The sequence below is a fragment of the Labeo rohita genome, chromosome 13 (genome assembly GCF_022985175.1).
Source record: "Labeo rohita strain BAU-BD-2019 chromosome 13, IGBB_LRoh.1.0, whole genome shotgun sequence".
Taxonomy (NCBI): domain Eukaryota; kingdom Metazoa; phylum Chordata; class Actinopteri; order Cypriniformes; family Cyprinidae; genus Labeo; species Labeo rohita.
This window is the reverse complement of record NC_066881.1, coordinates 13,115,662-13,171,304: the sequence shown is the minus strand read 5'-3', so window position 1 is coordinate 13,171,304 and position 55,643 is coordinate 13,115,662. Positions and strand designations below refer to the sequence as shown.

Genomic DNA, 55,643 nt, shown 5'->3' with positions numbered 1-55,643 from the left:
ACTGCTCACTGCAGAGCCGAATGGCCTCCAGCTCCCCCTCTCTGGATGTCCAGCTCCACCTCTGTGTGAACTAATGGGTGGGGTTATGTTTAGGATAGGGTAAGGGGTAGGGTTAGGGTGTGGTTAGGTGTCTATCTCCACCCATTACCTCCAGCAAGGGGGAGCTAGAGCTCCAGCTCCTCCCATTTGGCTCTGCAGCGAGCACCCCTGCGGGGCTGTGGTTGTGTTTGTAGGTGTGCAGGGGGGGCCGTGTAGAGTCGCAAACGACTGGTGTGGTGTAGTGCGTTGTGTGTGGTGGTGGGGGGTGTAACACGATGATTAACAACAGGAGGGCAGGGTGGTTATTCTCTCTAATCAAACTAATTTTAATGGTTTATAGCAACCCCACCCGACCCCGCCCTTCATTAGTAATGGTTGTTAATCACGGTTAACACCTGCTATAAACCATATTCATGAGTAGATAGAAAGCAAATACATATTCAAAGTAATGAGGAAAATAAATTGCCAAAGAGTTCAGAATACATGAAATGATATTCAATGAAATGCAATAAACATAAGAGCTGAAACTTAAAGATTCTTGTGTTGTCTTGATTTAAATACTTCAAACTCATGATTCAACTCCAGCAAGATGTGATGCAGCATCCAAACATTTCAATGCATGTTACATAAACTTCAAAATACAGTAGACAGAATACAAAAGCAAATCCATGGACTGGACCGCTTTTTTTAAACAGGTGTGCTGACACAGAAAACAGCTGAATCAGACTACCTCTGTGTTTCCCTATTGATTTCAGTTCCTACAGCATCACAAATACCACTTTCATAAATTGCATCACCACATGCATTATTTTTACCTACTGCTAGATCACTTCTGAACATCTACAAACTTCCTGATTATCCTGGTGTCCTTCTGCCCTTCTGCATACATTTGTTTTTTTCCTTATGTTATAAATTTTTAACTGTTATATGACTCTCATCAGGAGATCAGCGTGTAGAGAAAAACAAAACTGAAGTATCCTGGTATATAATGAGTGGGTGTTTGGTGAAGTAAACATTCCTATAAATTGGAAAAAAAAATGCATGAGTGAATTTCGGCACATGTATTTGTTCATACTGTACAGTGTGTATCCAAATGATGTATGTAATGACAATATTAAATAATATAAATGTAAATGTAATTTATCCTAACATTTTCTACCCAATATTAGAATTTAAGAGAAACAGTTTAGTTCATTTTAAATTTATTTGTAAACTTCATCATAATACATATAATTTAAAAAGTTTTACAGTAAAAAAATGCCATATACAGCTAGTGAAATGTGACGGTGAAAAAAAGCAATCTAGAAAGATACGAAACGAAAACTAGAGATGAATATTTAAATAAATACTTTTTCACAAAAGTATGTGCAGTTTTGTTTTTTTTAGTTCTTTGTTAAAACACATTTTGCATTCCAGACCTTGTTCTAACTCAGTGGAAAGGAATGGATGTTTTAAATTCACACATTTTCCTCCCCTAATGAAACCACCTGTAGAAAAGATGCACGAAAGCACACATCAATTATCTTCGCTTTCATTCCCTATGGTTAGAGACTGTGCGAACATGATACGGTCTCACTCAAAAGGTGCTTCAGCATTGACATTTGGATGACAAAGCTGCTCAGAGACTCAGTGCTAGGCTGCCACTGCCACTGAGGAATTCCTCCTCACACAGCGCCGTATTGTTGCCTGCTCACATCAGACACTAACACTCATATCAGAACATCTAAGAAAAATCTCATTAAACAATATTATAAAAATCATGTTCTCCAGGACCATATGATTGTGTTATGTTTTTCCCAACAGCATATACAGTACAAGTCTAATATACAACAGTAGAAAAACCAACAGTGTCTGTCTCAAGTTTTTGGTATCTGGCACTGAAAACAATTGTTCCTTGTTTCTCTTCGTTTTCAGACGCTTCTTTCTTTCTAGCCCAGATTGATATCTCCAGCAAACAGGGTAATAAACAAAATTACAGTGAATCCGGTAAGCAGCCCAGCATTCTGGATAAGGAAGAATATAACCTTTCCTCGATAACCTTTGGCATGTGTTACCATGATACTGTTCATCTCTGGGAACTGGAAAAACATCAAACATTGTAATTAGAAATGCAAAGAAAGCTTTTACACAACTCTCTGGAATACCTGATTGGTCAATCGTAGGATTTTTTAAAGACTTCTTCCTGTTGTTTTCCTGTTGTTACTTTAGACTTTTTATTGTATCACAGCACTTGCTCACTCTTGTTTCTTACAAACACAACTGGTGGCGTCTTGCATCTCTTATTATAATATTACCGAATCTTAAAGGAGAAGTCCACTTCCAGAACAACAATTTACAAATAATTTACTCATCCCCTTGTCATGCACAATGTTCATGTCTTTCTTTCTTCAGTCATAAAGAAATGATGTTTTTTGAGGAAAACATTTCAGCATTTTTCTCCATATAATGGACTGATATGGTGCCCCGAGTTTGAACTTCCAAAATGCAGTTTAAATGCAGCTTCAAACGATCCCAAATGCAGTTGTAAATGATCCCAGCCGAGGAAGAAGGGTCTTATCTAGCATAACAATCGGTTCTTTTAATAAAAATAATACAATTTATATACTTTTTAATGCCAAATGCTCGTTTTGTCTTACTCTGCCTGAACTGTTTTTGTTCCGGTTCGTGACAGTTAGGGTATGTCGAAAAACTCCAATCCCATGTTCTCCCTCAACTTCAAAATTGTCCTATATCGCTGTTTTACCTTTTTTGTTAAGGGTGTTTGATCTTCTTTGCATGTTCACTTTGCAAAGACTGGGTCGGTATTTCTGCAGCGATGTAGGATGATTTTGAAATGATTTTTGAGGATTTCAGGATTTTCTGCATATAGTGGACTGCTATGGTGCCCCGATTTTAAACTTCCAAAATGCAGTTTAAATGCGGCTTCAAAGATCCCAAATGCATATGCAAACGATCCCAGCTGAGGAAGAAGGGTCTTATCTAGTGAAACAATCGGTTATTTTCATTTTAAAAAAATACAGTTGAAATACTTTTTAATGTCAAACGCTCTCTTCCTGAACTCTGTGTATTCTGGCTCAAGAGAGTTAGGGTATGTTGAAAAACTCCAATCGTATTTTTCTCCCTCATTTCAAAAATCATTTCAAAATCATCCTACATTGCTGCAGAAGTACCGACCCAGTCTTTGCAAAGTGAACATGCAAAGAAGATCAAACACCCTTAACAAAAAAGGTAAAACAGCGATATAGGACAATTTTGAAGTTGAGGGAGAACATGGGATTGGAGTTTTTTGACATACCCTGTCACGAACCGGAACAAAAACAGTTCAGGCAGAGTAAGACAAAACGAGCATTTGGCATTAAAAAGTATATACATTGTATTATTTTTATTAAAATAACCGATTGTTTCGCTAGATAAGACCCTTCTTCCTCAGCTGGGATCGTTTGCAACTGCATTTGGGATCTTTGAAGCCGCATTTAAACTGCATTTTGGAAGTTTAAAATCGGGGCACCATAGCAGTCCACTATATGCAGAAAATCCTGAAATGTTTAACTCAAAACACATAATTCCTTCAAGGCTGAAGAAAAAAAGACATGAACATCTTGGATGACAAGGGGGTAAATTTTTGTCCTGGAAGTGGACTGCTGCCATTTTGTTTTTGCAAGTGACCAATTGTTTTGTAATTCATGTGTTTTGAACATAAACTTGAAGAGATGACATGAAAGCGTTTAGTACTTTAGTACGCACATGCCGTGTGACAACCACTTTCTGTGCGCATGCTTTGGATGTGTGTGCTCAGAAAACCCTATATCAGAAGTTTAAACTAATATGGCTTTAAAACACATGATTTCAGCATGCTAGATGTAATAATCAAAACCAAACATGGTTTTGGTAGAATATCTGAGGTATGAGCTGTAAAGGCACAGCTCTATTCTGGAAAAGGGGCTCATTCGCATTTAAAGAGACGAAAACAGCGTGTTTCTGCTCTCACTTCATTTTAACATTAACCATAGTAACAAGATGTCTTACCATGTCTGCAAGGGAGATGTAGAGGAACATTCCACCAGCAATGGCAAAGATAGCATTTGGCGCAAAACTGCTACCCAGCAGGATCCCCAACGCAAGACCGAGATAACAGCACATCGCCGACAGCATATTAAAACACGCAGCCTGACCAACATTCATGCCCGAGTTCAGGAGAATCACAAAATCACCTACAGAGAGACAAAAAGAAAATCTGACTTAGAAAAAATGACATTATCTTTTGATGATAGAGTAGGTCTCAGTGTCTTGGTTTTACCCAGCTCATGAGGGAACTCTTCACAGAAGATGGCAATAGAGGTGCTGAAGCCGGTGAGTAGAGACAGTGTGAAGGACGCTCCGATGGCCAGACCGTCAATGAAGTTATGCACGGCATCACTGACAGTGATCATCCACGCCATAGTCTTTATATTTGACATTCCATTCCCTTTCAGCCAGTGACAAGTCAACATGCATGCATTCTGCACAAATTTAACAGAGAACAGACATTGTTAGAGGCAGTTCACACAAAACATGTTCTCAAAATATGTTCACAAGCTTTCAAAAAACACACGTTGGCTTTTCTTGTATTTTTGGAACAGTGTCATTCGGAAGATGCCACAATAAGACACAAGAGGTAAACACTGTTTTTTTCTTTTTAAACACATGCTAGACGGTCTAGAGTTCTGTATGAAGTTTTATAAAAAAGCATATCTAGATGCTTTTTTTAAACTCCACTGCCCATGATTTTAAACACAAAAACACATTCTTTGTGTTTGGCTGCTTCTACTGAGGAACGTTTAAAATAAGGCACTCATTTAAATGATGCTAAAAAGGGGAGAAGCAGTGCAATAGTCAAAGATGCTGGTCTAGAATGGAAACATGTTTTTACTTAAAGGGATAGTTCACCCAAAAAGGAAAATGACCCCTTGCTCACCTTCAAGCCATCCTAGGTATATATGCCTTTCTTTTTTCAGAAGAATACAATTAGAGTTATATTAAAAAAATGTCTTGGCTCTTCCAAGCTTTATAATGGCAGTGAATGTGTGTTGAGATTTTGAAGACCAAAAAAGTGCATCCATCAATCATAAAAAGTACTCCACACAGCTCCGGATAAAAAAAGGCCTTCTGATGTGAAACGACGCATTTGCAGTTTTTGCAGTTTTTTTGCAAGAAAATATCCATATTTAAAACTTTATAAACTGCAATCTCTAGCTTCCGCTTACTGTTGTACTCACTGAAATTGATATTTCTACATCATATGAAAGCTGAATAAATAAGCTTCCCATTAATGTATGGTTTGTGAGGATAGGACAGTATTTGGCCAGGATACAATCTTTTTGAAAATCTGGAATCTGAGGGTGCTAAAATCAAAATATTGTAAAAATCACCTTTAAAGTTGTCCAAATAAAGTTCTTAGCAATGCATATTACTAATCAAAAATTAAGTTTTGATATATTTTTTGACCCATACAATGTATTTTTGACTACAAATATACCCATGCTACTATTTTGTGCTCCAGGGTCACATATAAAGTCACAATTACAAGAAATATAGTCACAATTGTGGTATTTAAAGTTATATTTTGACATATAGGCCTGAAGTTGCTATTATGAGAAGTAAACTCAGGCTGTGTAGTCTAGTAGTTGTTTACAAAAAACTGCATAAAAAATACTTTAACTCTGTTCCTTCTAGTTTAAATATCATTAGATGGTGAATGAACATTTCTAAGAGAACTGAAGAAGACAAAGTAAACAAACAGCAGTTCAGCACATATCCACGTGCAAGATCAATACCGTGCTTCTGTAAATCATTCACCTTTAATCTAACATTTTTTGTGCTTTCACTACATCAGGAAATCATGCACATTTTCTGGACGATCTGGTAAACATTTCTGGGTAGTAACAAGGAAATAGCATTGTAGCATTACAGGAGAAATCCACTTCCCGAACAAAAAATGACAGATAATGTACTTGCCCCTTTAATCCAATTTACAATTTTAATCCCTTTAATCTTTTTTTCTTCAGTCGTAAAGAAATTATGTTTTTTGAGGAAAACATTTCAGGACTTTTGTCCATATAATAGACTGCTACGGTGCCCCAATTTTGAACTTCCAAAATGCAATTTAAATGTGGCTTCAAACAATCCCAAATGTGGTTGTAAACAATCCCAGCCGAGGAAGAAGGGTCTTATCTAGTGAAACAGTTGGTTATTTAGGTTATTATACAATTTATATACTTTTTAATGTCAAACACTCGCCTTGTCTCGCTCTCCCTGAACTGTTTTGTTCCGGTTCATGACAGTTAGGGTCAGTTGTCGAAAAACTCCCATCTCATGTTCTCCCTCAACTTCAAAATCATCCTATATCACTGTTTTACCTTTTTGCATTGCTCTTTGCATGTTCACTTTGCATAGACTGGGTCGGTACTTCTGCAGCAATGTTGGATGATTTTGAAATAATTTTTGACATTGAGGGAGAAAATACGATTGGAGTTTTTCGACATACCCTAACTGTCTTGAGCTATAATATAGTAGTCATCATTTGAAGTGAATCAAAAAGGTTAATCAAAGTTGTCCTAAGACAAAAACAGGTGTTGTTTTAATTTTAGAACAACTTTGATAAAAAGTTCTGATCCACTTAAAATGTTGACTACTGTACACAGAGTTCAGGGAGACCAAGACAAGACGAGCCTTTGAGATTTAAAAGTATTTAAACTGTATTTTTTAAAATGAAAATAACCGATCGTTTCGCTAGATAAGACCCTTCTTGCTCGGTTGGGATTGTTTGAAGTCGAATTTAAACTGCATTTTGGAAGTTCAAAATCGGGGCACCATATCAGTCTATTATATGGAGAAAAATCCTGAAATGATTTCCTCAAAAAACAATTTCTTTACGGCTGAAGAAAGAAAGACATGAACATCTTGGATGACAATGGGGTGAGTACATTATTTGTAATTTTTTTGTTCTGGAAGTGGACTTCTCCTTTAATGATCAAAATCCTAGATGTTTATTTGATCATGTATATAAATGCATTATGAATTCTGTGTTTTACCTTTTCAACAGTTGGACTCTCAATTGGGTTGCTGGGCTTTTCACTGATAGAGTTTATATCATGATTAGTGTTGTTTGTGATGATGTCACCGCAGATGTTGTTTATGACAACGTCATTGCTGAAGGTGTTGATGTTGACATCAGCTGACTGCAAGGGAGGAAAATGACTGTGTCCCATCTGCAGTGGAGGTGAACCATTGCGTTAGGCATGAAAACAGCTCAATCTGTTCTAGTGAATAATATCCACATGTACAAGCTCTTACCTCTGCATCTGCTTTCAGCACTATCTGTAAAACCCGTTCAGTGAAGAACAAAATGTAAAATCCACCAAAAATCCCAACTACGTTTAGCACATAGTCATCATCTTTGGGATCTAAGCCAAGGGCCTGTTCAGTTGGCAAAAAAACATAAAAATTAGGAGATTTTGGCCAATCTGATAACGATAGTGTTTTTCTATCTAAACCTTTGTAAGCTATTTTATCTCCCAAATATCATCTCTTAATCTCATTGTAACTCCTTCTTACCTCGGGGATAAGTTGCAGTACAGCATTTGAAAACAGCGTCCCAATAGCCAGTCCAATGAAGTACGTCAAGACTTTTGGAAAATATGTTTTTTTAGTCAAAGGCACTAGAAATAACCCCACCAGAGCGGCCAAGTTTATCACGGTCACGGCCAGGAAACCATAACCCCAAACTACAGGAAGGAAGAAACAGATTTACACATATATTGAGGCATATTAAATTGATTTCCATCAACTCAATTCAAGAAGTGAGAAAAAAAAACAGTTGTTTTAGTTTATCACAACTTACTGTAGTTCTACTTTGCATCCCAATACAGAAACCTAATGCAGGAAGTGTATTAGATTTCAGTACTGGGATGCGGTGAAGTAAACTATTATCTCTTGTATAGTCTGTTAGTGAGGACATCATTACCATACGAAATAGGATCAGACAAAGGTTGTTTTTTCTGAATGAGAAATGAGAAACTGATGTCGCACAGTACGAATCCTTAAACAAAATGACTGAGTCAACAATATGATGATGGATCATGGAAAATCCACTTATCAGTTCAAGTATTTGCTCTCTAAAAAAATCTTTGTGTAATGTGTGGTGTGATAAAAATATTAAATTTTAACCATCATGATTCATAAGCAAAAAAAAAAAACACATGATTACACAAAAGTGTGCAATTCTTAGTTGAGTTCTATAGATAGACAAGAAAATGTATTATGAATACACAGTACACCCAAAATAATCAATCTGTAACTCCCTCATGTAATGATAAAATATGTTGACATGATCTTCAGAGGTTTTATTGTAATCTCTGCCTATTTCCTCATTACTCAAAATGTATTTTCCCGACTCCATACAGCACATTTGATTTTAGCTTCCGTCAAGATGAAGGCATTTGCGGTAATCAGACTCACCTTTGTAATCAGGTAACACTGAGGTTTCATTAACGTTTGAGGGGGTGTGAGGGCAGGAAGGAAGCACGACCTGATGGAGAATAGCTGGACACATCATCTCCAGATCACTGAGACTGACTGCAGAAGCATTGCCCAATCCAAAGGCAGACAACAGCTCTGACAATGAAGGACACTATTAAATAAAAAAGAAAAAAATTAAACATCTGTGTCAAGTATTGTCATGTGGCACTGATTCTTGAGACAAATTTTAAATATCTCCTATTACTAGTTAACAACACCAAATAAACTGAAAATAATGTTTGATATGCAAAATTTGGTTTGGTGACAATTCCATACTTGAAACTATCACCAACTATCAGTTTATGTTAATTTATTCAGAGGTGTTCAAACTTCATTGAAAAACCAACAATACACACCGAAAGAACCACAAAAAAAAAATGTACACAAAAAAATAAGTAAAACAAAAATACATCACTATGCAACTATGCTGATAGCTGATAGTTAAAATAAACATTTTATATTATTGTAAAGAATCTATTTCAATTGATTCAAGTATTGCATAATGGACTATGCACTTAAAATTTTATATATATAAATAAACACTACCAGTCAAAAGTTTTTGAACAGTAAGACTGATGTTTTTTTAAAAAAGTCTCTTCTGCTCACCAAGCCTGCATTGAGTTGATCCAAAGTACAATGAAAACAGTACAATTTTGAAATATTTTAAATAACTATTTCCTATTTGAATAGATTTTAAAATGTTTTTGTGATTTTAAAGCTGAATTTTTAGCTTCATTACTCCAGTCACGACATTTAAAACATTTATCATTTTTATTATTATGTTACAAACAAACGAGTAGAATTTTTCTCAGGTTTCTTTGAATTAAAAAAAGTTCAGAAGAACAGCATTTATTGGAAATAGAAATCTTTTGTAACATTATAAACGTCTTTATCAGCACTTTTGATCAATTTAAAGCATCCTTGCTAAATAAAAGAATTAATTTCTGACTTCAAGCTTTTAAATGGTATAGTGTATAATGTTACAAAAGCTTTTCATTTCAGTTAGATGCTGATATTTGGATCTTTCTATTGTCAAAGAATCCTGAAAAAAATGTACTGTTTTAAATATGGATAATAATAATTATAATGATTTCTGAAGGATCATTTGACACTGAAAACTGGAGTAACGATGCTGAAAATTTAGCTTTGGTCACAAGAATAAATTACATTTTAAAATGTATGCAAATAGAAAAAAGTTATTTCACAATATTACTGATTTTGCTGTATTTTGGATCAAATATGCAGGCTTGGTGAGCAGAAGAGACTTCTTTAAAATCTTACTGTTCAAAAACTTTTGACTGGTAGACCAACATTTAGATAATCATTTGACAGGTTGTTATTTCTGCTACCTACATTGAGTATGTAAAAAAACAGCTTGTGGGACAGTGGAAGCAGGAGATGCACTTAAACAGAAAAAACGCTCAACACGTTGAACATTAATTTATGAATATTCTCTTTAGTTTTCACTTGTGTTGCTTGTTTGTTGTAGTAGAAAACTAGAAAACAAACAGATGTAAACGTTCCACTTGCACTGTTATGTAACAATGGGAAAAATCCTAACAGAAACAATTAAACGTAATGTGTCTCAGATGGGACACATCCTTATTACCTCTCTGTCCCGCAGCGGACTGGCGTCATCATCGACAGATGCGGCGCGGCGGCTGGTAATGAGGCGCAGAAAGTTTTCCAGGTTTCCTGTGGACAGCGAGTCGCTTTCACCGTAGAAGCGCAAAATATTTTGAAGAAAACTTTCCTCCATATTTCTATCCTTTCGATATGAATAACTTTACCGAAGAACTATCCAAAAACAAGTAGGCTATAAAGCAGTCGACGGTCAGGACGGATGGAAACCACATGCACTCATTGGAACTAATGACAGAAGCCGCAGGTTTATAAAGGAGAATCTCCGATATTTCATTTCCTTTTCAGAAATGATTTGAAATCTCCCGGACGTGGGAGGAACAACTTTTTTTGACAGCTTTACTAATCAGTCGCAATCAGTGATAGTGGACGCGCCCTCTTCATCCCTCAGCAGAGATCACGGGAGGAACTCCTGCTGCACGGCCGGGCAAAGAACGGCACCGTGCTGCCGCCCAACCACCGCTACCACCAGCCGGATAACTGCCATCACTCCCTGTGTCAATGACGCCTTTGTTTGCTCTTTTCCAGACATTCTTGCAACGTGTTCAGGTCTGACTTGAGTAACTTTCATGATCTCATAGTAAAAGGACATTACAGCCATTGAAAAGAATAGAACCTCAATATTTACACATTTCACAACAAAGCCAATTTTTATCAACATTACTGAGCAACCATGACTTGGTGTTTTTCGAAAACGGTCACATTATTAAGTAAAAAATAAAAATATATAAGTATTAAATATTTAATATTATTATAAAGAATTTATTTCAGTTGATTTAGATATTCGATAACAATGGACTTTGCACTTAAAATATAATATATATATATATATATATACTACCGTTCAAAAGTTTGGGGTCAGTACATTTTTATTGTTTTTTTTTTTTTTTTTTTAGAAATTAATACTTTTACTCACCAAGGATGTATTAAGTTAATAATTAAAAGTTTATTAAAAGTTAATAATAAATAATTTACATTGTTATAAAATATTTATATTTTGAATAAATACTGTACTTTTTAAACTTGTTATTCATGAAAGAATCCTGAAAAAAAAATTACAGGTTCCAAAAAATATTTGGCAGCACAACTGTTGATATTATCCAACATTGATCATTCTAATAATAAATCCGCATATTAGAATGATTTCTGAAGGATCATGTGACACTTAAGACTGGAGTAACAGCTGATAAAAATTCAGCTTTTCATCACAGGAATAAATTCTATTTTAAAGTATGTTAAAATAAAAAACATTATTTTATATTGTAAAAACATTTTGCAATATTACTGTTTTTTTTTTCTATATTTTTAATCAAATAAATGCAGCCTTGATGAGCATAAGAGACTACTTTAAAGACTATTACAAGCCTTACTGACCCCAAACTTTTGAACGGTAGTGTACACTCATGTGAAAAAGTTTGGACACCCTATTGAATTCCATGGTTTTGTGTATCAGGACGTCATTAAAAAAAAACTGGTCCTTGGCTGGTCTTAAAATTTTGAAAATAAAACCTCAGATGAACAACACCACATGACAAATTGCACTGTGTCATTATTTACTGAACAAAAATAAAGCCAAAATGTAAAAGCCATGTGTGACAAAGTTAGGACACCCTTACTGTTAACATTGGAATTAAGAAGGTAAATAACAGTCAAGCACTGCTAATCAAATACCTTTGATTAACTGATCATCAGCAAGTCTGAGCGCTTCTATAAACGCAAAAGCTTTGGCAGTTTGCTGGTCTGGAGTCTTCAGGTGTGTGTTAACACAATGCCAAGGAGGTAAGACATCAGCAATCATCTTAGAGAAGCAATTGCTGCTGCCATCAATCTGAGAAGAGTAATACGGCCATTTCCAAACAATCTGAAGTTTATTCACAAGCGGAAGACATTTAAAACAGACACCTCTCCTTCCAGGAGTGGGCGTCCCAGAAAATTCACCACAAGATCAGACCGTGTAAAGCTCAGAGAAATGGCAGACAACCCAAGAACTACACCTCAGACTCTACAGGCCTCAGTTAACATGTTAAATGATAAAGTTCATGACAATACCATTAGAAAAATATGGGACAAAAATGGCATGTTTGGAAAGCCTAGCAGAAAAAAAGCCTCTTCTATCTAAAAAAACATTGCAGCACGGTTTAGGTCTGCAAAGTTGCATCTGAACAAAACACAAGTCTTCTAGAATAATGTCCTTTGAACAGACGAGACCGAAGTGGAGATGTTTGGCCATAATGCACAGCGCCAAGTTTGGTGAAAACCTAAAGAGCACATCAGCACAAACATCTCATACCAAAAGACAAGCATGCTGGAGGAGGGCTGATCATTTTGGGCTTGTTTTGTAGCCACAGGACCTGGGCACCTCACTGTCATTGAGTTGGCCATGAACTCCTCTGTATATCAAAGTATTCTAGAGTCAAATGCGAGGGCATCTGTCTAAAGTTGGGCCAAATTTGGGTCATGCAACAGGACAATGATCCCAAGCACACCAGCAAATCTACAACAGAATGACTGAAAAGAAAAGAATCAAGGTGTTGCCATAGCCCAGTCAAAGTCCAGAGCTCATCCTGGCTCAAATGCTGTAGTGAGAGCTGTGCATAAGCAAATGCCCACAAACCTCAATAAACTGGAGCAATGTTGAAAAGAAGAGTGGTCCAAATTCCTCTAGAATAATGTGAGAGACTGATAAAGTCACACAGAAAATGAATGCTTCAAGTTATTGCTGCTAAAAGTGGATCTACAGGCAGTTGACTCATAGGGTGTCCTAACTTTGTCACACATGGTTTTTCCATCTTGGCTTTATTTTTCTTAAATAAATAATGACACTGTGTAATATGTCATCTGATGATGTTTATCTGAGGATTTATTTTCCAAATTTTAAGACCTGCCAAGGACCAGATAATTTTTTATTATGTCCTGATACAGAAAACCCTAGAATTTAATAGGGTGTCCTAACTTTTTCACATGACTGTATATATACACACTGCCGAACCTGATTCCTGATTTTACGAAGTATGACATGTTCCTGGATCAACATCTTTGTTGACCCTGGAACAACACTGTGATTAACCAATCAGATTTAAAAAAACAGTTTATAGTTTTTGTGAAGTTCAGGCTTACAATCAGTGTTTGGTGGTTGTACATCAGTGTTATTCATCTATCATTTCCTCTGATTTTAGGGATTACTCATGGCTAAGTTTAGGTTTAGGTGTAGGGATGTGGTCAAGATTAAAATTTTGGATTAAAATGTTGTTCCAGGGTCAACAAAATATGTCAGGAACACATCTAACTCAGCAAAATTAGGACGTGCTTTTTACTATTTAAAATAACTTTTTTCTATTAGAATTTTAAAACCTAATTTATTCCTGTGATCAAAGCTAAACTTTCAGCATCATTACTCCAGTCTTCAGTGTCACACGATCCTTCAGAAATCATTCTAATATGCTGATTTGCTGTTTAAGAAACATTTTTTTATTATGATGATCAATATTTAAAACAGCCGAGTACCTTTTTTCCAGAATTCTTTGATGAATAGAAAGATCCAAAGATCAGCATTTGTCTGAAATAAAAAGCTTCTTTGACATTATACACTATAGCACATAAAGGTATATTTAGGAAAGAAATTATAGAACTACAGAACTACTTTAGAACTATATAAACTAGAAACTATAGAACTACTTTTATATAGCAAGGGTGATCTAAATACATCAAAAGTGATGATAGACATTCATTACGTTACAAAAGATTTCTATTTCAGATAAATGCTGTTCTTCTGAACTTTCTATTTATCAAAGAAACCCAAAAAAATTATACTCAGCTGTTTTCAACACAATAATAATAAATGTTTTTGAGCAGCAAATCAGAATATTACAATGGTTTCTGAAGGATCACGTGGAGTAATGATGCTAAAAATTCTGCTTTGAAATCACAGGAATAAATTGCATTTTTAAATATATTTAAATAGAAAACAGTTATTTTAAATAGTAAAAATATTGTAGAACTTTGTTGTTTTTGCTTTAATTTGGATCAAATAAATACAGGCTTGGTGAGCAGAAGACTTCTTTAAAAAACATTGAAAAACTTTGTTTAAAAATCTTTTATTAATTTAATCTGTGTAGTTGATTTTAAAGAAGCTGTCAAGCTGGCAGACAACTTGACAAGAATATTTTAAAATCAGTAGACATCCCTGAGAGATGTGATATGAAGATTTGCAGTGATTTCTTCAGCAGTGGTGTTTCTCCATGCTCCAAAAATAACTGTGGCTTTCTTAGACAGCATCAGGAAGCCATTGACATCAAAGTGACCGGGAATATCGTCAACATCCAGCCAAACATATACAGCAGGAAAGGAGCAGTGCAGAGTCACAAAAAAGTTCAGTACAACTTCTGTGTCCTTTACAGTAAACTGCAGTACACAAATAAAATAAACCTGTCAGTCAGCTGAGGGATTAGATCTCTTAAGAACAAGCATCTGCATTCAGTAACATCTCTGTTTGTGAGGAAACACATTTTAGGAATGTGGTAAATGAGGTAATTAGTTAAGGTGGATGTGTTTGTGAATGGTTCTTACCGTGATGTTGGGTTTCTGCAAACCCTCTGCATGCCGTGGAGAGCTGAGGAAGATGTGATTGTGAGGGCTGATCATTTGATTATCTGGACTACTGAGATGAAAAACAGGTATGCATGAGCGCCGGGTGCAGTTCCCACACTGTGTCAGGAGAGCAGATATAGGATGCTGAAACACAAGGGTGCTTCCTCCTGCTTTTATTGTAGTCACATTGGACTCTAAAGAACACACAGCGTTAAAGCTGCTCCAGCTGTGTAGTTTCACCTGTGAACATGAGTATAACATGACAAATACTGGTCAAAATTCATAAACGGATGGAAGTAAACACAAAAAGATAAAACATGGTTATGCTATAGCACTTTAAAGTCTTGAGGTACAAAACGAGGTCTGTCCAAAACAAAGAATTCGGATGCTATTTCTAATTTAGAGATATAGTATGAATGTTTTTGTTAAATGAATTTCTTGCCCATAGTTTGCTGAAAATATACTCACTCTCAGTCCATCACAGATAAGTTTGTTTATTCATCAGAGCAGATTTGGAGAAATTTAGCATTATATCACTTGCTCACCAGTGGATCCTCTGCAGTGAATGGGTGCCATCAGAAAGAGAGTCCAAACAGCTGATAATAACAATCGACAAGTAATTCACAAAAATTTAGTCTATCGAATATCTTGTGAAGTGAAAATCTGTGTTTGTAATAAACATATCCATCTGCTTCTGGCCAAAATACAAGTCCATAATCCATAATAACACTTCCTCCAGAGGAAAAGTCCATCAACTGTTGTCCTCTCAAATCAGAGTTTTTGACTGTGAACAGTGCTTAATTTGTGCTTAATTCTCTCTTGATTCACTGGAGAAAGAATATAATGGATAGAGGAGCTGGAAGCAACGATTTGAAGTTAAAGGAGAAGTTTACTTCCAGAACAAAAATTTCCAGATAATGTACTCAACCCCCTTGTCATCCAAGATGTTTGTGTCTTTCTTTCTTTAGTCAATAAGAAATTATGTTTCTTGAGGAAAACATTTCAGGAATTATCTCCATATAGTGGAGTTCAATGGTGTCCCCAAGTTTGAACTTCCAAAATGCAGCTTCAAATGGCTCTAAACGATCCCAGCGGAAGAAGAAGGGTCTTATCTAGCAAAACGATCGTCCATTTTCTAAACAAATTGACAGTTTATGTACTGTTTAAACCTCAGACACTCTAGGTATGCGTGAACTCAGTTTTTTTCCCGGGTCATATGGTCAATACAGTTAGGGTATGTCATCATACGTCGCTGCAGAAGTACAGACACAAAGAACATCAAATGCCCTTTACAAAAAAAAAAAGAAAAAAGGGTAAAACATGTAGGATAATTTTGACGTTGAAGAAAACAAGATGGGAGTTTTTCGACATACCCTAACTGTACTGACCCAGATTACACAAACTACACATACACATCACATCGTAGAGACGAGACAAGACGAGCATTTGAGTTTAAGAGGTATATAATTGTCAATTTGTTTCGGGAAATGACCAATTGTTTCGCTAGATAAAACCCTTCTTCCTCAGCTGGGATCGTTTAGTTTAAGCTGCATTTAAACTGCATTTTGGTTCAAACTAGCAGGCACCGTTGAAGTCCACTATATGGAGAACATTCCTGAAATGTTTTCCTCAAGAAACAGAATTTCTTATCGACTGAAGAAAGAAAGACATGAACATCTTTGATGACAAGGGAGTGAGTAAATTATCTGTAATTTTTTGTTCTGGATGTGAACTTCTCCTTTAAAAACAGCTTAATGATGGACTTATTACTAACAAACAGCTTTTCACTGTTTGTTAATTGATGGACTGGAATCGTGTGGATTTTTGTGATTTTTTTAACAGCTGTTTGGACTCTCATTCTGACGGCACCCATTCACTGCAGATGATCCACTGGTGAGCAAGTGACGTAATGCTAAATTTCTCCAAATCTGTTCCGATAAAGAAGAAACAAACTCATCTACATTTTGGATGACCTGAAGGCGAGTATACTTTCAGCAATTTTCCATTTTTAGGTAAACTATAAAATGTCATACAATTTTAATCTAACATTCTTTGCCATAGATGATCATTATATACTGTAATAACAAAAAAACAACAGTTAAATGTGTTACGAAGCACTACCATCTTACCTTAGCTTTGACATTGTGCTGCTCAGAGTGATTGTCAGAGACGGCATAGATGAGCAGGTCTCCCTTATCCTCAACCCCCACTGAGAGTATAGGAGCATAAAAATCTGCAGCCCAGTGGTGTAGCATTTTCCATTTACCACCAAACTCTAAATGTACAAGAGATTTCCCAGTCAAGAAGCATACTTTGACACTGCATGCACACGTCCACATATAAATGACAAATTACTTTTAGTAAGCAAGAGTGCTTTCTTCTATATAGAGATGAAGAGTGGTGGTCATGTACATGATTCATTTACCTACAGAGGACCAGGAGGGTCCCTGCCAAATATCATTGAGCTGCCAGTAAAGGGTGCCCATCGTATGACCTTTGCCCTCAACGATGTCACTGCGGCTGCGGCGGTAGAATTCTGTTTGGCTCTTCACACACTGTGCCTGCATTACCTGTTCAAACCAAAGTGTGTCATATCGGGCATGTAAATTAAGTCCTGGAAAAAATTTGAGATATACACTACTGTTCAAAAGTTTGGGGATGGTAAGATTTTCATTTCTTACGCTCACCAAGGATGCATTTATTTGATCAAAAATATAATAAAAACACTAATATTGTGAAATAGTATTACTATTTAAAATAACCGTTTTCTATTTTAGTACATCTTAAAGGGATAGTTAACCCAAAAATGAAAAATCTGTCATTAATTACTCACCCCCATGTCGTTCCAAACCTGTAAGACCTTCATTTAACTTTGAAACACAAAGTAAGATTTTTTTCTTTTTTTTTAATGAAATCCAAGAGCTTTTTGACCCTGTACAGACAGCAATGCAACTGAAACGTTCAAGGCCCAGAAAGGTAGTAAGGACATTGTTAAAAAAGTCAGTGTGACATCAGTGGTTCAACCGTAATTTTATGACGCTACGAGAATAAAGTCATTATTAGTTTTTTTTTTGCGCACAAAAATATTCTCATAGTTTCATAAAATTACAGTTGAACCACTGATGTCACATGGACTATTTTAACGACGTCCTTACTATTTTTCTAGGGGGTTTAAAATTTCAGTTGCATTGCTGTCTATGCAGGGTCAGAAAGTTTTTGGATTTCATCAAAATATCTTACTTTGTGTTCTGAAGATGAACAAAGGTCTTATGGGTTTGGAACGACATGAGGGTGAGGGTGAGGGTGACATGAGTAATTATTGACAGAATTTTCATTTTTGGGTGAACTATCCCTTTAAAGTGTAGCTGCTTCCTGTGATGTTACAGCTTAAAGGAACACTCCACTTTTTTTTTTTGAAAATAGGCTCATTGTCCAACTCCCCTAGAATTAAACAGTTGAGTTTCACAGTTTTCGAATCCATTCAGCTGATCTCTGGGTGTGGCGGCAGCACTTTTAGCATAGTTTAGCATAGATCATTGAATCAGATTACAATCACTCCTGGACCTCTGAATCAGATACTCTCATTCTGCCGTAAAAATCAAGTAACTTGCTGCGTAATATCATTGCGCCTGCATTTTTGAGCGAGATGCTATCGGTCTTATCTGATTCAATGATCTATGCTAAGCTATGCTAAAAGTGCTACCGCCAGACCCGGAGATCAGCTGAATGGATTCGAAAACGGTTAAACTCAACTGTTTAACTCTAGGGGAGTTGGAAAATGAGCCTATTTTAAGAAAAAGTGGAGTGTTCCTTTAAAGGTGATATGTGTGTGCTCACCTGAGTGATATAAATAGTGTCTCTGTATCTCTGCACTGGGTCTGTGCTGTTAGGGAGAATGTAATGTAGCTCTGCTTGCTTAAGCATCTGTTGATTTCCATCTGCATGATGCTGCCGATGAGCTGAGAAATTGCTGCTGAAATCCCAGTCTGAAGACTCTGAAATCTGATTAGAGGGGAGAAGTTGAAAAACATAAGGGTTTAATGATGTTACATTCAACTTTGAAAAAGACACATGCTTAATTGTACCTAATGTGCACTTGTAGTGTACTTCAAATCTATATCATATTTATATAAAAAGTGACACTGGACCACAAAACCAGTCAAAAGAGTCTTTTTTTTAAAACTGAGATTTACACATCATCTGAAAGCTGAATAAATAAGCTTTCCATTGATGTATTCCACTGATTGTTTGTTAGGATAGGACAATGTTTGGCCGCGATACAGTACAACTATTTGAAAATCTGGAATCTGAGGGTGCAAATAAAAAATATATATATATATACTGAGAAAATTGCCTTTGAAGTTGAAGTCCTTAGCAATGCATATCACTAATCAAAAATTAAGTTTTGATATATTTACAGTGGGAAATTTACAAAATATCTTCATGGAACATGATCTTTACTTACTAGCCTAATGATTTTTGGCATAAAAGAAAAATCAATCATTTTAACCCATACAATGTATTTTTGGCTATTGCTACAAATATACCCGTGGTACTTGAGACTGGTTTTGAGGTCTAGGTTGTGACCCTGGACCACACTTTCATTACACTTTCATTACACTAACTCACAACATAGGTGTTTCATACTGCGACTGTTACCTTACTAAGTGTGGAAAATGAAGGCCAGGACTGGAAGCCATATTCGGAGGCAAAGCGTGTGCGAGGGAAAACAGTCCAGTCCCAGCAATCGTTGTAATAACTGTAGTAGTGTGTGTCTCCATAGTGGGGGTCATAGGGGTCCTTAGCCACCCAGCCTTCCTTCTCAGACTCAACCCCATTGGTTGGGCTGGACACTAGAAAAGGACGGGTGCTGTCCTCCTGAATTAAAGCAAAGCATCCTTTGATAAAGGCTTAAGATGGCACTTTAATCTTAGTTTGTGTGTGTATGTCAGTCTCACCTGCAGCACAATGTCTCTGATGTTCTCAACATACAGATTGACATAGTCTTTCACGTACAGTGGTCGCTCAGCAACAGGTATGTTGAACCAGTCAGTTGCTATGGCAGCTTCATTCTCATTGTTTCCACTCCAAATGACCACAGAGGGGTGAGATTTCAACCGTCGGACCTGAAAAAATATTATTATAATTGTGAACAATAACCAGTCAATGATGCTCACTTTCTTTCATTTGAATCTAAAATTTATTTTAAAAAATGCAATTCACACACACATTAAATACACATTTTCTATGATGAGAATGCTTTTCATTTTTGAAATATTTTTCATTTTGTAATATTTTGGGGGCTTATAGTCAAACATGTGTCAAACAGGCCTGGCTTTTATAATTAAGAAATGTTTTGTATTATTTTTTAGGAAAAAAGCATTCTATTAAAACTGCTTCTCTTAATATTTGAGAAATATCTGACCCTTGCAGCAGTGTTATTAGTATTATGTATCATAATTATCATAGTACTTGGTACTATTTTACTTATTCATATTTTTGATTAGCTTTTATTTTTATATTTTTAGTTTTCATTTTAGTTTAAATTTCAGGAATTCTGTTTTGGAGTTTTTATTAGGTTTTGTTTTTTTTTTCTAGATTTATATTTAGCTTTTATTTATTTTATTTCAGTTTTAGTAATTTTAGTACTTAAAAAATAAGTTTTGGTTTCATTTTTTAATCTAATATTTATATTTTATTTATAATATAATATTTTATATATGTTTTCATTTTATTTCAATTATCAACCATTTTACTTCATATTTTTGATTAGCTTTTATTTTTATATTTTCAGTTTTATTTTTAATTTTAGTTTAATTTCAAGAATTTTGCTCTGGAGTTTTTAAAAGGTTTTGTTTTTTTAGATTCATATGTAGCTTAAATTTATTTTATTTCCGTTTTAGTAATTTTAGTACTCAAAAAATGTTTGAGTTAACTTTTTTCATCCAATATTTAATATTTTATATGTAATATAACATTTCATATATGTTTCTGTTTTATTTCAATCAACAACCATTTTACTTATTCTTTGATTTGGTTTGATTAGCTTTTATTTCTAAACTTTCAGTTGTAAATTTAATTTTAGTTAAATTTTTAGGATTTTTTCATTGGGTTTTGTTTTTTTACATTTATATTTAGCTTTAATTTATTTTTATTTCAATTATAGTAATGTTAGTACTTACTAAAAAAATAAGCTTTAGTTTAGATCTATTTTCATGTAATATTTATATTTTATATATGTTTCAGTTTCATTTCAGTTCATTTGTTTCTATATTTTCATTAGAAATAGAGAAATGGAGATTAATTTTCAGGAATTTTGTTCCGGAGTTTTTAATTAGATTTGGCTTTTAGCTGTAATTTAGATGTAGCTGTAATTTATTTTATATTTATATTTCATTTATTTTATTTCAGTTCTAGCAATTTTACTTACTAAAAAATTTATAAAAAACTATAAACTAAACTACAAAAATATAACTTATAAGTTATAGTTTAATTGTTTTCATTTAATATTTATATTTTATATATAATATAATATTTTGTACACTCACTGTATTCAAGACACAGGGAAAAAAAATTAATATATTTATTCACCACATTAAAGTTTAAGATCTTTCCATTTAAACTTTTCTTGAAAATGTTTTTTTTTTCCCTAAACATTCTCATATGTCATTAACCTTTTTATTTGTCATTTATTTGAGGTGTACATCATATATAAGAGTGCTTTGTATGCAGACCTGCTGAGTGACCTCCTCCCTCACTGTCTCAATAAAATCCTTTTCTGTAGGGTACAATGCACAGGCAAACATGAAGTCCTGCCAAATCTGACATAAGAGCAAACAAATAATCAAACCAGTTATCATTTAAAGCATATCACAGGTGGAGGATGTCATATAATAATCTTACCATGATTCCATACATATCACACAGGCTGTAGAAGATGTCTTGCTCATACACTCCACCACCCCACACTCTTAAAGCATTCATATTCGCCTTCTGTGCAGACCGGAGCAGAATTGTGATCCTGCAATGCCAATACAGAAACATAACAAGATGACTAAAGTTTCAAAGGGATTTCACAATAAACAGAATTCAGTCTGGCCACTGAACTAGGTTGTTTTAAGCTGTAAATCTACTCACATATCAGTGGTAACCTCGTCCTGAAAGGCATGAACAGGAATCCAGTTTGACCCCTTCAGGAAAATTGGTTTCCCATTGATCCTGAAGTAAAAGCTGAGGCCAGGGGATGAGGGTACAGGCTCCTGGACCAACTCCACCGTGCGGAAAGCAACCTGAAACAGAAAACCACAACACAAGAGTTAAATGATGCAGATTGAGAAAAATATATATATAAATGTATAAACAGAGAGAGACATTACCAATCGGTCTGCATTAAATGTCTCTCCACCCTCCAATTTGACATCTATCGTCAGGAAATATAAAGCCTGATCTCCATGTCCAAATGGCCACCACAGACTGACACTCTTAAAGTGAACACATCAGTTATGATCATATATATCAAGGTTATTATTGTTAACTAAAACTAAAACCATAAAGCATATTTTAAAAATAAAATAAACATTAACTAAAAAAACTATTTCAACCATTTACCAAGGCAATATTTCATTTTGTTTAACTTGATTAAAACAACTACAACTGAAATAAAAAAAATAATAAAAACTCTGTAAGACATATTTAAAACAAAAAAATAAAAAACAATGGCAGAAACACTAAACATAAAAACACTAAAACTAAAAAAAAAAAAGGAAACTTACAACTCTTTTTTTTCTTAGAACTGCATGATATGAACTTGCAATTTATATAATTTCTTTATGCTATTTCTCAGATTTAATTTTATTTGTCAGATTTTCAGAAAAAAAAGTTAAAATTGGGATTTTATATCTTAAAAAATTCTGAATTTATAACTCGCAATGTTTATTTGAGTTTTATTCAGAGTTTACTTTGTGCAATTCTGAGAAAAAAAGTCGAAATTGTGAGTTTATATCATGCAACTTAGAGAAAAAAAAAGTCAAAATTGGGGAGTTATATCTCGCAATTCTGATTGTATAACTCGCAATTGCGAATTTCACACAATTCTGAGAAAAAAAGTCAGATTTGTGAGTTTATATCTTGATATTATGACTTCATAACTTGCAGCTGAGTTTATTTCACACAATTCTGAGTAAAAAGTCAAACTTGCCAGTTTATATCCCTAAATTCTGACTTTATATCTCGCAAATCTGATTTTTTAAACTCACAATTGCTAGTTTATATCTCATAATTCTGAAAAAAGTCAGAATTGCAAGTTTGTGTCATGCAATTCTGAGAAAAAAACAGAATTGCGAGATGTAAACTTCTAATGGCGAGAAAAAACCCTCAGAACTGTGAGATAAAAAGTCGCAAACACATTTTTTTTTAGTTGTGGAAACAGGCTTCCATTTAAAAAAAAAAAAATACACAAATAAGAAAACACACAAATAAAAATTCATTTAAAAATACTAATGAAATACTATAATGGTATCCCTAACTATAATAATATCTCAATGATACTAAAATAACAATGATAAATTTGATATTTCCTTTGGAATCTATGTTTAAATACAATACGGATTTGTCATAAGCAAACTAGAACTGATCTCACCTGATTGATCTGTAAGATAAAGGAATTTTTACTCTGCCCAGGTGTGAGAGAGAGTTGAAATTCTGCCTCTGACTGCAATAATGGCATGGACACATAGACAAGTCCCTTAGATGCAACAAAAACATCAAAGAACAATTCCACTTCAACATTCCAGCTTGAATGTTTAGAATCTGGATATAGAGAAAGACAGAAATGTAGAGAAACAGGGCAAGAATAAAGAAGAATGAGGGATTTGCATATTATGTTGACTTGTTTTGCTATTATATTAATGTGTAAAATCCATTCTCCTTCATATGCAAATATGCGTTTACCATATTTTGGACTTGTAGTATAACTTAGAACCCTTAAAGTGTCAAAGACTTCCAAACGAACTTCCTTCCAGATGCCCAGAGTGGGGAAAGAAGGACCCCAGTCCCAGCTAAATGAGCTTTGAGCCTGAAAATTGGATATATGTTTAACCTCAGCACTTCAACAACAACAAAAAAAGAGGTTGGGTTTATGAGTGTGACATTGTTTGTACCTTTCTGATAAAGTTTACATGACACTCTCCTTTCTGTACAGGAGGAGGACAATCAGGTGGTACCCTGTAGTCAGTGTGGGCACGATTCCTCTGAGATGCATATGTCACAGCTGACATAATCCACACCTGGAGAATATTCTCTTTATCCTTCAGCAATCCAGTGACTTCAAAATCCTGAAGAAAATAATATTATGATTTCAACATTATAAAAAAAAAAGGATAATCTTTGTTATTATTACTATTATTATGATAGAGTCTATAAACACACATATGTGACCCTGGACCACAAAACCAGTCTTAAGTCGCTGGGGTTTATTTGTAGCAATAGCCAAAAATACATTGTATGGGTCAAAATTACTGATTTTTCTTTTATGGCAAAAATCATTAGGAAATTAAGTAAAGATCATGTTCCATGAAGATATTTTGTACAATTCCTACTATTAATGTATGAAAACTTACTTTTTGATTAGTAATATGCATTGCTAAGAACATTATTTGAACTTTAAAGGTGATTTTCTCAATATTTAGATTTTTTTGCACCCTCAGATTCCAGATTTTTAAATAGTTGTATCTCGGCCAAATATTGTCCTAACAAACTATACATCAATGAAAAGCTTATTTATTCAGCTTTCAGATGATGCATAAATCTCAATTTTGACCCTTACGACTGGTTTTGTGATCCAGGGTCACATATAAAGAACAATTTATAAACACTTATTCATTTACATATCTGCGGAACATGTTGTCTGTCTTTCCAATGGTGACTCCATTCAGAGAAATGGTAGAAACTGTGTCGACTCCTTCAAACACTAGGACGGCTTTCCCTTTTCCTCTGCAAAAAGTACTTTATATTTATTCTGTGGTACTGTCTAAATATAACACTCTACACTGTGTGCATAATTATTAGGCATGTTGATAATATGGTCATTTTTTTTTTCCAAGCACATTTTACCAATTCCAAACCACAACAATCTTAATAACTACTATTAATTTTGTATTTAATCATTTGTAAGTGATATAACTGTCCATGAAGGCTGGAAGTGAAAAACTCCTTATATTCAGGTGTGCATAATTATTAGGCATGTTTTCTTTTACAGATAAAATGAGCCAAAAAAGAGATTTAACCCAGACTGAAAAGTCCAAATTATTAAATGCCCATGAGAAGAATGCAATACTAATGCATTACAAGAATTTGCAAAGTTAAGGCTTGACCATTGGACAGTGAAATGCTTGTTGAGTCTGCATGGTCAGAAAAAACAGGCGGAGAAGAAAAGATGCATGTTAACTGCAAAAGAATTAGGAATTAAGGTGAAGAATTAGGTGTGACACCATCAGGGACCGTTTAGTCTCCAGCGCCACCATTTTCCAGAACTGCAACCTACCTGGAGTCTTCAGAAGTACAATGTGTCAGGTTCTCAGAGACTTTGCTTGGTAAAAAATCCTAAAAAATGCCCCTGACTTAATAAGAATAACAAGCTGACGTGTTGTGAAATACATGAAGACAGTTTGGTTTTTTTTATAGGCTTTATAGACAGATAAGTTGAGAGTGACTCTTGAAGGACAAGCATCACATTCTCTTGTACCTCTGATTCAAGAATTTATCTTCCAAAATCTGGCAGTAAGTTTTGGGAGTTCATGTTTAGTCTCCTATCCTGAAAAGTCTGACTTGCAGAGATGGACTAAAATGAACTCCCAAAACTTACTGCCAGATTTTGGAAGATAAATTCTTGAATCAGAGGTACAAGAGAATGTGATGCTTGTCCTTCAAGAGTCACTCTCAACTTATCTGTCTATAAAGCCTATAAAAAAAACCAAACTGTCTTCATGTATTTCACAACACGTCAGCTTGTTATTCTTATTAAGTCAGGGGCATTTTTTTTTAGGATTTTTTACCAAGCAAAGTCTTTGAGAACCTGACACATTGCACTTCTGAAGACTCCAGGTAGGTTGCAGTTCTGGAAAATGGTGGCGCTGGAGACTAAACGGTTCCTGATGGTGTCACACCTAATTCTTCACCTTAATTCCTAATTCTTTTGCAGTTAACATGCATCTTTTCTTCTCCACCTGTTTTTTCTGACCATGCAGACTCAACAAGCATTTCACTGTCCAATGGTCAAGCCTTAACTTTGCAAATTCTTGTAATGCATTAGTATTGCATTCTTCTCATGGGCATTTAATAATTTGGACTTTTCAGTCTGGGTTAAATCTCTTTTTTGGCTCATTTTACCTGTAAAAGAAAACATGCCTAATAATTATGCACACCTGAATATAAGGAGTTTTTCACTTCCAGCCATCACGGACAATTGTATATCGCATATAAATGATAAAATACAAAATTAACAGTAGTTATTAAGACTGATGTGGTTTGGAATTGGTAAAATGTGTTTGGAAAAAAAATATGACCAGAATATCAACATGCCTAATAATTCTGCACACAGTGTAGATGTATGAGACAAATCAGAGGGCAGGTTTAGTTGGACTTGGAGGGTTGTTGACTCACCTAACATGAGTAGGTACTGTGAATGATGTAGTGTAAGTCCAGTTGTCAAGTGAAATCCATCTGTAGGCCAGGTCATTAAACCTATAATATGGATCCTGTTGACACAGAATGTTTTTAGGAATATTAATTTCACACAGTTTGGACTGTTAAGAATGACTTGCTTGTTTGTGTATACCGAAATGAACCCCTGACGCTGCAGAGCAGTATGAACACAGCCAGGCACCTCCGCACCGAGAGAAACAGACGAGTTTGAGTTCAGCAGCTGCCATTTCCCGTTCAGAGAGATAATATCAACTCCCAACTCTTTAGACGCAACTGCAGTGTCCAGAAAATGGACTTCTAGAAAGTAAAAGCACGCAAAATACCATACTACATGATTCATGTTTATTGATCATGGCAGACTTGACACTACCAAAGTCATTTCTATATATATTATATTGTTGAATCACGAGACGTAAAGCCATAAACACATCGCCCTAATGTTTCCTGAGGCACTTCCCGGTTGAAATCAAAACGCAAGAGCGATCAGCTGCTCTCTCACGTGGACGCATAAACATCCGGTGGCGTTTAAGTTAAGAGTATGTGGATGTAAAATATTCTAAAAAACGAATTAAAATGTATTAATTGTATTTAAATATAATGATAGAATGTAAACAATTTCTGAAAATAAATTGAATGTAATTAAATGTAGTAGCGAAAATAACTAGCTAGGGCTTTTATTATGCCTGCACTGCTACCTATTTCAATTCACCGATTGTTCAGTTATTTTTATATAAATGGCGTTTTATGTACACTACCAGTCAAAAGTTTTTGATCAGTAAGATTTTTAATTATTTAAAAAAAAAGTCTTCTACTCACCAAGCCTGCATTTATTTGATCCCAAATACAGCAAAAGCAGTAATATTGTGAAATATTTTTTTTCTATTTAAAATATATTTTAAAATGTAATTTATTCCTGTGATCAAAGCTGAATTTTCAGCATCATTACTCCAGTGTTCAGTGTCACATGGTCCTTCAGAATTCATTCTAATTTGCTGATTTGCTGTTTAAAAAACATTTATTATTATTATTATCAAAATATTAAACCGTTGAGTACATTTTTTCAGGATTCTTTGATGAATAGAAAGATCCAAAGATCAGAATTTTTCTAAAACAAAAAGCTTTTGTAACATTATACACTGTACCATTCAAATGCTTGAGATCAGTATCATTTTTTAATTATTTTTTTATTTTTTTGGAAAAGCAATTATAGAAATTAATTATTTTATTTAGCAAGGATGCATTAAATTGATCAAAAGTGATAAAGACATTTACAATGTTACAAAAGATTTCTATTTCAGTTAAATGTTGTTCCTCTGAACTTTCTTTTCATCAAAGAAACCTGAAAAAAAAAAATCTATTCAGCTGTTTTCAACATCATAAATGCTGTTTGAGCAGCAAATCAGAATATTATAATGATTTCTGAAGAATCATGTGACTGGAGTAATGATGCAAATTCAACTTTGAAATCACAGGAATACATTTTAAATTGTAATATTATAATTCATAATTATAATTAATTTGAAAATATATTCAAATAGAAAATAGTTATTTTAAATAGTAAAAATATTTCAAAATGTCACTGCTTTTCCTGTACTTTGAATCAAATAAATGCAGACTTGTGAGCAGAAAAGACTTTTTAAAACTTTTTTAAAACATTAAAAATCTTACTGTTCAAAAACTTTTGACTGGTAGAGTATTTGAACACAGGAAAGCATTCATGCCCTTTAAAACAAGAAATATGAGTCTGTCAGCGGAAGTGAACAAAAATGACAAAAATAACTTGCTGAGATGTTGTCTTACGATATAAAATTCTCTAAGAGAAATATAAATTTGTCCTTATCCAACCTTACTGAGTACACTAATAATCATCTGATTAATTCTAAATGATTTGTGACCTTAAATGGTAATTTCAAGTGATTTCAACCACTTTCCATATGTCATATATGTGAAAAAACAGTCTAATCAATGTTCATCTGAATACAGACAAACAGAAAAACACAATCACACAGCATGAGTTATACATCTTTATTGAAAGGAAAAAAGTAGCGGGATTTTAAATAGATATTTAAGCCAATCAAGTGAGTTGTATCTCAGTGTCACGGCTGTGAAAAGTTGGGCCAAGAGCTGATCAGCATGTTGTAAATCTTTACAATCAAACAGAACATAGGAATCAGTCTCAATCTCCCACTGATGTACAACATCAGACCTTTTCTCCTGTGTTTGCATGCACTCCAGGAGTAAGGCCCCAAAAAAGCAGAACAACCTAAAGACATTCTCTCTCCGAGCGGCTCAGAGAGAACACACTCTGGTCATACAAGGCATGACGTGTTGTGGAGTGAGAGGAGTTGATTGGTAAAGATCAAAGATAGGCAGAGCTGAGAGTGGAGGGATGTCCGTCAGACTGGCGAGGTCCATTTCAAGATTTTGTAGTGTGGAAAGGCCACGAGCAGGCCTGCATTCCGGTTTGAGCAGAAAACTGGGGTTGTGCCTCCATAAGAGACAGATGGAGAAATATGGTCTTGCAACAGTGTCCAAAACATGAGAGAACAAACAGTGTATAAATGTGTCCATCCAACATCACATGGCATATTTCTGAGTCCATTCCCGCGCTATTCTGTTGTATCTGCAAAAAAGACAATAAAAAACATTAGACATTTGAAATTGTGACCCTTCATGCAGCCAAAATGCAGTTTAGTTTCTAACCTTTCTGATCACTCCAGTTACTATGTAATTTCTTGTCTATGTTAATGGTACTTCAGTTTATCACCTTCTAAAATATTTTTACTTAAAGATTTAAGGCAAGACACCCAAGATGAATAGAGGAAAAATTAGTGTTTTCATGACGCGTCATCAATCGGCCATATTGGCAGCACTGAATGTAAACAATGCCACTGAAAAGAATAAAACTCGCATATTTTACTGATTATTGCACCTTAAAAAGGTCAATCATTGTCATGTTTTGGGCTGTACTAATCGGTCGGACCAGGAAAAACATTTGGTGTACTATACAGACTGACAAATGTTATAACAAATCAAAGAGAAGAGTGCAAAAAACTGTCTGAGGAACAAAAGGTGTTTGTGGTTGGCCAAACTGCACCAGGATTTCCAGGGCAAGAATCTTGACAACATTCGTGTTTGTTCTATTAGGCTAATATCTTAATTATACTGCTTGTACGACCCTTTACCACCTACTAACTTTAGTTTGTCAATATACTGCATCCTTTCCTGCTTACTAAGTCCTTCTCTATATGATTTAGCAGCTTCCACACATTTTTTTCATGGTTTAGACAGCATTAATTAGTAGACAACATATTCAGTGGTACATTAACCATGCAATCAATGCTGTTGTTTACATCCGAGTATCTCCAATATGGCCGTGCATCAGGGTAACTGACCAAATTGTGATGTAAGTGCAAACCCTCTGTAAGCATAACCATAGTTGATTGATTACATTAAAAATTGCAAAAAAAAAGAAAAAAAAAAAAAAATTGCAAAAAAAAGGGGGGGGTATTACATGTTTTTTGAAATTTTATATTTAATTATTCAAATTATCCAACCAAATATGCACTTATTTCTCATATACATACATTTCCTGAAATTGAACAATCGATAAATGCTGTTAGCAGCCAAAAAATGAAAATAAATTAAATAAATTAAAAAAAAAATGTTTTGGAATAACTACTTGTACAAAATCAGGTGAATAATATGTGACCAAACCTAGGTCTGGGCAATATGGCCAATTTTTTTTTTTTTTTTTTTTTTTTTATTCATATCAGTCCATATCAATAATTATCATGATAAACTACAATTTTTTCTTTCTTTCAAGTTTAAAGGCAGATTTTTGCTACAATGTGAAAGTTGTAAAAACCAAATGGTTAAATGTGGCTTTATGATCAGAACATGACAAACACTTCATGTTGTTTTAAATCCTTCGCACTTTTTAAGTCATTTTTCCTTAACAAAATAAATATCTTAATAGAAAAAACAATTTCTTAGTTCTGTATGTTTTAATGAGTAAATGAGTAATGAGGTTTGTGCACACATGCAGATGTAGATTTATGTTCATTATCAAAATCAGTAATATCTGTAAAAATTGTAGCAACTTCATTTTTATATGGTGAAATTTAATTATTCTGACTGTTTGAGTTGTTTTGTTTAATTAACCATTGCTCTTCGATAGTATCATCCATAGATCATCATAATAAGTTAAAACAACAAAAATAGCACCTCAATACCATGGTAAAAATGTAATATGGTTCCTAGGTATTTGTATGAAAAACAGTAGTCTAAATACATTTAGTATGCATAAACACTATAATTTAATCACAAAAAAATACTATAATTATATTCCATTACTCTACATTAATAAAATAATCAAATTCGACACAAATACACCTACATTTCTGACACCATACCACTGTACAGTTAGTGCTACTACAGTAAATCTATGGTAAATGATGGCATTTTGTAGATTAAAAAAACCTTCTGACTGTATTGTTGTTTCAGTAACAGTGTTTCTCCTGTTTGTTTCATCTGGCTATAAACCGTCATTTGTTTCACTGAATTCAAGTGCTTCACACTGGCACTGTTTAGTGACAGCATCTCCTCTAGTCAGGGTTGCCAGGTTTTTACAACAAAACACACCCAATTGCTATACAAAACTAGCCCAAAAGTAACCCAATTGGGGTCTCCCATTAAAAATCGCATTCCAGGGGATAAAACACACGTTTTTGTGTCAGGGTTCCCCTGGTAAATTCACATTTCAAAGGCTAAATGACGTTACTGGGGTCGCTTCAACCAGCGGTCATCAAAAACTACCCGCGGCAACAGCGTAAAAGTAGCCCAATAACTTAGCAACAGTGGCTCTAGTAGTTCACGCCATGCTGCCATTTGAACTTTGATCAGAGCGGATAAACGGTCCGAGTGGCACGCTTTGACTAACATTGTATCGCACATTAATTCTTGTTATTGTTTATCGTTAAATTCATATTGCGTGATGATTATCGTTATTGATTTATCACGCAGCCCTAACCAAACCCTTCTGTAAAACCCTGAATGGGGGAAAAACAGTGTTAAGTTCGATGTATGTAAGTGTTGCTTGGTTTAGAAGGAAATTATGCTCTCAATAATGGTGGAGGACTGTCTTGCGAGAGAAGAAATGGTTAAAGTCATTATTTTTGTTTTATTTGCACACAAAAATTATTCACTTAGCTTTATAAAATTAAGGTTGAACCACTGATGTCACATGGACTATTTTATCTATGTCTATCTTTCTGGGCTTTGAACGTGGTAGTTGCGTTGCTGTCTGTGTAGGGTCAGAAAGCTCTCTGATTTCATCAAAAATATATTAATTTGTGTTCAAAGATGAACAAAGGTCTTACGGGTTTGGAACGACATGAGGGTGAATAATTAATGACAGAATAGTTATTTTTGGGTGAACTATTTCTTTAAAGATATATATAAAATAAACACTTAAGTTTTTTTTTAGTCTGAACACATTATGAAAAGCCAAATAACCCCAAATCTCAAATGAAACAATGTTTTGCCTGTAGTATCTTGCCTTAATGTGTAATATTAATTTCTACTAGCATCCTGATGCTTTTCATGCAGTGCTAGAACTAGCTCACACAAACCAAAAATGCTCAGCCATTACAATTTACAGCTCTAACATTTTTCACCTACTTAAAAAAAAGTCATGCTGCTGTAAGACTTTATGGCTGATTGAAAGCCATGCTTACTGCAAGGTTTAATGCAGGACTGTATAAACCCTAACAAACCACAAGACACTGCATTTGAGAAAGATAAAGCATATCTGACTTTTCACTTGAAAGCATTCTGTGCTTTTCTCAGTCATTTCAGAAGAGACATGATAGCATGTATTAGTGATGCACACCTGCTGTGGCCACACGCTCATGCTGCACCACACCGGAAGCAACAGTTTGCAGTGCTTCACTCTCTCTACAGTACCTCTAATGTTCACAATGCAGAGTTGGCTTTCACCTACAGCATGGCATATTTCTCTGTCCATTCCTTTGCCATTCTATTATACCTGATAGAGCACGGTGTGTTAGAAAAAAAAAGGTCTGTTCACTGCTATTATAATTGCATGCCTTTTGTCGATCTGTAAATCACTGTAGTCCTTGCTGTTCTGACAGAGCTTTTTTGTGTCTTAAAATGATGCTCACAACAAAGTCACTTCAGAAAAAAAGGACATAAGTTGCCCTTATTAACTAATTAAATTCAATTTTTTTTTACAACAGTCAAATGTTGTTAAATGAAGGTTTGGTGTTAATATAATCGGTGATAAACTGCTGTAATATGTCTAAAAAAACATTTACAATACCAGGCAAAAGAACAGTACGATTTTTTTTTCTCTGCTCACCAAGCCTGCATTTATTTAATCCAAAGTACAGTAAAAGCAGTACAATTTCGATTTTTTTTTACCATTTAAAATAATTGCTTTCTATTTGAATAAACTTTAAAATGTAATTTATTCCTGTGATCATAAAGATGAATTACTCACATCATCCTTTAGAAATCAGTCTGATTTGCTGCTCAAAAAACATTTATTACTATTATGTCGTTGTTGAAAACAGCCAAGTAGAATTTTTTTCAAGTCTTTTTTGATGAACACAAAGTCTGAAGAACAGCACTTCTCTGAAACAGAAATCTTCTGTAACATAACAAATGTCTTTAACATCACTTTTGATCCATTTAAAGCATTCTTGCTAAATAAAACTATTCATTTCTATAATTTCTTTCAATTATACTGACTCCAGGCTTTTGAATGGTATAGTCTATAATGTTACAAATGTTTTTTGTTTTTTTTTATTTCAGATAAATGCTGATCTTTGGATCTTTCTATTCATTAAAGAATCCCGAACAAAATGTACTGTTTTAAATATCTCAACTGTTAAATATTGATAATAATAATAATAATAATAATAATAAATGTTTCATGAACAGCAAATCAGAATATTAGAATAATTTCTGAAGGATCATGTGACACTAAAGACTGGAGTAATGATGCTGAAAATTTAGCTTTGATCACAATCACATTATAAAATTCAAATAGAAAGCAGTTATTTTAGTAAAAATATTTCACAATGTCACAGCTTTTGCTATATTTTAAATCAAATAAATGCAGGATCGGTAAGCAGAAAAGACTTCTTTAAAAACATGAAAAATGACTGGTAGTAGTGTGATTTTTCTGGTCTTGCAAAAATTGTATGAGACACACTAGATTAAAAAAATTAGTTGTAAGGTAGAAGATATTTACAAAGTAAAAATGTAAAAATATTTCAAAAAAAATGTTAAAATGAATACTAATTAACAAATAAAAATTTGTATTTATACCAGATGTGAACATGTATGTAAGAGAAAGTATAATATTTGCGTGCATCAGTTTGTACTTACTTCTCTGTGTCTGTTTTATAGATTCGGGCAATCTCTGGCACAAGAGGGTCGTCTGGATTGGGGTCACATAAGAGTGAGCAGATGGACAGGAGAACTAAAGAAAAAAGCACAATATGTACAAACACCACGTCATTGACATATAACATGGGATTTAATTACACAAATTATCAGGTTGCTTGTCCAATCAAATTAGCCAACCGGAGCTACCTTATGTATCTGTTATAGGCCTAATGTGTTTCAAGTATTAGGATTAATTGTTCCTAACCATTTTCTAATAAAGAAACACCTATTATTGTGTGCATGTACCTTTAGAAATAGTAAGTGCAGGAGACCACTGGGACCTGAGGATATCCAGACAAATGCTGCCATTACTGTTTATGTTGGGATGGTAGATTCTTGTAGTAAATGCAACCTAACACAGAAAACAAATGTTACACACATCTACAGGCAAACATGCAAAAAAAAAAAGGTTTTGAAAATTTTCCTACCTTTGGTGGTTTAAAGGGGTAATCTGTTGGGAAGTGTATGGTTAGGAAAAAAACGCCACCCTGATATGGACTTTCATTCTGTTTTTAAATAAAAAAGGGAGAAAAATTACCTTTAGTACATTTGCACTTCTGTTTGGGGTCAGTAGGATTTTCATTTTAATTTCAAGGTTTTTATTTAATATAAATGAACACTTTAATTTAGCAAGGACGCATTACAATGATTAAAAAAGACTCTAAAGACATTTATAATATTACAAAAAAAAAGTCAATTTAAAAAAATTAGAGATGCACAGATTGATCGGCCAGGGATCGGAATTAGCCGGTTTTCCACATGATCGGGCAGGACCGATGACCGGCTGGTCAGTCTGCTGATTCTGAGCCGATCCGTTTTGATGTCACACTTATGGCAATTGATAATGTATTTATTAGAGGTCAACCGATGTATCGGTTTTGCCGATGAATCGGCACCGATAGTTGATTGGCGGAACTATCGGTTATCGGCAAAAATCCATGCCGACAGTTTTTTCCGGGTTGGGTCCATTGCTGGAGTGGCTAAGAAGGTCATTATTATACAGCAAAGTCCCTATAGTCTTTGTTATACAGCAGGAGAGCGGCCTCTAGTGGCAATGAACTAACTGTAATGATCAATATATAATTAATATTAATATTTTTATTCATTTACAAAGTGTGGTTCAGTAGGCTACTTTTTTTTAAATAGTAGAGCACTATTTATTTTCTGTTCAGTATCCATTTTAACAACTATCCGTAGATTAATTGGTTTCAGGCAATGTGGTCCAACCTAGTTATCGGTATCGGTAAAATCCAATATCGGTCGACCTCTAATATTTATGTCACGACAGATGAAGCTTGCAGCTTAAAATGAATATGTGAGAGAGACTCGTGCAGAAATCAAAACAAATGAGCACAACATCACTCAAAGAAAGTTATAGATGCATACTGCGGTAGAAAAAAAAAATTATACTATGATTTAGGTACACAACATTGCATGACCAACATGATTCCCTAAATATTAACACGACTGCAATGTGACACTGATTTTATACAATAGCAATTCAATAAACAAGAAGTTTAAATTAAGCAGCTTACATTTTATACACAATATTGAATGTTTTTGCTTAATTTCGTTACAGAAAATAGTTCCAATCAAAGCCACAGCAAAACTGCTGCATGACTCTGAGCAGCACAGCAGTGTTTCATTAATGAATCCACATTTTTTAATGATTCAGAAACATATGCATAAAGACTAAATGCATTTTTCACAACATTTTTTTTTTTTTTATTTAAAAAAATATATTTAAAACATTCATTTATAAAATTATTTATGCATATGGAATTTTGCAGTGCAAATGCAATTATAGAGAATATCTGTATTTTATTACAGTTTGTTGAGGGGGAGATTGTAATTGTAATAATTTTTTATTATGTACATTTTCTGGCATTGGAAAAAAAGTATATATTTTTGTTTGTATATGCTGTATATTACACTTCTTAGAAAGAACAATGAACAAAAAAAAAATCGGTATCAACAGGTCACACTTACAAAAAAAAAAAAAAAAAATCAGAATCGGCCAAGAAAATTGCAATCAGTGCATCTCTAAAAAAATGCTGTTTATTTATCAGAGAATCCTTAAAAAATGGTTTCCACAAAAATATTAAACAGCATAACTGTTCTCAACATTAATAATAATTGCCATATTAGAATGACTTCTGAAGGATCATGTGCCACTGATGACTGGAGTAGTGGCTGTTGAAAATTCAGCTTTGCCAACACAGGAATAAATTATATTTAAAACATATTATAATACAAAACAGTTGTTTTAAATTGTAATAATATTTCAAAATATAGCTGTTTTTACTGTGTTTTTGATCAAATAAATGCAGCCTTTGTCAGTATAAAAGACAATGTAAACAAATGTTTGAACTGTAATGTACATTATGCTATTTAGTAACACGCTTCTACAGCAATGTTTTTATTGCACTCACCGGCCCCATGATTGTTGCCTGCCAGTGGAACACTGCAGGAGAGATTGCATGTACAGCATCAGTTTACAGCAAATACACACGGCCGTAAACACCACACAACATATGTAAAGTCTGCGATCTCACCATCATCCCCCACCGGACCTGCTGAACACTGTGCAGGAGGATCACGTGCCAAATCATTCAATTCCTACAGAGAAGAGTCGGAAGGAGATTTCATGAAACACAAGCATGCACAACCACCGAAAAGACACCGATTTCTCCGTAACGAAGGGTCAATAATGGTGCTTTGCTCTTTTATCACTATGGTGACAGCAAGATGAAACCAGCAGATTGAATGTTTAGCAGCACAGTGTATTTATAGTTCCAGAGAGGTCATGAGGGAGAAGAGCTGGAACACAACCTGAACGAGCCCACAGGCATGTCCGTCTGCGCTCCCTACTTTAAGAGCACTACGTTTATTTTTATTTCAACACGTCTGTTCAGTGGGAAGACACCTGAGGGTATTTCATAACCGGGGGGGTAGAAAACCGTCATCGTTCGGGAGCTTTTCTATTGCACAACTACACACAGATACTTCAAAACTTCACAACACACTGAAACAGGAGGGGAGACTGTTTGAGAAGTTTACTTCATAGTATGGTTACAAAACTATTTAGGATCTCAAACTGAACCTTAAAGGTCAGCTTAAAGATGAGACATCAACACGTTTATGAATGATCATATTAACACAGACTTTAAATATAATAAAGATTTTCAGACATTTTTAGTTTTTGTTTCGTTTCATAAGACCATGGTAAAAAAAAAGCACTGTCAAAATGCCAATACTGAAGTAATCATTTTATTATTAGTTAAATATTAACGGAAGATTTATCATTTGTAATTTACACATTTTATAATACCACCTATGACATCGAGACTGTCTTACGTAAATAATTATCAGCTGTCAAGACCTTTAGTCACACTCGTTGACAATGGTACGTTAAAATTGTATACACATACTTATATAAAAGTATTATAAAAACGACAGGTTTGATGTCGATAATTAATAAAAATACAAAAAACCTTCGTCTCTTGTATTAGAAACACACAGACATTGAACAATACGCCGACACGCTGTTAGATCACGAACATATTTAATGTTACACCGGCTTATAATATGTCTGGCTGATATATTCATACTCAGTATAATTTCCCACTTACCTTATGGATTCGTTTAAGCGCCATCTTCCCACTGGGTGCAGTAGTGGCTCCTGAATAACTAGCGCCCTATATCTCGCTCTCTTTCTCAATATGTGAGCTAACCTGAGAGCTAGCCAGCTGCCTAGATAAAAAGTAACATTAAAAACGTCAGGATGTCAAAAATATATCTTACATTCAACGTCTACAAAAATGATATGGCAATCGAACGCGTGAATACAGACAGGCCCTGATCCCTGTCGGTGACTGTAATGCTGATGTGTGTACACTTCTCTTTCAGTTTGTCTGAGCTGACAAGATGTCCGTGAGCTTGTTGTTAGCCACTTCTTCTTCGCGGTGCGGATAAAACGGTGAGTTATAGCGCGGTAATGAGCTGTGCGCCACCGCGAGCGCTGGATGACAACCCTGGCCGCGCTAATAAATAAAACTTAAAAAATATGGATGTTTTTACAAATCAAAACTTAAAAATGGCCAGTAAGGAGAACTGTAAAGGGGTTATCCAGAAGCATGTTACGTACTTCCCTGGAAACTGAAGGTTTCTCTTGAACTACAGGTAAATGAGATGAAATGCAAAGATAGTGGTCATGGTACAGTGAAACCCAGACAATAGCAGACTTTGAAAAAGCAACAGGGAAATTTGTGGAAAGTAAGTGACTACACTAGAAGGCCTTGAATTGAAAAAGAGTTCAATTACAATTCTGCCTAAATCTACAATTCTATGGTACAAAGATGGCATCAAATGATAATTCCACTGTACATTTAATGTGTATCATGGCAGGTCTAAGGTCATAGGGTTTGACTAAGGTCTTATATGGTAGTGGTTCTCAACCTTTTCCAGTTGTTGTTGAATAACTGGATAAGGAATATGGATGATGATTAATGCATGCATATATATATATATATATATATATGACGAGTTCAAATGCAAAACCAGCTAAAAGCCATCTTCGTCGTCAAAAATGAGATAATGATACTGAGTGAATGCTCCTGACACATAGTACACGTCCATCAAATAATTTTACTTCAAACTTGCTAAATTCCAGCCTCAGCCCATTCAGAAATGCCAGTACTTACATACAAACCTATACAAAGTAGCCAGAAAGAAATTTTAAAGAAATACGTCAGATGGATTTAGCTGGTTTTGCATCTATCTATCTATCTATCTATCTATCTATATATATATATATATATATATATACACATATATATACATACATATATATACTGTATATGTACACTGCCCTCCAAAAGTCAGACATGCCCCTTTGCCAGGTGTGATGCCTGGTTACTGTGTTTCTATGTATAAACTGTTTATGTAATAAAATATGTTTTCGTAGTTTCGTAGCTGTCCCTTATACGTGCAAAATTATCACAAATTAAAAAGGATTCATGCCAATATTGTCCAAAACCCCACTTTTCCAGGGTGTTTTGGAGGGCAGTGTATATATATATATATATATATATATATATAGATATATAGATATAGATATATAGATATAGATATATAAGATCATATATATATATATATTTATATATATATATGTGACCCTGGACCACATAACCAGTCATAAGTGTCAGTTTTTCAAAATTGAGCTTTATACATCATCTGAAAGCTGAATAAATAAGCTTTCCATCGATGTATGGTTTGTTAGGATAAGACAATATCTGGTCGAGATGCAGCTATTTCAGTATCTGGAATCTGAGGGTGCAAAAAAATCAAAATATTGAGAAAATCGGCTTTAAAGTTGTCCAAATTAAGTTCTTTGCAAAGCATATTACTAATCAAAAATTAAGTTTTGATATATTTACAGTAGGAAAATTACAAAATATCTTCATGGAACATGATCTTTACTTAATTTCCTAACGATTTTTGGCACAAAAGAAAAATCTATAATTTTGACCCCTACAATGTATTTTTGGCTATTGCTACAAATATACCCCAGTGACTTAAGACTGGTTTTGTGGTCCAGGGTCACATATATATAACAAATTCATCTTAATAATGTCAGGTAACTTTGATAGAAAGGTATGTAATGAATTGCAATCAACCAAAACTTCAGACAGCTGTTAGTATGAGAATACTATTTATATTTAATATATATTTTTTTAATATTAAAAAAAAAAAAAAATATATATATATATATATATATATATAGTAAAATAGTATTTCAGTGTAAAATAACTGTTTTCTATTTGAATATATTTTAAACATAATAGAACAAACATTTAGAACAGCATTCATTTAAAATAGAAATCTTTTGTAACAATAAAAACTACCATTTTAAAAGTTTGTGGTTAGTAAATTTTTATTCTTTTTTTGAAAGAAATGAATAATTTTATTTAGCAAGACTTATATTGTTGAAAATGTTTGTATTTTGAATAAATGCTGTTCTTTTAAACTTTTTATTCATCAGAGAATCCTGAAAAAAATCACGTTCCCAAAAAAAAAAAAAAAAAAAAAATTAAGCAGCACAACTGTTTCCAACATTGATAATAAAAGTAATAAATCAGCATATTAGAACGATTTCATCATGAAGTATCATGTGACACTGAAGACTGGAGTAATGGAGTAAACCATTATTTTAAACTTCAATAATATTTCACAATATTACATTTTTTTCTGTATTTTGACGAAGTAAATGCTTTTTCATTTAGGATTGGAGGGAGTATATTAAAATAAGAAATATCTTGACTTTTACTTCTTTTGGCTTTTTAATTCTTGTTTTGTCTTATATTAAATCATCTTAATTCATAATTTTAAATAATTGTGAGGCCTCCTGGTTGAAAACCACTAATCTATATATATTTTTTTTGTGATAAACTTGTATTAAATGATCATCATATTCATTGTATTTAAATGCTATTTCAAGGTACAAAGAACAAAAATAACATTACCAGATTTTAATCACCAGCATACTGCTAACTGCTGTATATTGGACATTTATAAGTTCACTTAAGTAAGTAACGCAGTAACAAAACTTAAATGGCTTATATCAAAGCACCTGTGCATTAAATAAATACACAAATAATAAATATCAGCCAGCAATAATGTAGGTTGTTTTAATTACCATACAACATTAAGGCGATAGAACAAACAGTGAACTCGACACAGAACTTTCTCCAAATCACACAGATAAAAATGAAACTGGGCATAAGTAAAACAACTTTTCAATCAGTGTGACTGTATAAGCTTTTAATCGTTATTCTCTGCTCTGTTAAACATAGCCTCAACTGGAATCTCCCCAATAACAATGATTTGATCTTTGCTTTATGCACAGCTCGCAACTTCATTGATCGTCTTATCCATTCATTCTGGCAGAACTCATCCACAAACAACGTAATTGAGAGAATAATCACTGCGACTCCTTCATTACAACTACATAATGTCAGTTCAAATAAAAGCGCACAATGGAGCAATACAGAAAAGTCAGAGGCACAGATATCAACAGATCTGCATTATGAATAAATGAATGAATGAATGAATGAAACTCACACACATACCATAACCTGCATCTGAAATAACTCAACAGAAAAGTCCCAAATGACAAACGAGAAACAAAACTACGGAATTAGCTCAATGTCAATGTGAATTTGTTTGTAATACATCTATCCTTTCATGCCTTCCTTAGAACTGGACAATCACACTGAATCATCCAACATTATATCTTAACAAATGTCAAGAAGAGATTCTTCAAAATGAATATCATTTGGTAGCTATAATCTAACGCTGCAGAGGTGCTTTGGTTGGCTCAGTCCTAGTACATCAGCAGAACGTTTTCTGAGTAAATGATGTACCTGCAGTCTTTTGCTGCATTTCTGTCTGTTATTTGTAACCCTCTATTGTTAAGGCGTCCCACTTTCTCTGAGCTTTGCTCTGCTTTCTGCCACTGTCAGTCTGTCTTGTTGCCATGGCAGTTTCTCTGTTTCTTGCTTCTCTGGCTGAGCTTACATTTCAGTCCGCTTCCATAAGCTCCTGAGAAGCCACTTGAGCATTCCCATCTGATGAGCAGCTGGGTACAGGATCTGCCACACCCTGGGAATCACCATTTGCACCATAGTGCAAGTGTTGGAGACCCTCCTTGCTACAATTCCTGTCGGAGTTTGAGTACGTCCTGTCAGACTCGTCACAGTTTGTCTCTGCAGAGCGAACATTGTCTCCTTGTGATCCCTGCTGTTCCTCCTGATGGGTCTCAGGAGAAGGTTGCTGCTCTGATGGAGGTGGGTTTTGGGGGGGTGGTGGAGTTTCACCTGCTGCAGCGTTCGGATTAGCCGGGGAGGGTTTGATGGAGGCGTGGCACATGGGACACGTCTCTTGCACATAAAGCCATTTTCTCAAACAGCTGCCATGGAAGAAATGACCACAGTATGTGATCACCGCTGATGTCATATCCTGCAGGTTAGAAAAAAAATGGATGCAATACTTCATTAAAATACTCAGAAGATCTTGCTTACAATATATACATTGCCACTCAAAGTTTGGGATCAGTAAGATGTTTTGTTTTTTGTAAAAAGATTCTTATGCTCATCAAGGCTGCATTTATTTGATTAAAAATACAGAAAAACTACTGTAATATTGTGAAATTTTATTACAATGTAAAATAATGTTTTTCTACTTTAATATACATTAAAATCTGTTTTTTTTCCTGTGATCAAAGCTAAATTTTCAATGTGATTATTCCAGTCTTCAGTGTCAATGACACTGCAATTGTAATAACATTTCGCAATATTACTGTTTTTTTCTGTATTTTTGATCAAATACATGGAGCCTTTATGAGCATAAGAAACTTCCTTAAAAAACAAGTCTTAATGATCCCAAACTTTTGAACAGTAGTGTACAATCCTATACTACTATCATTTATACTTGTCAGATGTTTAAAATAATTCAGAAGTCTTTTGCTGTATTTACTTGATCTTGATCAAACATAGTTTAAAACTTTAGTATTATGAAACTGTTTTCTACCTCAATCTATTTTAAAGGGGTCATATGATGTGATTTCATGTTTTCTTTTGTCTTTGGAGTGTTACAAGCTGTTTGTGCATATATAAGATCTTTATTAAGTTGCAAAGATTGAAGAAAACTTTATAAAAGTTAAGACTCAGCCACGCTTTCCTAATATGGCTCATTCAAACACACCTCCACAAATTTATGTTACTGTGTGGGAAGATTTGCATAACACGCCCAAATGTATACACAAAGAAAGAAGGCAACTTTTATTCTCGTTGTAGTATTATTGCAGTAGCCATGTTGTGGAGCCACCATGCTGTGTATTTCGTTGCAAAAGCGAAAGTACTTTGTTTGGCCTTCAAATGAGGACACAACTAGAAATCAATGTAAAGTGGGGCAATTCCAACTTTGCAAGGACATTCTGACGCTTCTGACTCACAGCCTGTAAGTACGTTTTCATATTTTAAAGAATTTGCTACTGACTATTCAAATGCGAGTTTTGAGGAGTGTAGGGTAGTGCTTGTTGTTTGTGTTTCAATGATCACATGATGTTTTGTGATCAAGTAAAAAGACAGTATGAGTCATTATAATCAGTAATTATGTCCTCACTGGATGCAACAAATGCTTCATTTATAATGGGTTTTATTGTTTTTGTCTCGTGGCGCCGGGACAAGGCATCACAACATGGTAAGGGGCGTAACATCTCCATCACATGCTTGAGGTATTCGGCCAATCACAATGCACTGGACAGCTGGCTAATCAGAGCACACCATGCTTTTTTTAAAATGATGAGCTTTGTAAAAAAATAGACATGTTTCAGAAAGGCAGGGCAGAGAGGAGCAACAATAATGTGGAAAATAATATCTTTTTTGATCCTCAAACCGGGTAAACACATTGCATTACATCAAATACACAAAACATCATATGACCCCTTTAAAATGTAATTTATTCCTGTGTTGGCAAAAGCTGAATTTTATGCATCATTACTCCAGTATTCAGTGTCACATGATCTTTCAAAAATCTTGTTCTGACCTGGAAACAGATAGCACAGACATCATTGTGGTCCTCCAGCTGCTCTGCGCTGGCCCGTGGAAGTACGTTGATTTTGCGAGCGGCTTCTTGTCTTAGCAAGAAGCTTTTCCAGCCAGCCTGGGCACGTAGCCACACATTGCAGTAGGAGTGGATGATGATGACCGACGCTCCCATCCAGCTCCACTCTCCCCACAGTGACTCCCACGCACCGTACGCCACCACACACACAGCCACAGCAAACTCCAGCACCCGACACACTCCATTTACGTAATAAACAATCTCATCCAATCCGGGCAGGGCAGCACCGCGCCAGACCTCCACCATGAACAGGCTGTAGATCAGCAGAGTGCCCATCACCTATAAAAGGGAGCACAGCATGCTGTGATCTCACAGAAAATAAAATGAAACAACTGAGTTGATAAAACAAAGCATACTTGCAGTGATGTGAGCATACAGCTAGAGACCAAGATCAGCAGCCAGAAATCCATGTTGAAAAACTGAGAGATCTTATAGGCCATGAATCCCGGAAACAGCAGCAAAAAGCCACACATAGATAAACCACGCAAGTGCTTCCACACACTCCTGTGGAGAGAGAAAGAAAAATTGTATTTGATTAAGCATAAAAAACCCCTGAAATCACAAAAAACACAATGCTAAACTCTCAGATTAAAAATTTAAACACACACACAAAAAAAAAACCCTCTGGTAAACCCATAAAAGGTGTATGTAAACTTTTGACTTCAACTGTATATATACTGTCACACCTCCAATCATTAATACTGTCATTTGTTTAGGTTGTAAATGGAATCACATACCTGTTTCTACTAGCTCCGAGCCCCAACACTACAGGCTCTGTGATCTCACTCATGCTTTGTAGAGTAGATGTGAGAACAATGAAGAGGATGATAAAGAGCAGAAAGCAGCGCTGTAGAGCTGCCATGTCCAACAACCCAGTCTGCAGGGCCAGCAGCAGCAGAGTCACTCCTTCTGTAACACCCCTACAATATATATAAAACATCAATGTTTAAACTGAACAAACACATGCAAATTGTAAACATACACCATCTGCTCTTACCTGTGCATGACATTATGGTTCTGGAGAGCGTTGAATCCTCCAAGGTAGAACTTACAGAGACTCAAAAGTCCCAGAGCCATATAAGACACCACAAACGTTAAGCCAAGCAGGGAATATGGACTAGCACAGCATTCGGACACACTGAAAAACACATGCACATTTAATACAGTTCACACTGGTACAGCCATTCAATGAAATTTGAAAACCCTGTCATTTACCTGGTGAGGAGGTAGAGCAGCGGACCCTGTTGGACGGCAGTGAGAGTGCCATAATTGCTCACAAGCTGCACTCCGAACAACACAAACCAGAAAACACTAAACAACACAGGCACTGCAAAGCCATGCCAGAGAGACACTCCGACTGCCATCAGTCTGTACAACTCAGTCACCTACAGAAACAACAGATTGAGATTAAGAACAGGGGCTATGTGTGTGAGAGATACAAGTGTGTCAGTATAAATTTGTGTTTTACCTCTATCGCCATTATCTCTCTGTAAGCAGCTCTGGCCAGTCTGTAGGGCACAAAGAGGTTGGCAAGGAGGAAGATGGCAACCTCGGCCCCTGTGATCATCATGGACGCGGAGGAGAGCGTGAGGAGCCAGTCCAGAGGGATACACACCACACGTGCCAGAAGAGGGAGCAAGTGCGCTGAGAACAGCCACACGCGTTGAGTCCGCATGAGAAATGCACAGAGTGTACTGACTATTATCTGACCTGCAAGTGATCACACACACACACATACACTGTAAAAGAGAGTCATAATCAGAACAGATATGCACAAATAAGTCAAAGGTAATTGTGACATTGCACAAATCAACCAAAAAATTGCATGCTTTTACTTGCATCCTCTCTAAAGCAGAAGGTAGCACTCATTCCAATTTATACATAATATTTTATGATTAATTAAGTCCTTTATGTGGGAAACTAATTACAAAAGTACAGGAAAAACATGAAAATGCTGAAATATTTTTGCTGTTTAAAATAACTGTTCTATTTGGATATTTTTTAAAATGTAATATTTATTTCCTGTGATTTCAAAGCTGAATTTTTAGCATCATTACTCCAGTCACATGATCCTTCAGAAATCATTCTAATATTCTGATTTGCTGCTCAAAAAACATTTATTATTATTATTATTATTATTATGTTGACAGCTGACATTTTTTTAGGTTTCTTTGATAGTTCAGAAAAGCAGCATTTATCTTAAATAAAAATATTTTGTAACATTAATGCCTTTATCATCACATTTGATATTAAAGCATCCTTGCTAAATAAAAGTATTAATTTCTATAACTCCACAATATAATTCCCAATTCCACAAGCTTTTGAATGGTATAGTGTATAATGTTACAAAGGTTTTTTATTTCATATAAATGCTGATCTTTGGATCTTTTTATTCATCAAAGAATCCTGAAAAAAATTAATTAACCATTTTAAATATTGATAATGTTCATAATAATAATAATAATAAAAATTATTCTTGAGCAGCAAATCAGAATATTAGAATGATTTCTGAGAATCATGTGACTGGAGTAATGATGCTAAAAATTCAGCTTTGAAATAAATAAATTACATTTTAAAATATATTCAAATAGAAAGCAGTTATTTTAAATAAATAATTTAAAAAAAAACTCAGTAGTACTGCTTTTTCTGTATTCCCAAAAAGAATTTGGGCACATACACATTAAAAACTTTAAAATGTTAGAAGAGACTTATATTTTATATGTATTTTTTTTTTACTTGTTATTATTCATTTCTTTCTATCTGAGTTAGTAGGAAGGGTGGGATCATGGACGTTATTAATAATAAACAATATCTGTTTACCTTGTTGTCATTATACCAATCTGTATTGTTACACAAAATACCAATAAAGAGATTTGAAGTAAAAATGTAGAAATATTAAAATGTAGAAATCAGGGGCATTTATTACATATTATATACAGCACAAAAACACTTTCACAAAATAAAACATTTCACAAAATAAAGTCTGTTAGGTTTCAAGGTTTCATATGGAACAACAGAGATTCTGTTCAAAATTAAAATAAACAAACCAAAAACAAAACTGTTGAATAAAGTCATTAGTCATGAGGGTGAGTAATTAATGAATTTTAATTTTTCGGTGAACTATTCCTTTAAAAGTCTTTAAATGGTATGTAAATGGTATGTAAGGATTGTGATACTTACTGGTAAGGGCAGTCACGAAACGGTTCAATGCCGGAGAATCCAGAAAGAGTGCACCATCATACCCGTACTTAGCTTCATCTCTTACATAATCTCTGTCAACACAACAAAACCCTTTGAAAAACTTATCAACGAACTGATAACTTTATTCACATATGTGACCCTGGACCACAAAACCAGTCTTAAGTCGCTGGGGTATATTTGTAGCAATAGCCAAAATTACATTGTATGGGTCAAAATGATAGATTTTTCTTTTATTCCAAAAATCATTAGGAAATTAAGTAAAGATCATGTTCCATGAAGACATTTTGTAAATTTGCTACTGTAAATATATCAAAACTTAATTTTTGATTAGTAATATGCATTGCAAAGAATTTAACTTGGAAAACTTTAAAGGCGATTTTCTCAATATTTAGATTTTTTTGCACACTCAGATTCCATATACTGAAATAGCTGTATCTCTGCCAAATATTGTTCAATCCTAACAAACCATACATCGATGGAAAAATGGACACTTGTGACTGGTTTTGTGGTCCAGGGGCACATATTTCCAAAAATTTGCAATGACCCAAACAACATCATTATTTTCACCTGACAATCTGATGACCCATGTAAAGTAGCAAAGCGCAGAGAACATGCAGGTAGAGCTGGATAATATGCCCAAGTGGCAACAGCAGCACCACGGCGCTCACTACGTGACCTGCAGGACAAACCAACAACGTTACATACTGCATGTTTAGCTAAAACTACAATACTCGTGATGATCATAATATTTACCCAAGTAATATATATTCCAGATGACATATTTGTACTTGAAGAGCATGTCTTCTGTCCTCGCTTTGAGATGATCCGTAAAGCTGTCTATGTCACATTTATACAGCATGTCCAGCACCAAGATACTGGGCACCCTGAGGACAACATTAGCTACCTCCTCTAGTCGTGGCATCTTAACACAAACAAAATAACCACCTGCACCATGTAGAAAGGCTGTCACATCATGACATGATGCTCCCGTATTCAGCTCCTGTTTGGCGGTCCTCTTAAAAACCTAAACGACATTGCTCGGTGTAGCTAATCGGTAGATCCAAAGTGAAAACTGTGGGAGGAGAAACAATGACAGATGTTTGTTTTTCAACACATTAAGATGCATTTCTGATCGCTCGCAAGACACACCAGCCCTTCCGGTTTGCTTTCTGACATTTATCTAAAAGACCTAACACTTAATTCTGCAACTAACATATTTGAAACTAGTTTTAGATGATCTCCGGGCCTGCTCGGACTGGTTTAAAACGTTTTGGGAACTACTTTTCTGTTAAAAACAGGCTGGGAAACCGTCTAGACCAGCGTAGCAGGATAAAAGACCACCATAAACCAGCTAATGGTTTTAATATATAGTGTCATTTGATCATACTGAAGGTATTTGATGGGATGATAACATGAACTGTCGCTATTTTTCATCTCAGTGTATTTTTAAAGACGGTTGCAGCCCACCTCTAGTGTGTGTTTGTAGCATCATGGCAGGTCGAGGGTCTCAAAACAAAAGCGCCTCCGCACAAATCATCCTTGAAAAATATAGTTTCCACACCTGTCACAACCGCACACTGTTTGGAAACTACCGTCAACTGCAAACACACTTCCCGTCCTCCCCGTCTTCTTCTTTTTTTTTTTTTAGTTTTTTGAATGGCGGATCGCAAACTGCAATAGCGCCTCCTACTGTTTGCAGTACCGTCGCCTACCAGAGACTGTCCCGTAGATCTGGACCTCTCCGGTCTTTCCCCAGCACTCACTTTATGTCCAGAGCGGTGGAAAACTATATTATGATTACAGTACATAAAATCTGCATATATTCTCCATATATGTCATATTCTCACGTTTATTAGATCTGTCCAATTCAAACTGTTAACTTTAAGAACCGTAGCCTATTGTTGTGGTGTTTCTTTCTGTTTTTTTATTATTAAATTCTATTGTTTTTAAAGACTGTTTAATGTTAATTGTTTCTGTGTTTAGAAATGTCAAATAAATAAATAAAGCTTAAAAGTCATTTCAAAGCCTCCTCATTACTCCTCAACACACTCACAACTGGTTTCAGATTTCGTAATCATGTTTTTTTCTCTTTTCGGTTTTTCGAAAGAACACATAAGTGTGACCTGCTCGGGTGAGAGTGCTCCTTTCCTCTTCTCCACTAAGTAAATATGTGATAGAGATGTTGAAATTATGATCTATATTGCTATAATTTTATGCATAAGCATGCCCAAAAAGCTAAGGCTACACCATGACTTCTTATCTCTTTCCTTTTAACATTTTGGCCTTCATACCCTTTATTGCTTACCATGTGACTCAGTTGTGTAATTCTTTATTTGTGTACATCATTTACAGAGTGAAACTGCTATTCATTTTCAGTTTCAAACATAATGATGGACATAAATCATAGAGGATTCACTGCATCTCCACTGTTTGAACAGTAAGATATATTTTATATTTTTTAAAGACGTGCATTTATTTGATCCAACGTATAGCAAAACTGTAAAATTTTGAAATGTGTTTACTATTTAAAAAAACTACTATGTTTTCTATTTGAATATACTTTAAAATGTAATTTACTCATGTGATCAAAGCTTTCAGCATCATACTCCAGTCTTCAGTGTCACGCGATCCTTCAGAAATCATTCTGATATGCTGATTTGCTGTTTAATAAACATTTGTTATTTGTTTTATTATTATCAATAATTAAAACAGTTGAGTACATTTTTAGGATTCGTTTTTTTGGGGAGGTCAAAAGTCATGATAAAGACATTTATAATGTTACGAAAGATTTCTATTTCAGATAATGCTGTTCTTCTGAGCTTCCTATTCATCAAAGAAACCTGGAAGAAAAATATTCTCAGCTGTTTTTAACATAATAATAATAATAAATATTGTTTGAGCAGCAAATCAGAATATTAGAGTGATTTCTAAAGCATCATGTGACCGGAGTAATGATGCTAAAAATCAGCTTTGATATCACAGGAATAAATTACATTTTAAAATATATTCAAATAGAAAACAGTTATTTTGAATAATAAAAATAATTCAAAGATGTACTGTTTTTGCTGTTCTTTGGATCAAATAAAATCAGGCTTGGTGAGCAAAAGAGACTTCTTTAAAAAAAACATTAAAAATCTTTGGACTGGTAGTGTATTTTGTGTTTTATTTCTTTATGTATTAATTCATGTTCAGCGTCAATTATAATTAATTAACGTATTCATGCACTGTCATTTTATTCTACAATTTTCAATAGGCCTAAATGTCAATAAAAGTAAAAATAAAAGTACCTAATTATCTTGACTTTAAGGTTAAACCCTAGTCATATATTAATAATAAATAATATAAAAACTATGAAAAAACATTTTCAATTACAAAGGTTCTTTATAACACTATTAAGATTCTATAGCACAATCGAAAGGGTTGTTTAGCACCAAAAAAAAAAGTTATTTATGTATTGAATTATTCTTTGATCTATACGTGATATGTAAATATCAATTGCGTAACTATACCCGTTTTCCAAAACTGTCTGCTTCCTCATTCCTATCAATTCACATCAAACATAAAACACAAAACACAACTGCTTACTTCAACTGCACTTCTACATTTCCTTTTTGTAATACTTTGTATAAAGCCAGTTCAGCAATTTGCAACACCATATGCTTTTTTTGTTTCTGACTGTATAGCAGAATTGGAGTCTGTGTCTACGATTTTCTACGATAACCTCTTTTCATTCCACTGTACAGCCTACTTTTTAATGAAGGAATCTTCTAAGGAAACTAGTTTTAGTCAGACTTCCAAGGCACTCTAGCGTCATGGTCTACAACGGATTCACATGGGCTTTAGTCATAACTAAGCACAGATTGAATAACACTAGAACAATACATTTTAAAAAAATACATAAAATGAATTAATTTGTTTTCAATCGCTCCTCTACACATCATTTTTTCATTTACATAACTTTGGTGATATCATTCAAACATTTCCAGTGTTCACCTATTATTTAAAGCACACTGACATTAAGACAAGAATTAACAATTGAAATATTACCATTTAAAATAAAATATCAACCAGCTAAATTAAAAAAACTGACATATTTAACATTTTAATAACTCATTGGATCAACTAATCAAAAAGAGGATAGTTTATGTAAGTTCTCCTATGGCCTGACAACTGTCATTTAAATAAAGATAGCACCACCGCATTAACCTTACAGATTTTGCACAAGCAGTTTACAGGAAATAAAGGCAAGGTCCACTTCTGCTAATTTCAGCAATCATCGTTTTCTTCTTAGTCATGCGTCTCAACTGTAACATCAGTTTTTGGGAAGGCATCATCACGCCAGAGACTGTACATGGAGGAGAAAAATACATCGAACACTGACCTCGACTAACCCTCGCCAAAGGTGAACACACACATTGAGCGTTTGAGAATGGTAACTATTAAAATACAGTGCAGGTAAAAAGCAGTGGGTGCTGTAAAGGTCTGAGTCTCTGTGAGCAAGGGGGAGAGGAAATGGGCTCAGTGACCTTTGCAGCCAATTTCCCCTGTGTTCAAACAGCAGCATGAAAGCCAGGTCTGTTTCTGAAGTCTGTGCAAAATGTCAATTGCAACTTATCCCACCAGCAGAAGGATTTGCTCTGAAAGTAGATTCCCTTAGTGTGGCCGTCAGCTTTTAAGTCATTGCACATGGATGGTTTGACCCTATCCTCACTACATCTTAGCGTGTGTGTTTTTTTAGGAACGACCTACAAATGATTTAGAGATTTAAAAATGACTTCATGAATAAGGTAGTTTCGTTTTTACACAGTCTTTCATTGTGAATCAACGTTTTTGGCCTGTGAAACAAAGAATTATTTAGACACCAGATGTAATATTTTACTAGGACACCATAGTTCATTTATGTAAATGAGGATAGTAAACTGTGACATAATATACTCAAAAATTCTTCATAGAGTGAACTACCCATAAAAATGTGTGACTAAAAATGATTCAGACACTTTGATCTGACCATGTTTTGCGCAAGTGTTTTTTCTTTAATTGCTAATGTGACCTTTTTACACCACAGACAAAACTAAGCGTTGCATGACAATTGGTTAACGTCTGAATATTGTCATACGAACAGTTGTCGGAATTTTTGGTTGATTGTAATCCGTTACATAATTTTGTATCAAAGTTATCTGACATCAAAATGAATTTGTTCTGACACAGTATAACTCTCGAGTTCTTTTCTAAACTGTAGTGAATAAACTGTGATGATGTTAAAGGTATCTGAATAAATGTTGGTTTGACTGTGTATTATGTAGAAAAAAAATACTGAATATTTTCCATTTCATCATGTGGAGCGGTGCAAAAACAAGTTGTTTTTCTTTATATTGTGGGGTACACTGGAAAAAAATGTGCTTCATGGGTTAACATCTAAACGAACTGATTTTATGAGTCAGAGATGGTACATTAATACAACAAGATAGACTAACAAATCAAAAGGGTGGATTGGGTAGAAATACCTCCTAATTAAATGAAATTTCAGTCATTAAATTGTACTCATCCTTATGTCATCTGTATATATTCCAGACTGTTTTTAACTATATAATCAAAGTCAGTGCTTCCAGAATAACATCGGACACCATTTACTTCCATTGTGTGAACAAATAAACACTGAGGGATTTTTCAAAATGTCCTCTTTTGTTTCACAGATGGAAGTAAGTTTGTAACAACCTAGAATGTTTGTTTTTGGATGAACTAACCATTTAAGGTAACAACTGCAGGTTACCACACGCCAATAGTTTCACCGTAAATAAGCTATTTCCATCACAACATTAGAAACTGATCTGATGTTTCCTTTACATACAAAATGAAAATAATGAAAAACAACCATCATATCCGCAGAAGCAGACAGCTTGAATACGGAGCCATCAATGAAGCTACGTGTTTCAGTAAGGAGGGTGTGAAATGTTCAATGACTTCATTTTACAGTAAGCGATAGATGGAAGTAAGTGTGGGGAGTGGAAGAACTGTATTCATGGTTTTAACACCACACCTCATTATGATGCAATATACATGTATCAGTCAGCAGAAAATTCCATACGACAACTTTTTAACTATTTTTGTCTGAGACTTTAGCACATGTAAACATGACTTTGCAAATGCAGGCTCCACATGTGCCATTTCCATTTCCTTTATGGAAACACGGCAGCGTCGTTACGGTCCGTCTCTGCTAAGTCACTGCTTTTGTCATGAAACTGCTCTTTTGCAATAAGGGGAATTCCTGGTTCCTTCTCTGACAAGCCTTTTTTCTCTACGTCTCCCTTTTTTCCTTTTTTGTTTTATGGGAATCGAGGGCTGAACCAGTGAGATGTTTTTCCTCAGAAGCGCTTTGTATTGATTCATTATGAGGGGGCGGGAGACTCCCTCCCACTGCTTCCTTCTTACTGGGAAGTGATTGCAGGCTTTACGGTACTGAAAGAACATGAGGGAGTGAGTGAGTGAGTGAGTGTAAGAGGGAGATAAAAACAGAAAGAGAGAGAGAGAGAGAGCGAGAGAGAGAGATATTTAAGCTGAGAGAAAAGAGAAGTCGTATATTCAGAAGTCACAAGAACGCCGCTCATCTCTGGCTTTACATGTGAGCTCCTGGAGACTCTAATGGCAAATAAGGATTGTGGATTTTAAAGCGACAGCTTGATCCATGATAGTCATAAACGCACAGGAACGAGAGATATGAAGTTGATCCTGACAAGCTGGGATAAGCGTGCCTCTCTCCTTATCAGATAAGTATTGGATGTTTAGTATGACATGTGTTTTGGGAGAAAAATAAATGTTTGTAAAACTTGTCAAGTTAATTATGCGTGCTGGGTAAATCTAAACTATAAAATGTCATTATTGTCTTTTTCTAACTAATGTAGTTTATATATCAATTCAAAATGTGGCGTTTCATAAAAAAAAAAAGAAATAAATAGCTATTTCTGGGACTTCAGAGGGGGTTTCCAACTGTGCACCCATCAGGGCAGTTTGACTAGTGCTGTTTATTGGGAAGAGGCAGTTTCCTGAAAGTCCTCAGGTGTGGCAGGTTCTCAGTTAAAGACATGAAGTTCAGTGCTTTTTCCCTGCAGTTAAGTAATGATCAAACATTAAACAAATATGTGATGGAGATAAGATTGAGACAAAAACGTGAGGTGAGTTACGTCACTAACCCTCTGGCCTTCGCAGAGATACACCTAGAAATTTATTAGTGTGTATCAAAAGTTTTGAATTCTGTAATGGTCTAGTGAATAGGGCGTCTTGGTTGTTTGTTCATGTGTTTTTTAACCTTTGTTTAAAAAGTTTTCAGGTTTGGTTTACTGAATGGACTCGGTTTTAGAAATAACAATTTTAAAACACACCATGGGCAATGGTATGACCAAATGAGTGTATTTTTTTTTCTAAAAGATTAATGTTTAGCAAATGCTGACAAAGTTTGTCTTGATCACTTAAGCCCTGAGAACTGAATTCCATAGATGGTGTTCATAAAGAGTTCATCTATGGGCTCAGTTCTTCTGGCATTGTGTTCAATGTCTTCTAAACAAAGTTACCAAAAAAACATCAAGTCATTTCTAGATAAAGATAGATAAAATGTACATTCTATTTTATTCAGTCTGTCTAGCGTCTGTTTATTTCAGTTTATTTGTTTAATTAAATTTGATTTATTTTTTAGATATATATATCACATCTGATATATGCTTTATCTGACAAAAGTGTTTGGTTGCCGTATAATTCTACAGTGTCATAATACATATGTATGTGTGTGTACATTATATAATGTTACAATGCCTTAGTCAGTGGTTGATGGTTTACTTTGGAGATATTTTATAATATGTATGTTTTATGTGTTCTCTAATAAATATTTGCTATTTTATTCAAAGTACCTTCTGAGGCTGTTTTTAATTATCCATTAATTTTTTATGTTTCAGTGCATATTATGTGAAATGCACGCTTTCATTTATCACACAATGTGGGTGTGCTTATCAAATGACCAAAGTCTGTCCACTACTTCCGTGTCCTTTTCAAGTACAGGGCACTTATAAGTAACATAGGTCAAATGTTCAGCAGTGCTTTTTTAGAGGGTGTATGATGTGGACTCATCTTGCTTGTATGTCTGTGGGTTGGAAATAAATGTATTGCCAGACATCATGGCCAGATTTTTCAGTAAAGCCAGTGGTAAGCTGACGTTATGCAAATGATGCACTGACTCCCACGCTATAACCGCAGGCATGTCTTATCTCTTATTCCCAGCAAATGACTCAGGATCGATTCCTTGGAAATCTGGAGTAATGGACACCATCGCAAGACAACTGTTCATGACCCGTATTAATATCATAATGACCCAGTCAACAATTATTTAATGCAGAGACTATAATAATGGTAATGGCCATCTTAATACAGTTCGGGTGTCTATACGTCGATGATCTGTTTATGCGTTACAATCAGATATTAGTATTTACCTCATTTTTTAGAGACCGATAGCGCATGTTCATTCCACCACTGGTTTATTGAAGTGTTACTTGCTTTTGCAATAGCATATATTGACTGAAGTCGTGGTTTTCAAATTTAATATCACTTAATAAGTTTAAGATATTCAGTAGTTAGATGAGGATTAAATTAATTCATGTTTTTTTTTTTTTTTGCATATTGACTAATTTTTATAAACTGTTTAAATTCTTTCTTCACATATATATAAGAAAACATTATTCATACATACAGTAACAAGGACACTTTAAAGATGTTAA

General features: G+C 34.6%; 4 protein-coding genes across 5 annotated transcripts; all 4 read right to left on the bottom strand.

Annotated features, from left to right (window-relative positions):
* Window positions 1-592: 592 nt before the first annotated feature.
* Window positions 593-11,085, bottom strand: slc39a8 (solute carrier family 39 member 8). Its single transcript, XM_051125340.1, has 8 exons — window positions 10,205-11,085; window positions 8,536-8,707; window positions 7,633-7,802; window positions 7,372-7,494; window positions 7,110-7,286; window positions 4,337-4,538; window positions 4,066-4,250; window positions 593-2,117 (listed from the first exon to the last, which is right to left on the bottom strand). Exons 1-8 carry the CDS (start codon window positions 10,352-10,354, stop codon window positions 1,968-1,970), a joined length of 1,329 nt encoding a protein of 442 aa, XP_050981297.1. The 5' UTR covers window positions 10,355-11,085; the 3' UTR covers window positions 593-1,967.
* A 3,229-nt stretch (window positions 11,086-14,314) lies between these two features.
* On the bottom strand, window positions 14,315-27,003 carry manba (mannosidase, beta A, lysosomal). The gene is made up of 17 exons (XM_051125339.1): window positions 26,657-27,003; window positions 26,482-26,576; window positions 24,708-24,813; window positions 23,982-24,155; window positions 23,773-23,896; window positions 23,462-23,631; window positions 22,200-22,304; window positions 21,961-22,112; window positions 21,727-21,844; window positions 21,558-21,644; window positions 19,782-19,949; window positions 19,483-19,701; window positions 18,661-18,825; window positions 17,249-17,393; window positions 16,953-17,098; window positions 14,803-15,063; window positions 14,315-14,637 (listed from the first exon to the last, which is right to left on the bottom strand). Exons 1-17 carry the CDS (start codon window positions 26,861-26,863, stop codon window positions 14,407-14,409), a joined length of 2,673 nt encoding a protein of 890 aa, XP_050981296.1. The 5' UTR covers window positions 26,864-27,003; the 3' UTR covers window positions 14,315-14,406.
* A 1,531-nt stretch (window positions 27,004-28,534) lies between these two features.
* On the bottom strand, window positions 28,535-38,077 carry ube2d3 (ubiquitin-conjugating enzyme E2D 3). Of its 2 annotated transcripts, XM_051126337.1 has the most exons (9): window positions 37,853-38,077; window positions 37,632-37,752; window positions 36,555-36,618; window positions 36,432-36,463; window positions 34,428-34,505; window positions 34,246-34,351; window positions 33,940-34,033; window positions 32,491-32,572; window positions 28,535-29,146 (listed from the first exon to the last, which is right to left on the bottom strand). In XM_051126337.1, exons 2-8 carry the CDS (start codon window positions 37,653-37,655, stop codon window positions 32,524-32,526), a joined length of 447 nt encoding a protein of 148 aa, XP_050982294.1. In that variant the 5' UTR covers window positions 37,656-37,752; window positions 37,853-38,077; the 3' UTR covers window positions 28,535-29,146; window positions 32,491-32,523. The 2 variants fall into 2 exon arrangements, with proteins under 2 accessions (XP_050982294.1, XP_050982295.1); XM_051126338.1 differs by lacking the exon at window positions 32,491-32,572 and having other exon boundaries at window positions 37,632-38,064.
* A 2,595-nt stretch (window positions 38,078-40,672) lies between these two features.
* Window positions 40,673-48,518, bottom strand: zmp:0000000662 (RING finger protein 145). The gene is made up of 11 exons (XM_051126649.1): window positions 48,352-48,518; window positions 47,638-47,956; window positions 47,452-47,560; window positions 46,864-46,955; window positions 45,152-45,393; window positions 44,899-45,068; window positions 44,681-44,821; window positions 44,421-44,603; window positions 44,040-44,187; window positions 43,606-43,962; window positions 40,673-42,018 (listed from the first exon to the last, which is right to left on the bottom strand). Exons 2-11 carry the CDS (start codon window positions 47,804-47,806, stop codon window positions 41,581-41,583), a joined length of 2,049 nt encoding a protein of 682 aa, XP_050982606.1. The 5' UTR covers window positions 47,807-47,956; window positions 48,352-48,518; the 3' UTR covers window positions 40,673-41,580.
* Window positions 48,519-55,643: the final 7,125 nt, after the last annotated feature.

Excerpts from the sequence above, each read along its gene's own strand:
- zmp:0000000662 (XM_051126649.1), bottom strand. The coding sequence starts at position 47,806 with ATGCCACGACTAGAGGAGGTAGCTAATGTTGTCCTCAGGGTGCCCAGT. Across the intron at positions 45,394-46,863 it reads TTTCGTGACTGCCCTTACCA|GTCAGATAATAGTCAGTACA; the intron begins GTAAGTATCACA and ends GATCACTTGCAG. Across the intron at positions 44,604-44,680 it reads AACCATAATGTCATGCACAG|GGGTGTTACAGAAGGAGTGA; the intron begins GTAAGAGCAGAT and ends TATATATTGTAG.
- manba (XM_051125339.1), bottom strand. The coding sequence starts at position 26,863 with ATGAATCATGTAGTATGGTATTTTGCGTGCTTTTACTTTCTAGAAGTC. Across the intron at positions 23,632-23,772 it reads TACTACAAGTCCAAAATATG|ATTCTAAACATTCAAGCTGG; the intron begins GTAAACGCATAT and ends CTCTATATCCAG. Across the intron at positions 17,099-17,248 it reads ACCCTCCTGGTCCTCTGTAG|AGTTTGGTGGTAAATGGAAA; the intron begins GTAAATGAATCA and ends TTGTACATTTAG.
- ube2d3 (XM_051126337.1), bottom strand. The coding sequence starts at position 37,655 with ATGGCGCTTAAACGAATCCATAAG. Across the intron at positions 36,464-36,554 it reads AGGTCCGGTGGGGGATGATG|TGTTCCACTGGCAGGCAACA; the intron begins GTGAGATCGCAG and ends TCTCTCCTGCAG. Across the intron at positions 34,034-34,245 it reads TGCACTTACTATTTCTAAAG|TTCTCCTGTCCATCTGCTCA; the intron begins GTACATGCACAC and ends TTTTTTCTTTAG.
- slc39a8 (XM_051125340.1), bottom strand. The coding sequence starts at position 10,354 with ATGGAGGAAAGTTTTCTTCAAAATATTTTGCGCTTCTACGGTGAAAGC. Across the intron at positions 7,287-7,371 it reads TGCTGAAAGCAGATGCAGAG|ATGGGACACAGTCATTTTCC; the intron begins GTAAGAGCTTGT and ends CCTCCACTGCAG. Across the intron at positions 4,539-7,109 it reads AGAGTCCAACTGTTGAAAAG|AATGCATGCATGTTGACTTG; the intron begins GTAAAACACAGA and ends AAATTTGTGCAG.